General features: G+C 44.4%; 2 protein-coding genes and 1 long non-coding RNA gene across 5 annotated transcripts; 2 read left to right on the top strand and 1 right to left on the bottom strand.

The window, feature by feature from the left end:
• The first annotated feature begins 2,691 nt into the window (after window positions 1–2,691).
• On the top strand, window positions 2,692–16,631 carry LOC127008124 (pleiotropic regulator 1-like). The gene is made up of 8 exons (XM_050879742.1): window positions 2,692–2,820; window positions 2,968–3,167; window positions 4,980–5,695; window positions 6,588–6,782; window positions 7,412–7,600; window positions 9,356–9,503; window positions 14,058–14,173; window positions 16,427–16,631. Exons 3-8 carry the CDS (start codon window positions 4,985–4,987, stop codon window positions 16,484–16,486), a joined length of 1,419 nt encoding a protein of 472 aa, XP_050735699.1. The 5' UTR covers window positions 2,692–2,820; window positions 2,968–3,167; window positions 4,980–4,984; the 3' UTR covers window positions 16,487–16,631.
• Window positions 16,632–16,768: 137 nt separating this feature from the next.
• Window positions 16,769–35,607, bottom strand: LOC127008125 (sialidase-like). The gene is made up of 3 exons (XM_050879743.1): window positions 33,464–35,607; window positions 24,202–24,305; window positions 16,769–22,696 (listed from the first exon to the last, which is right to left on the bottom strand). Exons 1-3 carry the CDS (start codon window positions 34,386–34,388, stop codon window positions 22,373–22,375), a joined length of 1,353 nt encoding a protein of 450 aa, XP_050735700.1. The 5' UTR covers window positions 34,389–35,607; the 3' UTR covers window positions 16,769–22,372.
• Window positions 35,608–46,875: 11,268 nt separating this feature from the next.
• LOC127008438 (uncharacterized) lies at window positions 46,876–47,654 on the top strand. 3 transcript variants are annotated; one of them, XR_007761082.1, is made up of 4 exons: window positions 46,876–47,035; window positions 47,142–47,300; window positions 47,407–47,512; window positions 47,566–47,654. It is a non-coding gene; the product is annotated as an uncharacterized LOC127008438 (long non-coding RNA). The 3 variants fall into 3 exon arrangements; XR_007761083.1 differs by having other exon boundaries at window positions 47,248–47,300; XR_007761084.1 differs by lacking the exon at window positions 47,142–47,300.
• Window positions 47,655–71,631: the final 23,977 nt, after the last annotated feature.

Raw genomic sequence — 71,631 nt, forward strand, 5'->3', positions numbered from 1 at the left:
TCATCGGTATCGGCTGAAAAGTAAGTATGGTATCGGTATTGGCCAACATCGTGGTATCGGCACACCCTTAGTACGTACCTTTAAGATTATTTGTATGTAGCCTACTTCAGAGCTACTAAGAAGAAAAAATACATTTGCAGCAACACACACACACACACAAACACACACACACACACACATTTATACAAGTCATCGTTTGCTTCCCCCATGCCCCTCTCACATTACCATGACTTTCTTTATCGTTTCATTTTTTATTTTTTATATCGTGTCCGCAGCGGCCCGGCTTATCTGCAGCTTCTCTCCGCAACAGTTATCTCCCGTAGCAGCCTTGGTGGTGGCGGTGGTAGTGGGGGTGTTAGTTGTGGTGGGGGTGGGGGTGGATAAAGTGATAGGAGTGGTGAGTGGTGATGGGTGGGGGTTGGGGGTGATGGGGGCTGTGGTGGTGGCCATGGAAGGGGTGGGAGGTTGTGAGCTGTGGTTGAGGTAATGGATGGGGTATGTAGTGATGGGGGTCATGGTGATGGTGGTAGAGGTAGTGGTGGGGGTGGGAGTTAAGGTAATTGGGGCCGTGGTGGAGGTGATGGAATGGGCAGGGAGTGGTGGTAGAGGTAGGGGTTGGGGTGATAGTGGCCGTGCTGGTGGTGGTGGTGGTGATGGTGATGGGAGATGGTGGTAGAGGTGAGGGTAGGGCAGGCAGTGTTGTGGGTGGTGGGGGCTGGGTATGGTGATAAGGTAGGGGGTGGGTCAGCGGGTGGTGGGGGGCAGGGTGGTAAAGGTAAGGGGGGTCAGGCAGTGTTTGGGGGACGGGGGGGCTTGCCTGGCGACACTCATGCAAGGTGAGGCCGCGGGTGCTGTACAGGTGCGGGTCCACGCCTTTCCTCGCGCTGATAACCAAAAATAGCATGATAGATAGCAAGGACAAACAAAAGTGAATCTGCCCCACCATGATGCACACCGCGGACACGTGTCTGACCTCAGTCACTACATACATACATACATACTATTCATAGAGACAATCAGAGCCAGATATGCATACCTAATACTTACATACATACATACACACATACATAGATATATACATTCATACATACGTCCTTACCCCCATATACATTGAAAAGATTTAGTATTGTTAATGTTGTTGTCTTAAGGAGGGTGGATGCTATGGTGATGCTGTCTGCAGAAACCTAGGTAAAAAAAAGTAGTAGTAGTAGTAGTAGTAGTAGTAGTAGTAGTAGTAGTAGTAGTAGTAGTAGTAGTAGTAATGATAATAGTAAAAGGTGACGTTGTTGCTTGTGTTATTGACGCCGTTGATGATAATGATGCTCTTGTTTTTGCTGCTATTAGTATTTTTAGATTCCGTAATCCCCCATCTAGTAACATAATTGTACAACCGGACAAACAAACGCAAGCTGGAGATGAAGCCGGTCACGTCCAACTCCTTTTTATGTAGTTACACAAGGCAGTTACTGTGTTGTCTGTGATAGGCCTGAGGTGAATGACTGTTCTCTCTCTCTCTCTCTCTCTCTCTCTCTCTCTCTCTCTCTCTCTCTCTCTCACCCCCCAGCGTCACGACTTGGCGTGAGAGGCGGGACGCGGCGTGAGTCGGGCCTTGACGTCACAGGCAGCCCAGCTGGTCCCTGCAGGACGCCGCCGCTCTGCGCCTTTCCCGGGACTTTACAGAGACGTGAAATGCCCGGTGCATACATCCGCTTGGGGCCATTTAGTTTGCATGGGCACCACAAATATGTTAATGACGTTATAAATTCATTAGATTACATTGTAGAATTTGTCTCAAATGCAGGAGGGGTGCATGATATAAGTCCAAAATATAACCTGCTTAGTGCCCCCAGAGCAAAAGAAGCAATTCTGTGCCAAGACATTAATTGATACTTCATAAGTGAGAATGTGATTTTTTGGAGGGGAGGGGAGAGGGCGGAGGGCAGCTTTATTTACAGGAGCACCGTGTTTCACACATTTTAATGATTGTTATCTTAATCTGCCTTTCTCTAGCAGTGGATATATATAACAGGACAAAATGGAAAGGATAAAGAAATGGATACGCATAAATAAGTTGAAAAATAGGTAAATTAAAATAAGCAGAGAAAGAATGATCGGGAGGACCTATGTAGAGGAGGAAATTACATTTTCAGAAATCACTAATTAGACATAGATATATTTACGCATGATCTCTTCATTCTAATGTGTCCTCAAAAGGTTTATCGAATGCATTATCTCGTGTGTGGAGACAGCCGAACACATTCCTGCTGTATTGTTTTGCATAGCTGTGAAGAGGTTGCTGTGTGTTTGTTAATCTGGGGCATCACATGATTGTTGTACGCTCCTCAAGTCATGTTTTGTTTTCCGCACGCATTCCTACTTGATCATTGTACAGCGTCTCACACGGATCAGGCTGAAGGGAAGAGACTTACAGCATGACATGGTGTCCTATGTGCATTCGTATTTGATAAGTCTATGACTGCATTAACGGTGTTTTTGTTTGGACAATTTTGTTTCTGCATATATAAGCTCCAAAGCATCTCTTTTTTCATTATCTGGAATGTCATCCCCCTTGCTTTAAGCGTTAGGTTCTCCTCTTATTCTAAATACTTTTCTTTTTAAAAAATAGCAACTACCTTAATGGTTGTGATGAAGGAAAGGGAACCCTGTCCTTTCTTTACTCTCTCAGCAGGACCGTACGGGAGGACGCCGATCCAAAGGCCTCACCGATAGTGTCCGTCGGGTGACTCCCAACCACAGAGTTATATACATATATGTATATAACTGTGCTCCCAACTCAAGCTCAGTCTATATGCAGTAGTGGTTTGTATTGTTATACTTATTATTATCATTGATAGTATTATAATTATTATCATTATTATTCATATTATTATCATTATTATTATTATTATTGTTATTATTATTACTATGACTATTATTGATCTTTCCTCATGTGGTCGATGTGGACAGTTTGAGCGTGGCGCCTCGGCGTGTAAGCGACCCCAAAACGTAAACAAGACGCCGCCGCCACGCGTTGGGGGGAGCCGCAGCCAGCCCTCGCAGACACTGAAGGAGAAGAAGAAAAAGTTGTGCCTCCAGTGCAGTGTGTCCGTGCCGGGCTGAGTGTCTGAGGCCGGCCCGCACCCCGCCAGGAGGAGGGGCGCCCGCAGGTAGGGTTGGTGGCTTCGGTGGGCCTGGTGTGCCAAGGGCCTCGCGGGGCCGCCCACCCTGCAGGCCCCTGGCGGCCACTGTGTTGGAGTGCTGGACAGTAAGATTTAGGGTTGCCATCTTGAGATCAGAAAAATACGGAACATCTCACTCTCCAATACGGAAAGATGTTAAGGGACGGGTGGCAACCCAAAAATTTCTGTAGCCTGCCCTGCCTTGACAGTCGTTGCCTGCTGCTTGTGGAGGCAGGAGGAAGGGGGGTCGCATACTGTACACGTATTTCAGGACGACCCTTGACAAACACATAATTTTACGGCCTGTTTTTTTAGATTAACTGGAAAATGCCATCACTACAGCTTTAAAATGCTGAATTTTATCTGCTTGCCTGTTCAGACAGACAAATACAGAACAAATGGCGTTCCCTATTGGTTCTAAATGGAACGCACCATTTCATTTTCCAATGCGGAACAATTCTGTATTTTAAGGGACGGGTGGTCACCCTAGTAAGATTACTCGTCGGGATTAGGTCTGTCTGCACTTTTCGGCAGCATCCTAATGAGGGATGGTATTTACTAAGCAGTGCTCTGAACAAGTTTTTCCTGAGCAGCTCGGCAAATATATCAATGTCATGTGCTTATTAACCAGGTGACTCAGTTGCAGTTGTGTCCTATCCCCACTGAAATGATTAAAAACTATGTATAAAATTATCATCCTTCCTATTTTATGTACTAAGGTAGGTAGTTAAGGTTTAGTACTCTTATGATGAGATGTTCAGGAGGGGTTTGTTTCCTGCTGGGAGGGGGGAATAGGCGCACCTAACATCACCATAGCCGATCCAGGATTCAGTACATTTCCTAACGTATAGGCTGTAATGTTATAATTGTATTTCATAAATCATCCTTATAACAAAAACTAACTAAAATTATGGGTATTCTTTTTCTTAAACAGAACATTGAATAAACAACAGAATAATAATATGAAAATACGTATAAATTTTATACGGCAACTATGGCCCACAGACTTACATAATGTGGCCCGAGGCAGCAGCGCACGCCATTTTGCGGGTATCAGATGCCTTAAATAAGCACATTTTTACTGTGCAAAGCAGGTGATGTCACTTATTGTGAATTTGTGAGCTTTCATATTTATCTTTGTGTAAATTTCATGTAGGCAAAACTTACATTACTAGCTTCATTTTTACTAGTGGCATGAATCTGTGACTGTATATCACAATAGAATTTCACACAATTACTGGTAAGTGAATCAGACACCACATAAATATTAACAATGTGTATGAATGAATACAAAGATAAGCACATACTTTGATTTAACTTCAGGATGTCTTGTGGATTATTAATATATATAAAAGATCCGGATAGGCTACTGTTTAGCCCACTACCGCCTCTTGCGGCACAAAAACAGTCCCTCTGCCAAGTTTGTACCCCACATTTGGTGATTTTAGGTGTGGCTATTGGGGGCAAAGTTCCTTGATAGCCTATAAATAAATGCTTAAAATCTAGTGAAGAACTCTCCAGTTTCCTGTAAACTAATCCCTCTACCTGTAATCTCTCTTCAATAGAAGATTCAGGAATCTTTGACCCTCTTCTACATGTATAGATGTTTTGAAAATAAATCTTATATTTGGATGTTATATATATGATCTGGCTGCTGCCACTGTGCCTCCACACTGACTGGGTTAAGTCACAATAATCCACCACTTCAGGTTGGGTTAAGATACCAATATAGTTAGATGAGACAGCTGTAGGTGTTCAAGGTCATTCGATCCATCCTGACTGGCTACTGTTTGTTGACAGGAGTGATGCCGTCCAGCACAGATGATGTGCAGCGGCACTCGGTGCACACACTGGTGTTCCGCTCACTCAAGCGCACCCATGACATGTTCCTGTGTGACCAGGGAGGCCTGCCACCCGTGGAGGAGGCCTTGGAGAAGCTGCGGCGGCAGGCTAAGGCGCGGGATCAGTATGGGCCTGTGCTGGGGCTGGTGAGGCACAACAGACGTAAGGCTGCTGCAGCGCCCCATGAGATAGACATGGATGACCTGCCCCCCAAGGCCATCGAGGCAGCCAATGGCACCATGGCCAGCCCCCTTGCTCTGCCCCCTCCTTCAGGACCACACCCTCCACTTCCCCCCACACCTCCACCCCAGAGCATGGCCTTGATCCCCTCATCTACCCCGAGCGCTAGTGTTGGACAGCAGTCCCTGGTGCCGCGCCGTGCCCCCACATTGCCTCGCCCCAAATGGCACGCCCCATGGAAGCTGGCGCGGGTTATTTCAGGTCACCTGGGATGGGTGCGCTGTGTGGCAGTGGAGCCAGCCAATGAGTGGTTTGCCACTGGCTCCAACGACCGTGTCATCAAGATCTGGGACCTCGCCTCAGGCCAGCTCAAGCTCTCCCTCACTGGCCATGTGTCCGCCGTGAGGGGCCTTGCCGTGTCCCCTCGCCACCCTTACCTCTTTTCTTGTGGGGAAGATAAGCAGGTCAAGTGTTGGGACCTTGAGTACAACAAGGTGAGTATGTGTATGTGTGCATATGGATGCTTATAATGTATACTTGTATGTGTGAATTTGTGCACGGAATCAGTGATGTTGATCGGTAATTAGGAAATTGTTCTCTTAGTAACTAACAGTTTTGTTTAATTATACTTGTGTACCTTAAATACTGCTGTCATTAGACTACAAGGCTTATAAATTGATCAGTATTTTTCAGTAACCTTTCTTAAAAATTGGTGTTACATTGGCAGTCTTCCAATCAGAAGACACTGCCATTCTTCAAAGACTTGAGAATACAGTATATTGTCTGGTCCTGGACATTATATCTTTTAAATGATTAGAACTTTCATAATTTTAGTTATTGTTACTTAAAACTGGGCAGGGTATGAAGTTTCTCATCAATACTATTGTCAACACTGGTGTTGGTGGTAGTAGCGGGTCAAGCTGGTATTGATTACTGAAGGAACATAATAGTTTGACTTATTCGCAACATGTAGATTTTCAGTCACTAAGTCACTTATATATGCTGTCAGTTTATGGTTCAGTCCCTCTTCTGATCTCTTGTTACTAATGTATTACTCAAAGACTGGATTAGTTTTACAAATGGCGGTGACATTTTTCTCATATCTGTATATTGCATGACATACTAATTTTTTGACCCATTGTCTGGCTTCTTGGTAAATTCTGCTATTTTCAGGAAAGCATTACTTTTTTTTACTCAATAGCAAGTTCCTCTCATGAGGAGTGTGTTAGATTCCACTGGTAAACCAGTGAGTTTTTTTTTTATAATGTAATGGCACTTTTACAAAATGGGACAAAATAATTCTAAGATTTTTTTTTTTTTTTTTTTGCCATGCTTCATCTACATTGGAAATTTACTCCTACGCTCCCCTCCCTCTCCTTCATCCAGGTAATCCGGCACTATCACGGCCACCTGAGTGCCTGCTATGGCCTTGCTTTGCACCCTACCATTGACGTGCTGGTCACCTGTGGTCGAGATTCCACCGCTCGAGTGTGGGACATGCGGACCAAGGCCAACATCCACACCCTCACAGGCCACTCCAACACCATCGCCTCCGTGGTGTGCCAGGCTGCCGAGCCACAGGTAAAGGGGGTCTAGGTTAAGTGGACAGGTGGTGTGTTTGTTTTTTAACATTTCAGTATTCAGTGAGTTTTTTTTTGTGTGTGTACAAGTTTCCTTTGTGTTTTATGCTTTTACCCCTTCCTTTGATAATGTACTTAATGTTTTTTTAACCTGGTAGCAGCGGGGATCATGTTTCTTAATGGTCCCTCTAAGCGAGAAAAATGAGAAAAAATCATCACTCACTCAAACCATTTCATAATATATATCGAAGCATTTGTGATCAGTTTATGTATCATCTGTTTTTTTGGGTTTAAATCATGGCACAAATTTGGCCCGTCGCTGCTACATGGTAAAGCCACAAATTTGGCCCGTCGCTGCTACCAGGTTAACCTTTCTGTAGTTGTTGATATACATTTTCTTTCTGTCCTTCGTTCGTATCTGCAATTCCTTTCATTTTATGTATATATATTTTTCTTCTTTTTTTGACTTGCATGTACAGGCACCTCTTGCTTTAGGGTGTTTCATTGTGTAGAGGCATCCATTACCGTATTACTGGATTGCTTACCGTAAAATCATTCATACAGCAAACACTGCAGCGTTGACTCAGTGGCGATCATCCAAGAAGTAATCATCCATCATCCACCCCACAGGTCATCACAGGCTCGCACGACTTCACCATCCGCCTGTGGGATCTAGGAGCAGGCAAGAGCACCTGCACCCTCACCCACCACAAGAAGAGTGTGCGCGCCCTCGCCATCCACCCTGAGCTGTACATGTTCGCCTCGGGGGCACCAGACAACATCAAACAGTGGAAGTGTCCAGACGGGAAGTTCATGCAGGTACTGGAGCGTAGTTGGGAAAGGGTGGATGTGGGATAGCTGTGTGGGGATGTATTGAAGGGGGTGGTGTTTGTGTGTATCTTACCTGACCTATTTATAAACTTACATCTTGCAGAATTGATACAAATTTATTAGGCCCATTCACAAATAGGGTGGTGGGTGTATGGTGCAAATCAAACAGTATTGTAGTTAATTTAGATATGAGTGAAAGTTTAAAAAGGAGTTTTAAATGTCTTATATGATCTCCCTATTTCCTTAGGTATCCTTGCATTTAGTATTCTGAATTTAGCCCATTCTTATCCTCATCATAATCTTCATTTCATCGACGCCTGCTCCTAGGAGCTCCCACCAGGGGATGGCCATGACAGAAGAGTTTTCAACTTTCACTATTCAGACACTCCCTCCTTGCCTGCTCAAAGTTTCTCAAAGATCTTTCACCCCTCTCCCTACTGTACTCCTGCACCCTGTCTCTCCATTTCACTTGAGGTCATCCTCTAGCATTCCCTCCCTCTATCTCACTCACATACACCCTTTTGGTCATTTTACCCTCCTCCATTCGCTCCATGTGGCCAAACCACTTTAAAGTCTGTTGCTTCACTTCTTCCACCACTCCACACTTCTTCCCTTCACTCCTGTGACACATTCCAAAATGCTCATACACACTTTCATTACTCATTCCATCCATTCTACTCACACCATAAGCACTCCTCAAATAACTCATTTCCACTGCCTGCACTCTAGACCTCTGACTTGCAATCCAGGCCCACGTTTCACTTGCATATATGAGGGTTGGTACTATTATTGTATTTCTCAAATCCCTCTTTACCTCCATGCTCACACTTCTGCCATTCATGATTCGTCCCAAAGACCCTACCACCCTTGTTCCTTGCAATGCCCTTTCTCTTATCTCTCCCTCCATACCACCATGCTTACACATAACTGATCCAAGGTACTTAAACTCATTGACCTCCTCCATTTCTTCACCATTCAAAATTATTTTGCATTGTTTTTCACATTCAATTCCCACTCTATATGGGCATACAAAATCTACAACCTCACTTCTACTTCACTCACAAACCATCACTTTACTTTTGTTGACATTTACTTTCAGCTTTCTCCTGTTACAGACACTATCAAAAACACTGACCAAATTTTGTAAGTCACTTTCATTTTCTGAAATGAGCACTGTGTCATCAGCAAACAATATCGAATTCAGCACCCACTTCCTTCCCTCAGCGAACATTTTTACTTCAACTTCCCCAACTTTGCCCTTCATTTCTCTAATAACACCATCCATATAAATATTGAACAACCATGGTGACATGACACATTCCTTCCTTAAGCCCACTTTTATCTCAAAATGTTCACTTGTTTCACCACTAATTTTGACACATGCAGATGCATCCTCAGAGAAAGACTTTATTGCACTAAGCAGTTTTCCTTCCACACCATAAATCTTAAAAACATCCCACAATGCAATCCAATCGACTCTGTCATAAGCTTTTTCCAAATCCATGAAGGCAGTGTATAGTTTCTTTTCTTCTTTTCCATTCTCATCCTAAGGAACAATATTCATAGCTTCTCATCAATCAAATCACAGCCGTAGCAGTAAACATAAACTGTGAAGAGTGTATCATATATCGTGTCTTAAGACTGCCTAGCTCTGTAAAGAATCATGTGTAGCTCTGTAAAGAAACATTTTCCTTCCTCTTCCTCCTCCTCCTCTTTTTCCTTGTGACATCTCTTCCTCCACAGAACCTGACAGGACACAATGCCATCGTCAACTGTCTGGCCATCAACCGCGAGGGAGTCATGGTGTCAGGGGCAGACAATGGCACACTCTACTTCTGGGACTGGCGGACAGGGTACAACTTCCAGAAGCTGCAGGCCCCTGTGCAACCAGGTGTGTGTGTGTGTGTGTGTGTTTTCAGATACAAATCTAGATAATTATATATAAGATGAAATGCTGTTCATTTACGCTGTAGGGCAGCTTTCACACCAGAGTGACATGTTGCATGTGGCAAGTGACACGTGGCATGGTGCTTTCACACCAAAGTGACATGTAGTGTGCGCCACTGCGCAATTCGCAAGATGGTATCATTGGAGGATGAGGCTATACAAGTATAGTTGCTCTGATTGGTGCTGTAGATGCCCGATACAAAAGAAAAAGGTGCTGGATACATTTTTATCTAAGGTGGGGTTCCTACTATTCCGTTTTCACGGATCCGTCGACCGTCAGTGATGTTATCAACGGAGCCCAGACCCCGCATGGAGCCCGTCCAGAGATGAACTCAAGTTAACTTTTGGGTCTGTAACGGCGGTGGTGGTGCCAGTCCAGTGATGTTGAACATTCTACATATCATGAAAATATGAAATAGAAGTACTTAGTTACAAAATAACATATACAAGAAGTCGTTGTGGTTAATGCTGTCCATATGTTTGTCAACAAATGATGAGCGATGGACTGACGGAGTGGATCATCCCTGACAGGCGGCCGCTGTTTTGCTGACGTCATTAACGTCGACGGATCCGTCAAGACGGAATAGTGCGAACCCCGCCTTTAAAGAGAATGTTAGGGTTCACAGTGCCTATATAGTTGCAAGGCAAAAGGAGCTGGAATGAAGGAAGTTTCAGCAGCTTTGCTGGATGCATAAAGACACATTTCAGAATCTGGAACCCATTGTGAAACCCTTATTGCAGTGGAAGAATACCAATTAACTGCACACACTAGACTCCACATGGACGACTGAAGTGGTGTTGTCAGATGTGTTGACATAAATCTGTTGAAAGACTTCACGTCATTCATCCGCAAGATTTTTTGTTGTTGAATCTGTAATGTCATTTGTATTTAATATTTATATTATCTTGATTATGAAGCACTGTAGTTGTGAAAGCTCTGTTAATGTGACAACGCTGTCCAAGGTGGCACATTGCATGGTGAGAGAGGTGGTTTGTTGACTGCCTTGTAGCTGGTGCAGTGAGGCTTGTATACCAGCAGAGATTCCATTCACAAATCTCTTCTCCAAACATGCCAGGGTTTTCTCCTCTCACTACCCTAGCTGTGACATGAGTGTTAGCCTACACTGCTGCACGCTTCACAATATTCACAGTATGATTAGAAGGCTTCCCAGCCAAACCTTGGTTTGGAGGCTGGAGTGTCACCAGCCATTTTCTGTTGGTAGACTGTGATATCTCCACAAGCTCATTAATTTCCTTTGTTTGTTTGCCTGCCTCCTATGGGGCAATGATTTGTTGCTAAGGTCTTTTTTGATAACTTGTAGTTCATGCAACATAAAAGATAGACATTCATTAACATGATTAATTGAAGCATGTCTGAAAAAGAGGTGCAGTTCAGATCTTCCCTCTGTGCCAGTTCACAGAGGACCAAAGCAGAACGCAAACATTGCTGCTTAAGCCTCAAGGCCACTGTGACATCATAAAAGTGACACAAACCTTTGTTCTAAAACCCCACCCACTAGAGTATCATACTTTATTGCTATAAGTATGTGCTGCCCTGTGTCTAGTGCCACGTACTTTTTGAGTACTATATATTTTTGGCAAAGGATGAATATACTGTCTCATAACATTGTTGGTTGTGCTGCTTAACTCTTTCCTGCCATGGCCGTCTGTGAAAGCCGCATTTTTCTCGCGATTTGCCCTGGCAGAAATTTCAACTAGTTGCTTAGAGATGTTTAGATTCTAATGCTTCTAGCAAAGTTACTTTTCATCACAGAAAGCTCATATAGGTGTCATTTTAAAGATTAGTAATAGTGCTATATTTTGCAATAGCCAAAAGTGAAAAATCTACAATGTAAAATGCAAGTTAAATTTAGCCAACAGGCAAAATATTTACACATTACTCAAAACAAAATTTGCCCCCTCAAAAAATATTCACATTGCAAATAAATAATAAGCAATATGAGGGAAATATGAACACTTCCTTGGAAAGGTCACACGTGTGACTCCTCGTGACGGAAGCAAATGCTACACTAAATTCTTTATTGTTCCACAAGTCGCCCACTACTTTTGCCCCACCCCCATGTGGACAAGCTACTACAAGTATCAAGCAATGTGCTCGGTCCATCATCCAACATTTGACAACTTGAGATTTTTTTTTTTTTTTTTTTTTTTTTTTTCCAATATTTAAGACAACTTTTTTTGGATGATGACAAAAGTCGTCATCCTGACATTTGCGCCAAAAATTCCCATGACAACGAAGGTCGCCATCCTGACGTCTGCACTAAAAAAATCACATGACGACCTTTGTCGTCATGGGAACGGCAAAGGGTTAATGGTGTGAGTTATTTGTTACGTCACTGAGGCGGATTATTGGTATTCGTAGTTGTCAAGGGGAAAAATATTAGTACAATGGGGTTCAGGTGGCTGATGTAGCAAAACAGAAAGGAATCGGAGTAATCATATTAATATATTAAATTTCAATCACATGTAATTCTCTCACATTTGCCCAACAGTCATTCAAACACTTACAACTAACAACATTATGATACAAAATGGAAAAGAACACCACGGTGTTGAACAGTCACGAATTTACACTTGGGTCTGCTGTATTGTTGATTCACCAACTTGTCACCTCATCGTCCTTAGTGTTGTGAGGGTCAGGAGAAGGGTGAGATTTGTTTGAGGAAGTTTCCTCTATTTATAACCGTGGTTGGGACGAGTCTCGAACTGAGCCTGGTTCGAAACAGTGAGCATGAGGCTGGCTCTTCGAACTGAGGGTGGTTAGAAACAGTGAAGGGGATAACTGTTTGTGTGTGTGTGTGTCACTTTTAAGTAGGGCGAGCATCAGGTTGCCCTAACATATTCTGTTCAGGCATTGGTGACTGAGGTCACTTTATAACAAGGTGTTCTGAGAATGTCAGGGTGATTAATTTGATGAAAGATTTTTACAAACTGAAGATACAGTAATACCTTGGTTTACGAGTTCCTTACTTTACGAGTGTTTTGATTTTCGAGCAAAAAAATACCTAAAATTTCCTTGGTTTATGAGCGGTGACTTGGTGTACAAACATCCTTTTTGTACAAGTGGAAGATACGAGCGTGGGTTCCCTTTGTTTGCTGCAAGACGTGAGTGCTCAGAGCAGAAAACAAAGGGAATGGGGTCTCCGTCTGCATTGTGTGCTTGCAGAGGTAGCACCCATGTGCTCGTGTCCTCTTATGTATGTGCTCTAGTGTGCGATCTTTGTGTTTTCAGCACTACAGTGTGCATTCGTTTTGGTTTACGATTTTTTTTGTTTGCGAGCAAAATTCCAGAACGAGTTAACTCATAAACTGAGGTATGACTTTAATTTAAGTGTATGCCTCAACATTTGATGATTGCAATAAGGAGGTTGATAAGTTTTACAATGTTCAATCATGAACTGGACTCGCTCATTATACTGTGATTGCAGGTGATTGTAATGTTAAAGTAGTGAAAAAAGTTGCTGGATAAACTGTAGTGGTGAATCATGGCATATATTAAGAAAATAAAAGAAAGCAAACCATAATAGGCTGATGAAATTCATTCTTTGAAAATTATAACTACATCCACTAAAATGGACGTAGAAATCTCCCTTTGTGCAGCAAATGAGATTTACTATATCCTCACAAACAGGCGGGGCGCAATAAAAAATATAATGGTAGTACTTGGTAGCGACCAAAGATTGGTTAAATCTGAAAACAAGATTTCCCCAAAGCTTTCAACAGTAACTCAGCCATGTGTATACACTCTTTCTTATACTTAGCTGGTCTTACAGACAAAGGAAAAAAAATGTTGGGTTGGATCAATAACAAAAGTTTTTTGTCAGGATTGTAAACATCTCCCTACTGAGTATCTATTGTCATATATACTTATCCATCTTCCCTTTGCCTGGCTCTGTTGACAAGGAAAAATACTGATGTGGATGTTTGAATCTCATCCAATTAGAGAAGTCCTTTTTAGGAGTGTGATCTTCTCCCAACTGAGTCTGTACACCTTTCTATCCATTGTTTAGTTTTGTCAACAGAAAGAAAGAAAACTGAAGGTTAGGAATTTACTTTTTTACCTAATGACAGATAAGAAAGTGAAGTGTACATACGGAATACTGCTCTTCTTTTTCTCACTGAGTCATGTCCTTCTCTTGTGCATCTCCATGTTTGTATGTTTGTTTTTGTATTTTTTTCATCCTTATTTTTTTATGTCTGCACGTAGCTCTTGTTTTGCCATGTTTTCATCTCTTAATATGTTAAGGCACCCACTATTATACAACTGGGCTGCAAAGCTGGAAGAAAAGTCATACAGCAAACAGCTTATACCTTGGTTTCAGGGGAGATTATCCAGTAAGTAAATATCCATCAACTGTCATCTATTCCACAGGCCATGAGAGGTTTGCATGACCTCAAAATCCACCTGTGGAATCAGCATTCACATTTACTTTTTCCCATTGAGACACACGTCTGTTATTCCCTTCCTCCTCCTCAGGCTCCATGGACAGCGAAGCCGGTGTGTTTGCCGTCACCTTTGATCAGAGTGGCTCGCGACTCATCACGTGCGATGCTGACAAGACCATCAAGATATACAAGGAGGATGACACAGCGGTGAGTTGTGTTTATATTCTTTTAAAGTGAAGGTAACAGGAAAGTATTTTGAAAGAAAGACAAATATATATAAAAAAAAACCAATGCTTACCACTTATGCATAGTGTATAAATATGGACAGGAAGAGTGAGGGAGAAAGAGAGGGGGTGGGGACTACCTTTTATTTAATGAAATAAAAGTATATAGTATTAGGAAGAATTTCTTACACTAACTACTTGGACCATGAAATTTGATGGTGGAGATAATGTATTAACATGGTAATTTTGACCCCTTTAGTCTAGGTTACAGGCAACATGATTGTACTGATTATTATCTGTAATGACCATAAAGTTTGATGACAGGATTGACTGTAGTGCCTCCTATAATACAGGAGGTGGAGTGTAGGGACTATGCTTTAAACTTCATTTTACACAGTTTACTCATTCTAATGATCACTTGGCCTTTATAACCCCTCCCCATGCTTATGCTAGAAATGGTGTCTGATAATGATGATAGTGATTACAAGGCTCTTTTGGCTCTCCACGCTGCCTTTATTGGAAAATGGCTCTCTAGAGATAGAGATTATGGTGGTGATAATGATTATCTTTTTTTTATCCCAACTCTACTTATGATGGATAGTCATCATCATCATCATTTCATCGACGTCTGCTCCTAGGAGCTCCCACCAGGGGATGGCCACGGCAGAAGAGCTTCCAACTTTCTCTATCCAGACACTCCCTCCTTGCCTGCTCAAAGCTTCTCAAAGATCTTTCCCCCCTCTCCCCAACGTACTCTTGCACCCTATCCCTCCATTTCACTGGAGGTCATCCTCTTGCATTCCCTCCCTCTATCTCTCTCACATACACCCTTCTGGTCATCTTACTCTCCTCCATTCGCTCCATGTAGCCAAACCACTTTACGGTCTGTCGCTTCACTTCTTCCACCACTCCACACTTCTTCCTTTCACTCCTGTGACACATTCCAAAATGCTCATACACACTTTCATTACTCATTCCATCCATTCTACTCACACCACAAGCACTCCTCAAATAACTCATTTCCACTGCCTGCACTCTAGACCTCTGACTTTCATTCCAGGCCCACGTTTCACTTGCATATGTGAGGGTTGGTACTATTATTGTATTTCTCGAATCCCTCTACTTCCATGCTCACACTTCTGCCATTCATGATTCGTCCCAAAGACCCTACCACCCTTCTTCCTTGCAATGCCCTTTCTCTTATCTCTCCCTCCATACCACCATGCTTACACATAACTGATCCAAGGTACTTAAACTCATTGACTTCCTCCATTTCTTCACCATTCAAAATTATTTTGCATTGTTTTTCACATTCAATTCCCACTCTATATGGGCATACAAAATCTACAACCAACCTCACTTCTGCTTCGCTCACAAACCATCACTTTACTTTTGTTGACATTTACTTTAAGCTTTCTCCTATTACAGACACTATCATGGATGATGGATAATCTCACTAATAACGATGAGGACAGGGATAACAATGATTACATGGCCTTCTTTATCCTGCACCTTGATCAGCTGGAGATGGGGTCACTGGTATCAGTGCTGAAGATTATAACGAAAACATGCTTAACCCTTTCCTTGCACGTGGTGCGGACGTCGCGTCCGCACCCCTCAGGCACAGTCAGGCAGCCCAATGGGGGGTCTCTTTTAACCTCTGTATCTCAAAAACTATTCATCACAGCCAATAACCAAAAACACCATTGGAAAGAGGAGGTCCAGATCTATAGGAGTCGGTTATGTATGCCTCTCTTGCAAACATACATGCATGTTCAGGGAGTGTTGAATGTTAACACTTACGTTGGTGCGTTCGGGATGATCAGCCATATTGAGAGAACTGCGGACATCTCTCCTTGAGATTCTGGCAAGGGAGTATTGCCAACTGCAATATTTACAACTATTTGGTCAAAGAATCAGTCAAGTGATAGGTGAAGCTATGCAAAAATGCCGCAGTATTGGGCAAGAACATCCACCAGTTATTTGTCTGTAGATTTGCCGCGCTGGGCTGATATGATTTTCCACCAAATTTAGTGAAGAACCCACTCAATTGGCAATCCTGTGTTGTGAGAATTAGTGTTGGAACACTTTCATACACGGGAGATTTGAGTGCGGGTGGAGCTCGCAGCGAGCGTTTAGCACCACCAGCAAATACGCCTAACGCTCGCTGTGAGCGTTTAGCAGTGAAAGGGTTAAGGACATGATGCACAGAACTGATTGGTTTATCTTCTTCCAGACGGAGGAGACGCACCCTATCAACTGGCGGCCGGAGATCCTGAAGAGGAGAAAGTACTGAGGTCTGGGTGCGTTGATGCAGGTGTGTGTCACTGGCATGCACACACACTCACACTCACTCATTCAGCTCTGTTGGATGAAAAACAGAGGAGTATTTTGGTGTATATGTGCCCTTTGTATGTAAGAATAAAATTTTACCAACTTGACTTGCAGTTACCATCTTCATTATCTAATTTAGGCAGTAAGGAATGTGTGTAGGTCCTGTTGATATTCACATGCTCCAACCTGACTGACTGATTTACCTGTTTGTTTTTCCACACTTATCGTATGTTTCTTCAGGATTGAGTCAAGCTTATTATGTATCATATTTCAACTTCATTTACTGTATTAAAGTGTTGTTTATAATTTATGTAATGATAGAAAGTAAACAGACCTGACAGGGTGGATTGGGGTGTGTGGTGCAGTGGGAGTTCGTAATTTCTGTTCTGGTAGTTAGGTTGTGTTTAGAGCTCCAGCCTTTTTTTTTATTTTTTATTTATTTATTTATTTTTTCTAAAATATATTCAGCAATGTTTTGTAATCCATGCTCTTGCCTAATTCAACAGGAGAGGTTTAATATTTGAAGTAGTTAATATAATAAACCCTCGCTCTGCCGAACTAATTAGGGGGAAGGGATGTTGTTATATCCAAAAATCTGTTAAATCTGAGGGATCTGACCTTTTGGTATATGAACTTTGTTGGTTATACAGTCTGAAAGTTCACTATATCCAATGACTTCATCACATAAAAAGTTTGTTCATTATATTAGATAAAAGTTTTACACTTACATACGAGCAGTCATCACAGATACTACACCCATACAGGGATATTAAAACAATAGTTATACATTGGACATAATGTTACGCTGATCAACATGTATGTACAATGTACATGCTTGGCCAGCCCAACTCCAGACATAGCCCCACAAATACTGAACTTGTTCAGTAAATCCTTGCACATACCGGAAAGGCAAAAAAGTTTGTTAAAGCTGAAATTTGTTAAATCAAGGTGCATAAAAGGGAAGGTTTACTGTAATTTCTAGTTCTGATAGTCAGGTATTATTTTGAGCCCCAGCCAGGGTCTCTGCTTCATAAATTTAAACACCAGTGCCTTGTAACTCTTGCTGTTGTCTGGTTCAGCTGGAGGAGATTAATGTTTGCCATAACAATCAGAAAGTATGGTAGGGAAAATGTGAATTCTTTTCCCTGGCAGTCAAAAAAAATAAATAAATAAATAAAAATTTACTGCACATGTGAAATGTTTCAGGGTATGGAAATGGAGATACAACACATATGGGAATGTGTTGGAGTGTTCATGTACCACCAGACAGACCAAAGAAATATGTGGAGGAGGTCCTAGCCATTAGTATTAATGAAGAAGCACTTAATAGAGATGGTTGGAGGATTATCAACAAATGTCTAGCCTCATAATAAGTATGAGGATATTAACGTAAAATGAGTGGTTATGAGGGTAATGTTCATGTACGTGCTGCTGTGAGCATCATGTCATGAAACCTGTTCATGACTAGGTAAATTTTCTTAGGGTGTGGGTATGAAGATAGGTTTGTAATAGGCCCTGAAACCCTACCCATAGATGTTACATCTCTGGTGCATTAGATACTTATAATATAACCACATTCTGCTTCATGTGTGGAAGAAGGTTGGTGATTAATAAACAAAATAGGCTGCAGGAGGAAATTTGCATGCAAGGTGAGTCTGGAGCTTCTAAGCATTAGGGCACTGCTGGGAATATCCAGTTTATTTATCAATGTTTTGCTAGTTTGAATAAATGACTGCAACAGACTGCAGTAAACACATAATTAAGATTCATAATTGTGTTCAGAAAAGAAAAAAAAAAAGTGACGCAGTGAGCAGTGAACTAAAAGGAATAGCTTTACGACTACTTACTTGAGGCTATAGTAATTTATTTTGTGCTGTGAGATAGCTGTTGACTCCTTATTGCAAAGAGTTGGATCATGGAATAAGTGAACTCAAGAAATTAGCTCATGGAGATGAGAAATTGCTTTTTCTAAAGGGTATTGAGATCTCACGACGACAAGGTCAGTTTATTAACAAGCAGTAAAAGTTGACAACAGTAAAGCTGCCGCCAGACACACTGTTGTCTGGCCTTAGCTCGGCAGCGGTGTGTGGGGTTTCAAGGGGAGTGAAGAATGAGTTGGCCACCGCTGCAGAAATGTTCCTGCCTGTCAAACAAAAACAGGCTTGAAGAACAGACCGTTGTTATGGTAATTCTAGTAGACTTGCGTCTCTGCGTGTTTTGAAGATGTCAAAGCCTAAGCATCTACACTTATGAATAAAGCCTGTACTGCAGTTTTGAAGCATGTTTCAAGGCATAATTCAATGTTCTACAAACAAGGAAGAAAGTGAACTGGGTAAATGAGACCTTTGTAGCCTATCACTGGACTTCTGTTAGGCTGTGTATGTATTTTGTGTGCTAATAACCAGTGTGTGTGTGTGTGTGTGTATAAAGTGAAAGCTGTACCTACAATTCATAGCTCACTTTTAAATTTGGCCCAATTTATTTATATTTTTAAGTTATATTAAGTTATTCTTGAGCGTCATCTAAATTATTGTATTATATATTCGGGCATTTTATAAGTCAGTTGATACTTGATAGGGAAAAAACTAAGTTGATGGTAGATAGTTTCCGAATTGCAGATAACGTTGTTGTATATGTGTATAATTTTTTTTTTTTTTAAGAGGCCCAAGTTTATTTTTTTCCTCTCTAAAACAGTGGAGAATAATGGAAACAATAAAATGTGATGTAATCTTATCGGTTAGGAACCCCGCCCTGTCCTTTTCGGCGGCCACGGCGGTAAGGTTATGTGTTGGGTGAAGTGATCCGCGTTAATCCCTCACCATCGGCGTCCCAGGCAGCGGCGGCGACACCTGAAGCCATCACCAAGGTACTTAAGACACCAGGGAGGAGGATGGCATGCATGAATAGTTGATTTGAGGGGGATGAAGGTGAAAAGTGAGGATTGATTGATTGGCAGGTGGTGGGCAAGGCGGAGCTGCATCGGGGCGCCATGTGGTGAGTCGGAAGATTGAGGTGTTCGAAGAGCGATTTGGATTTTTTGAAGCGATTTCGAGTAACTGGGTTTATGTGAGGGCTTGACACCATTCCGGAGCATGTACATTTATCCCCTATTGTGTGATGTGGTGTCCTGGTGATGCTATGATGTGCTATGATGCAGGAGTGATGTACAGCGGCAAGTAAGTATGGTATGGGGTGTTCAGAGCGTGGTGCGTGTATTGGCGCGGCGTACGTGACTCAGCCTACCGTGGCGGGAAAACATGATGTGGTGTATGGCGGTACTGTGGATCATTTCCTGTGGGTATAGTGGACTGTGTAAGCCTTTGATGGGGTGCGGCGGGGGAACAGGTTGTGGAGTGTGCTTGTGTAATGATAGTTGAATGGTTGTGGATGTAGTGGACTATTTGGAGGCTATGGATTGGGGTGGCAGGACGCCGAACCTGATGTGATGCGTATTGGTGCAGAGAATTATTAGTGTGGGTGTAGTAGGCTGTCTGTGGAGCCAGAGGTGGAGTGTGACTGGATAAGAGGCTGCAGAGTGAGGTGGTTTAGGAATATTTGAGTGTTGGTGTAGGTGGCTGTGGTGGGCAGAGGCATGGTGAGGCGGGTTCTGGTGTGGTGAGGCTGAGTGACGGGCTGGGACATGCCGCATTATAAGAATATTTCGAGTTTTTGTGGTTACAGTGGACTATTCGTAAGCTGTAGGTACTTGTGGCGGACTGAGCGGGCGGAGGCATGAGCTGGTGACGCCGTCTCGGGCGTGGTGAGGTGGAATGACAGGTTGAGACTTGCTGTGCTGTAGAAGTAATAGTTCGAGTGTTTGCAGGTGGTACACTATGCTGTTTATATGCTGGTAGTGGACTAAGGAGACCATGTATAGGAGATGGAGCTATATTCGCCATATTTGATGTCAGGAGTTGCGAAGAGTGCCCGCATAATGGCAGCACCAGTGTAACATCGTTTCTAGACGTGCGATAATCATTTGAAAATACGAAATCGGATGAATTTTAGAAACCAATATATCGTTTCCACTAGCAAAAATATCAATAATTAACGATTATAACAGTAAATATAATTGAATATCATTATTTGCGTGTGTGCATTAGGAAGGGGAAAGAAACTGGCTAAATACACTGTGCAGAGTACGGCAACTTGGTGACATTGTGCTGCTGTCGGCATCGCAGCCCTCAGTTTGAACAACAACCGACGGTTAAGAATCGTTTTATCAACGTGCCAGTACGTATTTCATTACCTACCTTATGACACATCACTAGCTCTTCATATATCTTTTCTACAAACGTTCAACAATCATGGAAACACCTTTTAAATCAAATTCAAGGACTATTTTTTTATTGTTGAAAATAATGGATGATAATCACGAAAGCGTAGCCTCCTCTGGCGGCGGCGTCGGCGACGGTCCAGCCGGTGTTGCGAGAAATACCTCCTCGCAGAAATAAGTCGCATACACATGAGGAGGGGGGTCGAGGGGGGCGAAACCCCTTCGTTAGAGGTTAGGTTATGTTAAGTTCGGTTGGAGTAGTTTGAATATGCTCCCCCACCCTAAACCCCCGATTTCCCACGGGTCCCCCAAGTTGAACCTCTCTGCGAACTATTTTGCGGCTGCGGCGGCGGGTCCACAAAAGGCATTGAAAAGTCAATCATTTAATGATTTCCGGAGAAAAATACTACCTCCATGATACAGCATAAAAAACGCCCAGAATTAAAAAGTTCTTGTCCAAGTTTGAGCAACGTTGATAAAACTTACGAATCTTTACCCAACCGACTGTAAACAGCTGAGCAAAGTTCGCGTCAACCCTACACAGCTTATCATGGTGCCTGTTATCCTACATAACACAACAACAGCCCAGCAAGCATCTCCGTGAAAGAAAGGTAAGGGGTGAGGGTATGACCGACTTAATTCCTCTCCGACACGGACAAATACACACATTATCTCTTCAAAACGGACCACCCAGTCTCCATTGGTGTGATGTACCAAATGCCAGGAGGAAGTGCTTTCCTCACCGACACAACCCCTCCTGCTGCTGCTACTTGTGCCTTTTCTGCAATGTGACTCCCTCCTCTTCCGTTCGGCATGAGGGGAGTTGCTGGTTGGGCTGGTGGTGATGTGTTATGCAAGGTAGGCATTACGGAAGGCTGTGTTTAGCTCGCGTGAAATTTGCTCTTGGCTCAAAATAGGGTCTAACCAACTGTGGCAGCTGAACGAGAAATCCTAAGGCCATGTTTTGTATGTATTTGAGACATTGGATAACTTTTGATTCCAATGGAGAACTAATTTTCTATACTTTGTACGTAAACCATTGTTCAGTGATTAGGTTAATATGGCAAGCTGAAAAAAAGAAAAGAAAAGGCGCATAGATACCATTAGGTAATTAAGTTACCCCTATATTTTTTTTTCCTCAATCGGAGTAGTTGCTTGGTGGCGTCACTTGCAACGGCCCCGAAACTTTATTGAGAAGCCCCACCTCCTGTGACAGTCTCCATAGGGTGGACTGAAGAAGGTGTTGACTCGTGTGGACTGGTGTGGGTGCGTCTGTACAGATGTTTAGGACCACCGTTTACCGCCGGTGTTTAAATAAGCTGAAGGTCCGAAGGAGAGAGAGGGAAATAGGTAAACTTTCAGGATGACAATTTTCACTTACTATAATTTTTGTTGTAACACACATACACGTACGTACAGCTTTCACGAAATGGATGTTCGCATATTTGGAAAAAAAAAAAGAATCTTGTGGCTTCTTGAGCAGAGGCGTCTTTTGTATATTTTTGATGGAGAGGGAGAAGGAAAGCAAACATACATGGCAGATCTTTAAACGTTTTTCTGATGTGTTAGTAACTAGGATGTGGCAGGATCATGTGCTGAGGAGAAAGGAGGGTCAGGGGGGGAGAGCTGGGTGAGGAGGGGCGGGGGCGGGACGAGGTGGCCATGGGTGGGGGGCGCCAGGGGGTAGTAGGGGCTCAGGACAGGGGGAATAGGGGGGAGGGCTGGGTAGAGGTGTGGGGGGAGGAGTCCCTGTCGCTGGGCCAACCGCATGCGGGCCGCCATCTGTTTCTTCCACTTGGTGCGTCTGTTCTGGAACCACGTCTTGATCTGCGTCTCGGTGAGGGAGAGCGCCTGGGAGAGCTCGAGGCGCTTGGACACGCTGAGGTACTTGTCGATCTGTTGGAAGGATGGACGAGTCGAGAGGGTATTAGTACTGTTACATTATAATTCACACACACACACACACACACACGCACATTTTTTTTTTTTTTTTTTTTTTATCATCCGGTAACTCGTTTCCATAGCTAAACATTATTTTCGTGTTAGGTATACGTTGATTATTTTCTTTATTTTTATTTACCGGGTTAGGTTGGTCGGAGAGAATTTCTAGCATTCCACAGAACCATTTATCGTATTATGTAGTGATGCTCTCCTTCGTCCCTCGTTATGTCACGAATTGGGATCACACGCTTGTTGAATATCCAGAGAAATTTTAACAAAAAAATAGCCAACGGCAAAGTACATTCGCCATGTAAAGCCTCATCACTAGGTAACATTTCAAACACCTAGTTACCAACTTACCCCCCACCCCCCACCGGCGTGCCTAGTTACCTTTCAAGCACTTAGTTATCACGTACCCCCTACCCCACCGGCGTTGCCTAGTAACAGAGCTAGTTGCCGAGTGATCATTTATCCAGCACGCTGCAGCGGCTGCACTCCCACGCGTAGCTTGTGTAAAGATAGCTAGCTGTCTTGACCTTGGCTTGGGCGTTCCTGCGTGGATGATACATAAAAAAAACGGATGACTATAATGCTTACTATTTGGCGTGACATTTAACGGGTCCCATCATGTGCAGCCTTATTGTATTTTTGAATATAAATTAACAAACTATTATATGAAATCCAATGAAAGTTCACGCTCGTTTTTTCCTCAGAAATTACATATTTTACAAGTTAATTCGAATTATAGGTGTTTGAAGTAAAAAAAAAAAAAAAAAAACAGGCTTCATCCTTTGCTAATTTTTTTTTTTTTATGACAATATGTATTTAAATATATTAGCAAAATCTTGTATCTTAACGACGACACTCCACTGGTAAGTTGAATATTATACTCACCACCGCCGCAGCCTAGAAGGTAACAGTATAAAGTCGACTTACTCCAGCGTGGGAGGAAGGTACCGTGATATTCTTCTGCTTGATATGTAATTTTCTCCGGATGTGTGCAGAAGTATTATGCAATCAACGGCATGCAGCCCGTGCACGCTCTTTACCCCACTCCCCCGCCCCTCCAATAAACATCACGCCGTGTTGCTGATAAGATTATCGCAATAAGAAATACACATTAACACCCGCCTTTATCTCGCGCTTAAAAGGGATGTATATACGTGTGGCAAGGCCTGTTCACACGCTCACTACCATAGATAAAGACACGTAGTAATACCAATGTTAAGATAAAACTAATTCTCTCTCTCTCTCTCTCTCTCTCTCTCTCTCTCTCTCTCTCTCTCTCTCTCTCTCTCCTACTACTACTACTACTACTACTTCTTACCACAACCACCATCACTACTAATACTATTACTACCACTATTAGTACTACTTACCACCACCAATTTTATTATCACTACTAGCTACCACTATTACAACCACCACCACCACCACTACGACTATTCATACAATCTCACCTTAAACTCGGCCTCTAGTCGTTCCAGCTGCTTGGCGCTGTAGGCTTGGCGGGGCTTGCGGTCCACGCCGGGCTTGCGGGAGCGGCGGCCTGTGGGGCGGGGCGCTGCAAAGGGCCGGAGGGGGTTGGTCACTGAAAGGCGTGTGCATGCGGCTATACTCTGTTCAAACTAATCCCGCCAATAGGCCCCGCCCACTCTAGCCCATGAACCACCAATAGGATAAAACTTTTTCCTAGCACCCACCAATCACATGCAGCCTGAGTTGATTGATAGGGAGGTTTTTGGGGACGTGGTTTGTTAGTAGAAGGTAGTGACGTACATATATTTTTGGGGGAAGAAAATGGGTTATAAGCGACGTTAATTTACCTAGTGTGTGTTTTTTCTAGGCTAGGTAAGCTTAGGTTAAATATATACTCGTACTGGTTTAGGGGCAGGGCAGGTATGGTTTGGAGAAAGTTTTTTTTTTTTTTTGCGACGTGAATTTACTTTCCATTTCTTATTTTAGGCTAGGTTAGGTAAGATCAGAGGGAGCTAGGTTAGGAAAGGACAGGTTAGGTTAGGGTGGCTGGCTACGCTTCTTGGGTAGGAGGGGAAAGGGTGAGGCAGTGGTTATAGGAACACAAAAGGTGGTTATAATAGTGTGTGTGTGTGTGTGTGTGTGTGTGTGTGTGTGTGTGTGTGTGTGTGTGTGTGTGTGTGTGTGTTTGATTACCTGTTTAATATACGCCTGAGAGTGCAGGGGGTGGTGGATGGATGGGGGAGCCACAGTATTTGCTAATGCTATTTTTAATCTTTTTATTTTTCTTTATGCGAGGAAAGTGTTTGTTCTTCTGATATCATTGTTTGTGTTTTCGCGCGCGCGCGCGCGCGCGTGTGTGTGTATGTGTGTGTGTGTGTGTGTGTGTGTGTGTGTGTGTGTGTGTGTGTGTGTTGCAATAGAAAAGGCGAGTTTGTTGTTGCTACAGTGAACAATGTATTAATCATTCGCAGAGGCATGCACAACTTACGTCATACAGCACCACCACCACCACCAATACTACTACTACTACTACTACTATAATGCACAACCACCACTACCACTACCACAACCACCATTACCACCACCACAGCCACCATCACCATCAGCAAACACCAGCACCATCACTGTTGCTTTCATCATACATCACCACCACCACCACCACCACCGCCATCACTGCCGCCGCCGCCACCTTCACACACCTTGACACAGTAATTAACACAGGAAACTCATAAAGTAGGAAGGTTATGGAGCCGCGTTATCTCTCATTACCACGGCGGGCATAAAAGGCGACGAGTTGACACACACACACACACACACACACACACACACACACACACACACACAGACACACACACACTCTATCTTCTCAGCATCGGTTCGTTTTTCCTTTTCTTTCATATCGTGTACATCAGAGAGAGAGAGAGAGAGAGAGAGAGAGAGAGAGAGAGAGAGAGAGAGAGAGAGAGAGAGAGGGGTTGAAGGGGAGAGGGAGGGGGTTGTCGCGAAGGGGGGGAGCAAATCTTGTGGGAAAGAATAAGACGGTGACAACCAACCCAGACACAGGTCACTGACATTTTGGTTGCCTTTCTTCTCCTCTCCTCCTCTTCCTTTCTCTTTTTCTTCCTCTTCCCATATTCCCCCTGCTTCGTCTAACGTCTAAACGATTAATTTTAGAATTTGCTTTGATCATTATTAAACTAAACATCATCCCTTTTATTACAACAAGTGCTTTGAGTAATCTGTTCCTATAATCACAAAAAAATAAAGTAGCTGAGCAGGTAGTCTTATCATAATCCAAGAGACATTTTGGGTCGTATTCTTAAACACTTCGTCCCCCAAGCACACACTTGACAAGGCTTTCGGAGACGTTTTGGTCATTTCTCGGTGTAGTTTTATGACTGGTGGTAGCTTGACTCTTCTTATGTACCATGAACCTTAAAAACACTCATTAGAACCCGATTGATCTCCTTTTAGACCTTCGAAAATAGTTGATACGAGGGATGGAAGCGTCTGACCGTGCCAACCTTTGTATCCTGGTCATCCACGGTCCTCTGCTTCCTCATCATATCGTCACCCTCATAAAATAATCGCCTAAGTCATTTTTCAGCGATTTCCAGGTTTTTGTCTACGTCAAGTTTTCAACATGTGACGCCCATTTTTGTATAGTTGCCTTCGTCATTCAGGGTTTGAATGTTGTAGAATTGGCCTTTTCATTTCTGCCTAAACCTTAAGCCAAATGATATGATGACAGCTCCTTTCTGATTTCCTGTAAAGTAGAAAATAATGAGTTAGGCGGTCTGTTTACAAAGGTGACGATATACTAAGAAGTCAAACACGTGCCTGCCGGTAGTACAAGAAGCGACGGGGCGGAGCAAGATGAGAACGGAGCAAGAATATTTATCCGTGTAAGTGTTTCAGGGGATACACAAGGTCTCGCAAAACGGAGCAAGATAGAGACAAGGCAGCACGGGGCGGGGCAAGACTGGTACAAGCGACAGGGTGGGACATGGCGGGGCTAGGTGTGGCGGGGCGGGACGGGGCACGAAGGCAGGTTTATATCAAGTCACACCTCGACGATTGTGATTTACCACCCGCCCTCCCCAGGCCCGACGATAATGGTGTATTGTTTACTCTTCTCACGTCGAGGGTGTACGAGTGTGTTTGTGACGCCGCCGGGGGGAGAAAGAGGAAGAGGAAGAGAAGGACGAGGAGGAGGAGGAGAGAAAGTGAATATGTTTTGTGTAAGGGAAGATGAAGGGTATAGAGAGAAGCGTAAATTGTGTGTGTGTGTGTGTGTGTGTGTGTGTGTGTGTGTGTGTGTGTGTGTGTGTGTGTGTGTGTGTGTGTGTTTAATTGTGAGTCGTGTAAGTTTGTGGAAAGGAAAGGTATAGGAACATTACGTAAAACAGAGAGAGAGAGAGAGAGAGAGAGAGAGAGAGAGAGAGAGAGAGAGAGAGAGAGAGAGAGAGGGGCGTTGTTAGGCTTGAGTGAGTGGGTTGTCACTTTTATAACCTCTTAGTCCCCCCGAAGCGGAAGTGAGAATCCTTGGCTTGCATAACTTTCCAATTAACTCCCGCCTGTGTGTTCCTGCGCCGCCCCTTGTGTGTGTGTGTGTGTGTGTGTGTGTGTGTGAGAGAGAGAGAGAGAGAGAGAGAGAGAGAGAGAGAGAGAGAGAGAGAGAGAGAGAGAGAGAGAGAGAGAGAGAGAGAGAGAGAGGTGTGTGTGTGTGTGTGTGTGTGTGTGTGTGTGTGTGTGTGTCTGCGCCGGCCTTTGCTGTTTGTTTGTTCCTCATTATGAAGGAACAAGGTGCGAGAAATGTGTGTGTGAAAGCGACGCTAAATCCGTGACGAAGCATATTTTTCCTCCTCAGTCTTATGGTATAATATAAATAACATGACTATTTATTATTTTTACTCATTAGCAAGAGATGTGTCTCTTATTCATGTATTTCCACTTCAAATGTCTTAGAAAGGCGATTTTTCTAGATAAAGCGACAAGAACTCAAGGTATTTATATATCCCTAAAACATGCAGTGATGTCTTCATGCATGTTTTGTTGCTTGAAATTTATTTGAAAAACGAATATCACCTACGTATAAATTTAACTTTTTTATATATTTGCGTGAAGCCATGTAACCTTTCTATTCATGTACCTGTTTTTTTTCTGCTTTTTTCTTTTTTTATAGTTCATACTTTTGTACTTTGCTTTTTTACGCATTTTCCTTTTTTTTTTTTTTTGCTTTTTCTGCATTTTTATATTGTTCAGTTCTTCTAATTTATACTTTTCTACTTTTTTCTCTAACTTTATTAATGTGACTACTTTAAATACCTTTGAATAGCTACGTTCAGCGACAAGAAACAGATATAAACACAAATTTTATGACAGGAACTAAACGCAATCCTTGTAAACGTAACCACACAATTATCCTCGGTAAAGACGTAAAGAGATCAATTCACAGGCAATTGTTACTGACGTTTGTGCTTAGTGGTAAACCTTCGGACTTTACTTTATTGGAACAGTAAGGTACGGTTAGTAGGGGGGGGGGGGGAGGCATTTTACGCGGGAGGCGGCGGGTACACACACACACACACACCTACATACTACAGGTGCCAAGCCGACGGTAAAGGGAAGGTAATTGTAGGCTTTAGTCGCTGTTACCTGGCACCTTCCCTCACCTTTGTCGGCGCCGAGTGAGAGTGAGGTGGTGGTGGTGATGGTGATAGGGGCTGTGTTGGTGATAGTGACGGAGAGTTGTTGTTAGTGGTGGTGGTGTGTGATGGTTCATGGTGGTGGTGATGGTAGTGGTGGTGGTGTGGTAGTGTTTATAGTGATAGTGGAGTAGGGGTGGTGTGTGATGAGGGTGGTTGTGGTTGTGGTGATAGCCTGTCTGTGTGTCTCTGTCTGTCCATCTGTCTGTCTGTTTGTGTCTGTGTGTCTGTCTGTCCATCTGTCTGTCTGTCTGTCTGTCCATCTGTCTGTCTGTCTGTCTGTCTGTCTGTCTGTCCATCTGTCTGTCTGTCCATCTGTCTGTCTGTCTGTCTGTCCATCTGTCTGTCTGTCTGTCTGTCTGTCTGTCTGTCTGTCTGTCTGTCTGTCCATCTGTCTGTCTGTCTGTCTGTCTGTCTGTCTGTCCATCAATCTGTCTGTCTGTCTGTCTGTCTGTCCATCAATCTGTCTGTCTGTCTGTCTGTCTGTATGTCCATCTGTCTGTCTGTGTCTGTCTGTCTGTCTGTCTGTCTGTCCATCTGTCTGTCTGTGTCTGAGTGTCTGTCTGTCTGTCTGTGTCTGTGTGTCTGTCTGTCTGTATGTATGCAAATCTGTATATCCACCTATCTATCTTTCTTTCTCACTCACATTTTCATTCCCAATTTTCCTTCTCTTACCCTCCCTCCCTCCCTCACCACCACCACCACCACCACCACCACCACCGGGATGATGATAATGAGCCCCCAAACACGTGGTTGCGCGGGATTCAATAGGGGTCATTAGAGCCTTGCAAGTGGCCGGCTGTTTAGCCCTAATATTTATGGGCCTACTCCCCCCCCTCTCCCCCTTTGTCACCCCCTACCCCTACCCTCACCTTACCCTTACCTTGCCCCCCTTTATCTCACTTAGCCTGCCTGCGCCACTCTCCTCTCTATTTATCTCTACCATAGTCCTCTTTATCTCATATTTCCTACCTGTCTCCCTTCCTCTTCCTCCCCGGTATATATCTACTCCTCTCTTCCTCGATATCTACTTTATTCCCTTATATATCTTGTTATTTGTCTATTCCCACTCTTTTCTGCCTCTATCTCTACTGTATCTCACTTTCTTTCACCTGTTCCACCTGTGTCACCCTCCCCTCCCTCCCTCTATCTCTACCTTAGCCTTTCATATCTCTACCTTCTCCACCTCTTCCTGTCTTCCATACCTGTGCCCTTCTCACTCCCTTTATCTTTACCTTATCCCCCTTTATCTCTCCTTACCTCACCTGCTCTCAACCTTTCCTCTCACCCTTATCTTCGTACACTTTCCCTTTCCTTTCCTTACCTTACCTTACCCGTTTTTACTCCCTACCCTTTTCCTTCTCACTCCTACTCTTCTGTTCCCCTCACTCCCACCGTTGCCAGATTATCGTACTCAGAGCCTCGTATTTACCTGTTTCTGAGCCGTAGCTATTGTCAAAAAACATCAATAATTAACCATTTTAACGATAACTATTTATGAAGGCAGTTATTGGAGTCGGGGAGGCAGTTTTGGGGTCAGAAATTATCAAACATAGGAGGCAGAGCACAACAATCTGGCATCGTTGCTCACTCACTTATCCTCCTCTATACCTTACCTAACTTTTCATTACCCTTTCTCCTTTCCTTCATATCTCCTTACTCAGCCTTACCCCATCCTACCCCTCCTCCCTACCAAATACCCCACCCATCCTTCTCCCCCCCCCCCCTTTTCCCATCCCGGCTCAGCTCATCCGCATCAATATATGGTAGATCTCCCCAATATTTTACCCAAATACTTAATGATAGGTGGCTGATGGTTAGGTAGTGTGTCTTCCGCTAAAAGCCGGTTTAGGTTAAAAATTGCCTGTATTATGTAAAGAGTTGATGCGTGAACCCGTAGTAGTGGTAGTAGTAGTAGTGATAGTAGTGGTAGTGGTAGTAGTGGTGAGGGTTGTGTGTTTTAGTGCAGGGGGATAAAGGGAAGGGGAAAAAGCTGATAGATAATGGGAGGAAAAACAAACAAACAAGGGGGAAGGGTAAAAGAGAGCGAAGAAAGGAGATAGGAGGAAAGGGGGGGGGAGAGGGAGAGAGGAGAGAGGAAGGGAGCTAATTTGGGGTAAGGGAAGGTAAGGGGGAGAGAGGGAGGGGGGTAAAGGTGTGAGAAGTGGTGATGATCAGACAGGTTATGGATGGACGGTGGTGGTGGTGGTGGTGATGATGGTGATAATGTATGGTGTATGAGGTGATGATAGGGTGCTGCTGACTTCGGGGGGAGAGAGAGAGAGAGAGAGAGAGAGAGAGAGAGAGAGAGAGAGAGAGAGAGAGAGAGAGAGAGAGAGAGAGAGAGAGAGAGAGAGAGAGAGAGAGAGCAGTATGTTATTAAGCTGCTGGGATGCTGGAGTGAAGAGACATTATTTTATTGATGGCAAGAAACATAAACAATTATTGGCTCCGTATCAGTGAAAGCAAATTATCAGTCGCTTCATTTAAACTCTTTTCTTCTATTTTCACTTGAGAGGAGAAACAGTTCTGGTTGTCAGCAATGCGTAGCTAGTGGTTTGGGGTCCGATGGGTTCTTGTCTGGCCTGTTTGAGGGGCCCCGTCCATCATCAGTCTTTTGAGGGGTCTCCCAGCCCTGCCTTGACTTTCGGTTAAAAAAAAGTACATATTCTGAGGTCAATTTAGGGGCCTCCTCCTCTTGGGGTCCGGGGATACATTAAATTTCCTCATTATTCTCCCTCTTAACTTCGCCACTGTCTTGCAATAAACTCTGATCAATATTTTTACACCCAGTATATTTTATTCTATACGTGACTGATTGTGTAATTGTGTAAGGAGGAAAATAAGAGTGACAAAATATGTAAGTGAATTGAAATTTAATGTATTTCGTTTTCATATGACATAACGAAGACAACGAATGAAACCAGGATAACAGCGCCTTAGATTTTAACGCCACAAAAGGCAGTCATTAAACCTTTAGCAGTATAGCAGCGTCCGGCAGTAACCTTCTGTGTTTTGTATGTTGTTGCTGTATTGGAAATTCATGACGCACCATTACCCATCGACGCTTTATGCTAATGGTGGTGGCATTGGCGGTGGCGATGGTGATTTTAATAGTAGTTGTAGTAGATAGTATTAGTAGTAGTAGGAGTAGGAGCACCAGGTGAAGAACAAAGAAGTGGACAGACAGGTAGATAACAAATAGGTGGACAGATAGGTAAGTAGGCAGGAAGAAAAACAGGTGGACAGACAAACAGGTAGGCAGGGAGGTAGAAAACGAACAGGGGAAAGAAAGACAAGCAGAGAACAAACATGTGGACAGACGGTAGAGAATAAACAAGTGGACAGGGAAGTAGGGAGGAAGGCAGGTAGCGAACAAACAGGTGTACAGGCAGGCAGGCAGGCACAGCGTTTACATGTGTTTATTTTATCGCGGCGGGCAGGCACATGCGGCTACGGGTCATGATGGCTGCATTACCGGGCGGGCTGGGAGTGCGGCGCCGTGTGTGATGCTGTATAGAGGGGGGAGGGGAGAGGGAGGGGGTCGCCGTGTATGTGTGTATGTGTGCATTGTTACTGTTATTGGTGGGGGTGGTGGTGATGGTGGTATTGGTGGTGGTGGTGGTGGTGGTATTGGTGGTGGTGGTGGTGGTTTTATTGTTGTTGCTGTTTCTGGTGGTGGCAGGGTTTATGCGATATTGGTGTGCTGTCGTTTTATACACGATGATTGTTATTATTGTTTATATTATTATTATTATTATTATTATTATTATTATTATTATTATTATTATTATTATTATTATTATTATTATTGCTATTCTTATTTCTTATTAAGTTATTTTCCTTATTATTTTTTGGATTCTGTAATCACTACTGTGTACTTATGTAGCGCAAAAATATCGTAGAATACATATCCATTTTATGGTTATTTTTTTTACCGTTATATATTATATAACTGATATTATTATTGATGATGATTATATTATGATAACTAATAAACGGTTATAATAATTATTGATATTGATATATTTATTATATTATTGTCATCATTATAATTATTATTATTATTATTATTATTATTATTATTATTATTATTATTATTATTATTATTATTATTATTATTATTTTTATTAATAGTTATATCTATTATCGTGTTTGCTTATATTATCATTATTTATCATTTATTTGAGTATGGTAACATTCAGCATTATTGATTGCAGCGAAATAGTATAATATATTTCTACAACTTCAGTTTGTATTTCGTGCTTTTCAATTTATGCAAGAAGCCCTTTCGGCTATTGAGGAGGAAAAAAAAGTAAATTAAAAGGAAGGAGATCAAAGGCTAAGAGAAAAAAAAAAACCCCGAAGATAGTAATGTCAAGGGAAATACACCAACAGGTTAAGAAAAAGTATTGAAAGTGATATAAATGAAGGGCTTCGAGGGGCGGCGCGTAGGTACACACATGAGTAGGTGAGAAAATAAAAATAGAAAATTGAAAAAAATAGAATGTATAAAAATGGAGGATATAAAAAAATGTATGGAAAAGTAAGTGCGTCAAGATGTAGGCAGGACGAGAGAGAGAGAGAGAGAGAGAGAGAGAGAGAGAGAGAGAGAGAGAGAGAGAGAGAGAGAGAGAGAATGGGAGGAGAAAAGTAGACCAGAGATAAATTATATACAAGAAACATGAAATATTAAGAATGAAAAATACCCGAAGAGGAACATTAATAATAATAATAATGATAATAATAATAAAGTGAGGAAAGAAATCAAGAAACAGTTGAGAAATAGAGCTCTTAGAAAAAAAATAATTGTAAATAAAAAAAAAACTACTTGCATCAATGAAGGAAATAAAAAAAGAATGGTTCTGCGAAGGATAAAATATAAAGGAGATACCATGAACAAAATTTGAGTGAAGGAAGTAGATAAGGAAGAAAGAAAATACAGGATAGTGATGATTGTAAAAAAAGATAATAATAAATAATAGAAATAGATGCGGATAAAAAAAAAATGCGGGCATAGGTATTTTTTGTTTACCTTGGAGGCCAAACATGGGCTTGAAGGCGGCGACCCACGGGGGGTACCACAGTGGGGGAAAGTGGGCGCCGTGGGTGAGGTGGCTGCCCAAGGCCCCCGCGACGCCCCCCACCCCCGCCGCGCCGCCCCCCAGACTCCCGACCATGCCCTCCACGCCCTCCAGATCCGGGCGTGGGTGAAGGGGCGTGGGGCGGACGAAGGCGGAGGGGTGGTGGGTGTCGGGGGAATGTGTGCGGGGGTGGTCCTCCCCGCCCACGCCCGGTTCCCCGCTGGAGTCCTCGTCCTCGTCCTCGTCCCCTGATGCCCCGTCCTCCAGGCTGTCATCTAGCAGGCTGTCGTGGGCGTGGGGGTCAGTGGACGGCTGCGAGGGCGCGTCATGGCTGCCCCCGCCCAGGTACAGGGAGTAGGTGGGCGTGGACGGGCGCGGCGGGGACCTGCTGGAGGCGTGTGTGGGCGGGGAGGACCTGGAATGCGTGTAGGTGGGAGTGGAGGGCCGCGTATGGGTGTAGATGGGCGTGGATGACCCGGTGTGGGTGTAGGCGGGTGAGGATGACCGGTGATGCCCGAAAGTGGGTGTGGTGGGCCGGGTGTGCGTGTACGTGGGCGTGGGCGGCCTCCCGTGGGTGAAGGGCGGCGTGGGGGTCCTCCGTTTGGCGAAGATGGGCGTTGGCGCGTGGGTGTGGGTGTATGCGGGGGCGGTGGGCGTGGGGCTGTGGTCGCGGGGATGCAGCCTCTGCGTGGTGGTGTCCAGACCCAGGATGGAGCTAATGGAGAAGTGTGGGCGGTGTGCGTGCCCCGAGGAGCCGCCCACGCCCGCACGCACACCCACGGGCTCAGCGGCTGGCGCCGGGTGCGGCGAAGTGGCGGGCGGGCATTCGCAGTCCCTCCCACCCTCGCCAAACACGCCTCGGTTATCTAGAGACATAGTAGTTTTTTTTTAAGTGTCTTTTTGGAGTGTGTGGGGAAGATAAATTTACCTATATCTTCCGTGCTATTATTTTTTTTTACATTTATTTCTTGTTTATTTCATTTCTTTTTTGTTGGTGCATATGTTTGTTATCACTTTTACTTTTTATTTTTTTTCTCGTTATAGTTCAGCGCATTACTTAATTAGCGCAAGGCTCGAAAAAAAAAAATGTGTGTGCGTGTGTTCGCGTGTCACTCTTCCCTTCACGCGATTATTCACACACATCGCCTCTTTACCATTTCCAATTTTCCACTTTTTTGGCTATTTTGTGCACGTGTCCATGTCTGTTTTTTTTTTCGTCTTTAGTGTATCTACGTGATTTTTTAGGCGGGATTTTTTTTGAGTGCGGCACTGTTTATATTTATGTGTGTGTGTGTATTTGTGTATTTTATAGGCCGGCTTAGCTGTGGATGAGCTTAGCGGACACACCTTCACCGGCGGACTCTATCTGTGCAGCTTCTGGCCGGCGGACGTCCTTTTGTGTGCCTATATAATTGTTTAGTTTTGTTATGATAGTATTCATAGTTATATTTTCTAGAATTTAATTTTATCTCGGGCCCTCACTTGCACTTTGACGTATTTTTGGGCTGTTCGTATTATTATATATAGGGATGGTTCTTACTTCGTGGCTCTGGTTGTATATTTTTCTATTTTGTCTTCTCCAGTAAGGTCAACACAACTGTCTTATGGGGAGGGCGTTTTTTTTTCTTCAGTTAAGGTCGCTGCTCAGATTTCTTTCCCCAGGTGTTTGCATATTCTCATCCACACACACCTGTCGGGCGCGCACACACACACACACACACACACTTGTACCACGCCTTCACGATGGTCAACAGTCACGTGTGTGTGCATCTTTCAAGTGTCCGTGTGCGCGTGGATAGGTGGTGTGCGTGTATGTACGAAAATTAATTGTCGGACTCTCTGCGGTCATGCACCACAGTCACCACAATCACCACAGTCACCCCGATCACCACCACATATCACCCCAATAACAGGGACAATTTTTCCTGTATAACCTTCCTTCCTGTCTTTTAATTAGTCTTCCCCACACTTAGTCAAATTTCCAGTATTTTCACCTAGTAACGTTCTGACTTCTTGACTAATTACCGAAGCCGCTCAGTCACTCAAGTTCACAATCAGCACCGCCGCCACCACCGCCACATCACCGCCACGGCCACGGCAAGCCTCGGCCAGGTGTAGTAGTAAGGGCAAGGTGAGGCCGCGGTGACTTGTGTGAGAGTGAGGCGGAGCGTCGGGCGAGGAGGGAGGGCGGGGCGTAGGAAGTCAGGGGCGGGGCTTGTGTTACGGCGCCTCCCTTGTGTGTGTGTGTGTGTGTGTGTGTGTGTTGGCTTCACACACACACACACACACACACACACACACACACACTGCCTTTCTCTCTCTCTCTCTCTCTCTCTCTCTCTCTCTCTCTCTCTCTCTCTCTCTCTCTCTCTCTCTCTCTCTCTCTCTCTTCCCGTCTTTGTTTCTATCGTCTTAATTTTATCAGTCTTAAGAGAGGACAAAAGGGAAATAAAATCGCATTCCCAGTATATTTTTATTTTATTTCCAATCATAGATAATGTTGATAATAATAATAATGATAATGATAATAGTTAATGATATAAACAGTGAAGTTAAAATTGCAAAAAACGAACCTCTTTCTCCTCTTCTTTCTCCTCCTCCTCCTCCTCCTCCTCCTCCCTCCATCACCTCGTTTACAATATATGCCACGAGTCTTGCTCCCGCCTCTAGTTTTACTCAATATCGTAAGTGAGTTTAGGAAAAGGAGGGAGGGAGGAAGGAAGGAAGGAAGAAGTGTGTGTGTGTGTGTGTGTGTGTGTGTGTGTGTGTGTGTGTGTGTGTGTGTGTGTGTGTGTATTGAAAGCATGCCCAGTGATAATAATAACAACAACAATAACAACAATAATAACAACCACTCTAAAGAAAACATTACAACACAAGATGGTATTCCCGTGCAGATTGGTGCTTACACTTGCTTCTATTCTCCTTTTACGCAATCACCTCCTCTTTTATTTGGTGTTGAGTGGTGTTGAGAGGGTTGGGTGGTGGTGGGGGGTGGTCCAGAGCTGGGGGAGGTAGCAGAGGAGGTGGCCAGGGAGGGAGAGAGAGTAGGTGAAGGCATGGAGAGGATAAGGGGAGAGGAAGAACAGGTAAAGGGAGAGGTGAGGGATCAGAGAGGTGTTAGGGGTGAGGGAGGAGGGAGAATTAGAAGAGTTGAGGCTGTTGTTAAGGTTGTTTTAAAAGTTTTCTGGGTGGAGAGTTTCCCTGCTGACCCCCCTCCTCCTGCCCTCCTCCCCCCCGTTTCCTTCCAGCTTCCCCCTCTTCCTCCTCCCTCCCTCCTGCTCCATAATGCTCCGCTGGGAAAGTTCTAATTGGGCCAAAACACGAATATAAGACAAGAGAGTGTTAATGATTCTCTCTCTCTCTCTCTCTCTCTCTCTCTCTCTCTCTCTCTCTCTCTCTCTCTCTCTCTCTCTCTCCATTATTTCTTACCTTGTTTTTTTTTTTCTCCTTATGTCTTAATCGTTCCTTTATTGCGGTTATTGTGTTTGCTTCTGTCCAACTTTTTTTCTTCCTACTATTATGCTTTCTTTTTTATTTTTATTTGTCGCCGTTGAAGGTTTTGTTCTGGGGTCATTCTGATAATTAATTTGTGATATTACGTATATATGCAGTGTTTTGTTGTATTCCTTTCTTATGGTAGATTTAATTCATTTGGGAATATTTTAGAGTAGATGAACGGTTTTTTTTTTGTGGATAAGATGCATGTAATTATATTGTGGGTGGGTGGGTGGGGGGGTGATTTTGTATGTCTTTGTCTGCATCTCCCTGCCAGCCTAACCTCTCTGCCAATCTCCATACTAATGTCTTTTTTTATTTACCCTTGTCTGCCTTTCTGTGTTTATAAAGTTAGCGTGTCGTAGCCTATATATTCAGTAACACCGCCTTGTTTCTGTGACGGCCATATTGGTACACCTGCCTCTTCCTGCGCTGTGTTTGACTTGGTTGTGCATCGACTTTTCCTTAACCCAATACTGGCCTTATACTGAGCCTGTGCCACCCTCCTTGCTCTATGGTCCTCTTCACCCTCGTCGGTCTCATCTTCGTTCTTTTAATTCTGTTGTCTTCCCCCTCGGTCTTGTCGTTTTAGCCGAGTCCTACTCCTAAATACTCTGACCCCTGGCTCTCCTACTCTTTCTTCTCTTTTTGTTCTCTTCGTCTTTAACCTTTTATGTATGCTTCCTTGATCTTCCCTTTGTTTCTGTCCTCATCTTTATCTTCATCTGTATATCATTTACTTTTTCATCTTCACTTTCTGCTCCTCCTTCTCTCTCCTCCTCCTCCTCTCCTCCTCCACCGCCGCCGCCGCCTCCCATACATATTTATTCCTGTTTCCTTTTCATCCTCATTTTGGATTTTCTAGGGTTTCTGAAGCTGCTCTCTCCTTATTCATTCCTTTACTGATTTTCGTCTCTTTTTGCTTTATCATCTGTTTTTTTCTCTTTCCTCTCATCCACCTCCAACTCCTCCTTATCCACTTCGTCTTCTACCCCTTCGTTCTTTTATTTCTTCCTTCACCTAGTCTTTCTTGTCCTCGTCATCCTTGCAACCATCTACCTCACCCTCTTCCTCTTTCTCCTCCTCCTCGTCTCCTCCTCCTCTTCTCCTCCTCCTCCTGCTGCTGCTGCTCCTCAAAAGAGCCGATAATACTACATTGATGTTGGGGAGAGAGAGAGAGAGAGAGAGAGAGAGAGAGAGAGAGAGAGAGAGAGAGAGAGAGAGAGAGAGAGAGATAACCTGGCGGAGAGGAAGCATTATTGAGCCGCATGCCGCTGTGACGATAACAAGACTGTGACAGATAGACTCCTCCGCTTCCTTTTCCTCCTCCTCTTCCTCCTCCTCTTCCTCCTCCTCTTCCTCCTTCTCCTCTTCTTTCTTCTCTTCCTTCGCATCATTACCTATCCTCATATTGTCTCATTTTTCTACTTTTCTTCATTCTACATATTTTCCTTCTTTCGTCATTTTATTTGCCTCTTCCTTTTCCTCCTCTTCATTCTGCTCCATCTACTCCTCTTTCTTTTTTTCTTCTTCCTCTAACTCCTCTTCTTGCTTCATACCACTCTTCCCCTCCCCCTCCCCCACCTCCTCCTTCCCCTCCCCTTCCACTTTCTTTTTCTCTTTCTTTTCCTTTTCATCCTCCTGCTCCTGCTCGTCTTTCACTTTCCTCTTCTACTCATCTTTCACCACTGATCATCGTGGTTCTGCTTGTTCTTCTCCTACTTTTCTTCCTCTTCCTCCTCATTCCCTTCTCTTCCTCTTTCCAGTGTTTCTCATATACAGTTTCCTCTTCTTTCTTCTCTGCTCTTATTTCTTATTCTTTTATTTCCTCCTCCTTTTCCTCTTCTCCTCCTCCTTTACCGCCTTCTCCTCTTCCTCCTCTTCCTACTCCTTCTCCTCCTCCTCCTCCTCTACCGCCTTCTCCTTCTTCTCCTCCTTTTCCTTCTCTTCAACCACATTGCGCTCATATCCCCAATATTTTCTCATCTTCCTTTTTTTGTCTTTTGTGTCGTTTCTTCTTGTTCTTGTTTCTTTGTCTTCTTCTTCTTCTTCTTTTTTCTTCTTTTTCTTTTTCTTCTTTTTTTTTCTTTTTTTTCTTTTTTCTTCTTTTTTCTTTTCTTCTTTTTCTTCTTCTCATTTTTTCTTCTATTTCTTCTTTTTTTTCTTCTTTTTTTCTTATTTTTTTTCGTCTTCTCTTTCTTCTCATTTTTTCTTCTTCTTTTTCTTCTCTTTTTCTTTTTTTCTTCTTCCCTTATTTTTTTTCTTCTTCTTCTTCTTCTTCTTTTTCTTCTTCTTCTTCTTAAAACACACACACACACACACACACACACACACACACACATGCCAACTACCTTTTTTGGCCTTTTGAGTATATCTGCTTGAGAGAGAGAGAGAGAGAGAGAGAGAGAGAGAGAGAGAGAGAGAGAGAGAGAGGCTATTTTCTCCTCTTCCCCTCCCCATTCTTCATGCTTCTCATACTTTTAGCTGCTTTTCCTCCTCTTCCTCCTCCAGTTCTCTCCTTCCTTCCCCCCCCCAAAAAAAAAGAACAGCTCCGATTTTGCGTGAGAAAGGCGTTTTATCCCCTTAAAACAGGCCAGTGTGTGTGTGTGTGTGTGTGTGTGTGTGTGTGTGTGTTTGGGTAGTGTGTGTATGTGCGTGTTTGTGCATCTTCCTCTTTCTCCTAGTCCTCTTCTTCCTCCTCCTCCTCTTCCTCCTCCTCCTCCTCCACTTCTTGGGTCTAACTTAGGGCGTGTTTGTCTTCAACTTCTCCTTCTCGGCGCAAGAAACTCCGGAGGTAAACATTGAGTAAGCGACTTCCCTCACGTCTCTCCCTCCCATTGGCTGGCAGCGGCTGGGCGGGAGGAGCTATGATTGGCTTTTGCCTCCTGGCCACGCCCCCCGCCACACACGCCCGCCTCTGATTGGCCTTCGCTTCCCGCCCAGATTTCCGCTTAAACGATTTTATGGATATTAGGACAATGCGCTCTGGAGGGCCGCTTGGCAAGGGAGAAGAGGAGGAGGAGGAGGGAGGGAGAGAGAGAGGCAGGAGGGAGGACCAGCAGAAACAACACCAACAGCAGGAGAGAGAGGGAGAGGGAGAGCGAGGCAGGTCTGGTGGTGGTGGAGGTGGAGGTGGTGGTGGTGATGGCATTTGCAGCCCCTTTTGAATATATTATGTCATTAGCAGCAACCCTTCTCTCATTTCCCATTACTGTAAAATCCCTTGATATTAATGATGGCGTTAATGAGTGGACGATTCATTTTTCCGATGCTGGAGATTTGTCACGGCGAGGGGTCGAGGGGGGGAGGGGGGAGGAGGAGGAGGAGGGGGGAAGAGGTAGAGAGAGAGGTGAGGTTTAGGGGAGGGGAGATGTAGAGAGGGGAGGAAGGGGTGAGGGTGGTAAGGGAAGAGTGAAATTTCTCCTGCCTACCTACCTACCCACCCACCTGCCTACCCACCTACCTACCTACCTACCTACCCACCCACCTGCCTACCCATCTACCTACACACCTGCCTACCTCCCTGCCTGCTTACCTGCCTACCCACCTGCCTGCCTGCCTACCTGGAGCCTTTACCGCCTCTCCTAAATGGCAGGTAATTTAGGACGAGGAGATAAATTTGGAGATTCACCTGTGTATGAGTTGACCTTTTTTTGTGTCTCTCTTACTGCTCTCTCTCTCTCTCTCTCTCTCTCTCTCTCTCTCTCTCTCTCTCTCTCTCTCTCTCTCTCTCTCTCTCTCTCTCTCTCTCTGTTGCTCACTCGGTGTATATTTTTATTTTCTCTCATTTAGTTCCGTGGATGGGAATGGCGAGGTGGGTGTTTTATTTTATTTTGCCGCCTCTCTCTGTGTGTGTGTGTGTGTGTGTGTGGGTGTGGGTGGGTGGGTGGGTGGGTGTGGGTATGCTAATACAACGACAGACAGACATACAACCATAGATACACACACACACACACACACACACACACACACACACACACACACACACACACCTACTATTACACTTGCAGACATAATTACGTATAGACATGCATACACCTGGCTGATCCTTGTTATCCCGCTTTTTCTTTGGTTATTGTTTACCGACAGCTTTTTTGTTTCATTTATTTTTTCTTCATTTCACTGTTCTGGTTTTTGTTCTTGTTGTCTTCTTTTTTTTGTTGATGTTCTTGTTTGGCTTCTTTTCATTCTGTTTTTTATTCTTCTGATTCATTTCTTCTTCTGCTTCTTTTTCTTCAGCTTTTTTCTTTTTCTTCTACTTTTTCATTTTCTTCTTGTTTTCTTTTCCATTTTTTCATCTTCATTTGCTTTTTAATTACCTTTCTCATTTTTTCCTTTTTCTTTTTCTCTTTTCCTTCTTTTCTTCTTTTTCTTCGTTTTCTTCTCATTTTCCTTCTTCTTCTTCTTCTTCTTACCTCCTCTTCTTCTTCTTCTTCTTCTTCTTGTTTCATTTTTTTTCTTTTTCTTTTGTCTTTTTCTTATTTTCTTTCTTTTCTTTTTCTTCTTCTTCTCTTCTTCCTACCTCCTCTTCTTCGTTCTTACCTCCTCTTCCCCCTCCTTTTGCCCATCTAGTTTATTGCTTACTTTGCTCAACGTTTTTCTCTCATTTTCTTGGGAACGTATCACATCTCTCCTCCTCCTCCTCCTCCTCTTTACCACCACAACCACCACCACCGCCGCCGCCTCCTTCCACTCTTCTTCGTCCATTTTACTCCTTCTCCTGCTCCTCCTCTTTTTTACTAACCATTTTTCATCAAATTTGTCACTCATATAGAGCAATTTTCCCTCTCCCCTCCTTTATCTTCTCCTCTCCTCTCTTTTTCCCTCCTCTCCTCTCCTTATCTTTGTACTCTTTGCTATATAAATTGAGCTGCTGCCTTCTTTCCTCTACCCTCCTCCTCCTCTTCTCCTCTTCCTCTCCTCTTCCCTTTTGCTCCTCTCTTCGCCTCCCTTCCTCCCTTCCTTTTATGGTAGGTTGTTGTATCGCCTCTCCTATGTTTGTTATTGGTTAATTTAGCGTTATTATTAGTGTTTATTATCGGGTGTCTTCCCTCCTCCTCCTCGTCATCATTGCTTTTCATTATTATTATTATGTTTATTTTTACTATTATTTGGGATGGATCTATGCTTTCCCTTCCTTTCTCTCTCTTTCTATCTCTCTCTGATGGGTGATGTTGTTGTTATTGTTGTTGTTGATTTGTTGTTTTTGTTGTTTGTGTGTTTTGTTTTCTTTCCCATTTGTGTTTCTTTAATTTGCTTTTTGTTATTGTTTGGTGTTTGTTTTATTTTGCTTTTATAGTTGTTCTTGTTCTTCTTCTTGTTCTTTTTGTTCTTCTTATTCTTGTTCTTCTTGTACTTGTTCTTGTTCTTCTTCTTGTTTTTCTTCTTCTTCTTCTTCTTCTTCTTCTTCTTTATTGTTCTTTCTTCCAACCCTTCTTCGTCCGTTTATCCCCTTTTTCATCCTCTACCTGAAGACACAACAATTTTCACCCTCTTTTATTATATTCTATCTTTTTTTTTTTTTTTTTTTTTTTTTTTTCTGGCTATCATACACACACACACACACACACACACACACACACACACACACACACACACACACACACATTCTTTTTTCTTTTATTGAAGCAGCGCCTAACGGACTTTTTGATGTTTTTTGTTTTGCACGTCAGCTGCCTCCCTTGCTGTTTAAAGAAAGTGCTTAATATCAGGCGGGAAGACACAGATGCAAATTAACAAACACACGCAAAAAGAAACAGACACACACATTTCCATTTTTTCCTCTTCACAATCACCACTGCCATAATAACTCAAGACCACAACTTCTACCATCACCACCATTACTACTACAACAACAACTACTACCACTACTACTACTACTCACGACCTGATAGGCGGAGGTTCGAGTCCCGTTCAGCCCGGGATTTTTCCGCTGACAAGGAGCAGTCACTGTCCCTCCTAGAGCAACGGGACTGGGGTGTGTGGTGTGTGAAGGTCCCAGCAGCACCCAGAGATCGACTAATGAGCCTTGCTGTAATCAAAAGGGTACTTGCTGACGATGACTTGTCCAGCTCGTGATTAGGTCGCGGTGAACTACACACACACACACACACACACACACACACACACACACACTTTCCCCCACTTTCATTACCTCTCCCTCACTCTCCTCATCCCATTCCCCACCTCCCTTCCACCCCTAACCTCTTGTTCTCGCTCACACCCTCTTCTCCCTTCCCCTTTCTCTCGTCTAGTCACCCTTTTCCTCTCTCTTCACTTACCTCTCACTCCCTTGTTTCCTCCCATTCTAACCTGTTTCTCCTGCTCCCACCCTTTCTCTTTCGCATAATTTGCACCTCTTACCTTTCTCCCTTTCTTTTATCTCTTTTTCCTTCACCTTTATCCAATTCCCTTTCTCTCATTTTTTCCCTAATTTCTTGCATGATTCTAGTTCTTCTTTCCCGTCAATACTTCCTTCTTTTCACCTTCTCCCCCCTTCCTCCATGTACACTTCCTTCTTTTGCAGTCACCCCTTACCCTCCCTTCCACCCTGACCCCCTATCCCCTCCCCCTCCCCCCACAACACAATCGCTGCCGCATCCCTCACTCCAGACGCAGACACTAAATGTTCATCCATCTCATGCCGAGGCGAAAATTTAAGCTCTAATCAGCCATTACCTCGTCCCGCCTGGAAAAAGATTGAGAGAGAGAGAGAGAGAGAGAGAGAGAGAGAGAGAGAGAGAGAGAGAGAGAGTAAATAAGAAATGTCATGTTATATAGTGGCTGTGATGTGGTGATGTTTTTTTCTGTGGTGATGGTGATGTTGAGATGATGGTGAAGATAGATTTGTGGTATTTAAAAGAAGTTGAAGTGCTCTCTCTCTCTCTCTCTCTCTCTCTCTCTCTCTCTCTCTCTCTCTCTCTCTCTCTCTCTCTCTCTCTCTCTCTCTCTCTCTCTCTCTCTCTCTCTCTCTCTCTCTCTCTCTCTCTCTCCTGGCGCCCCGAGTTATGGAAATGTGTGCTAATTGGTCTCGTCAGCGCCTCGTTGGGTGATTAGGGGCGTCCTGGCTGTTAGGTGGTGGTGGTGGTGGTGGTGGTGGTGAGTATAGTGAGGTGGTGGTGGTGGTGGTGGTGTTGGGGGTGGGGTGGTGGTGGTGGTGGTGGTGAGTATAGTGAGGTGGTGGTGGTGGTGGTGGTGGTGAGTATAGTGAGGTGAGGGTGGTGGTGGTGATGGTGGTGGTGGTGGTGGTGAGTATAGTGAGGTGAGGGTGGTGGTGGTGATGGTGGTGGTGGTGGTGGTGAGTATAGTGAGGTGAGGGTGGTGGTAGTGGTGGTGAGGATGGTGGTGTTCCTTATTTGTTAGTTCTCTCTCCGCTTCTATTTTCTTTCTCATCATCATCATCATCATCATCATCATTATCATCTTCATCATCCTCAACCTCATTAGCATCATTATAATAATTTTCTTTCTTCTCCTTTTACTTCTTCTTCTTCTTCTTCTTCTTCTTCTTCTTCTTCTTCTTCTTCTTCATCTTCTTCTTAATATCATTGTTTTTCTTATTTTTCTTGTTTTTCTTCTTCCTTCTCCTTTTTTTTCTTATTGTTTATTTCTCCGTAAAAAAAAAAAAAAAATAACATTCACCTCGACTCGGCCCCAAAGGCAGGCGGGTGTTGGTAAAGCAGTGCCTCAGTACGTCATGGGGTATCAAGGTTGGGTCCGGAGGGTACTGTGAGCAAATGGGTTTTATTGCATTCATGTTTTTGAAGTTTCATAATGTTTTTTACATGGAGTATGTAAACCATTATTCTTTTTTTTCAGAACCTTATTCTTTATAATCTATTTAACAAACCTCCATTATTTTTTCATAGCAATCTTCTTATTTTTTTTTAGATAATCCTCCTATTTTTTCACAACAATGATCTCATTCTTTTCTCATGACATGCCTCCTTTATTCCCTTATCATAACTGTAGGTTGTGTGTATGTACTTGAGGGGTGACGGAAACACACAAGTCTTTTAAGTAGGTTTTATTCTAGTGAAAACGAGTACAGGCAGTTACGGGTGCGTGTAGAGCACACTGACGGAGTGGAGGGACGCGCCTAACAGTTGCCTCTGGGTACAGGGCTCCCAGACGGCGCCTGCTGGATAACTCAACTACCCCCTAGCTAATTAAACTACCCTCTAGCTATCTACACTACCTGATAGCTAACAAAGCTGCCCTACAATAACTCCTCTCTTTCATAATCCTCTTTTCTATAACAATCTCCTTATTCTTCTTCTCAAGTCATTCTTCCTTTAATCTCTACTCTAAAACATGGATGAACATAATCTCTACTCTAAAACATGGATGAACAACCTTAATCTTGGAAGCTTTGACATACAACAACAATACAATTAACAATACTTTAACATACTATAACAATAGCAATCTTTCATAATATTCCTTGTTTTTCTATTTACAGAGGTGAGTACGTGGAAGATCTCGCTGTGTGTGTAATGCAGTGGCGCCTTCCTTCTGCATGCGTCGGTAAGTCTGCGAGGGAGGAAAAAGAAAGAAAAGAGGGAAAGAGGATAGGGAACGTGTGTGTAATTGTTCTTAGATGATCCATCCATACATCCATACATACAAACAGACACACACTTGCCGATAGAATCATTTACTAACTGAGAGACTGAATGGAAATCAGGAAGACGCAGACACAGATAAACACAGACAGAAAGAGACATATAGATATATTTTTATTTATTTTTATTTTCTCCTCTACACTACCATCACTATTACCTCATGAGAACAACTACCATCACCACCACCATCACCATTATTACTACTACTACTACTACTACTACTACTACTACTACTACTATAGTCCATTTGCTTCGAGTTGACCCCAGAAGCCCCGCCTGCTGTCCTCCTACTGACTCCACCTAAATATGTGGGATTGGCTGGCTAGTGAAGTGGGAGGTGCAGTGCCCTACGGTGACGAGGGTGGGGGTATAGTCTATCTAGTGAGGGTATAGTCTATCTAGCTAAGTGACTGAATCGGGGATTTTAATGGAAAAGTGGGTCTGGCAGTGTCTGGAGATGTTGCAGACTTCTGGGAAAGGCTACGTGATAGTGACGTGTATTTTGCTTGTTGTTGAGGAGAGTTTCTACAGTGCGGATATCTAAGGTTGATAATCTGTTCCAAATTTTCTCTGCCTTCAGGTGAAGATATTCGCACTGTAGAAACTCTCCTCAACAACCAGCAAAATACACGTCACTATCACGCAGCCTTTCCCAGAAGTCTGCAACATCTCCAGACACTGCCAGACCCACTTTTCCATTAAAATTCTCGATTCAGTCACTTAGCTAGTTAACACTTACCTCTTAGACACTCCACAAACACAACTATGAAAACCACCATCACCATTTACAACAACAACTCCTAACAACACCCTGAAACTACCTTAACACAATTTAGCACAACATCCAAATATTTAACCTCTTAACCGCATGCAAGGTGGCCGCCCACCGTCTGTCTACTTCTACTGTCCTTCTCTTCGTACTTGCTCTTCCTCTCCCCCCCTCTCTTCTTCCCCCTCCTCTTCTAAAAAAAAGGAGGGGTTTCTGGGTTCAACCCGAGGTGGAAAGACTATAGTAGTTTTTGTTGCAGTAGTAGTAGTGGCAGTAGTAGTGGTTTCATTACTGGTACAATGATAAAGGAAGTGCAGTGTTTGACAAGTACAACAATAACATAATGTCTAGACAATAAGAAACGAAAATATAAGATACACGATAGTAATGGTGCCACCAGAGGCTTCCCGCAACTCGGAGGTCACCTCGTGGCCAGCTCCTTTCCTTCACCAGAGGCTTCCCGTAACTCGGAGGTCACCTCGTGTCTAGCTCCTTTCCTTCACCAGAGGCTTCCCGCAACTCGGAGGTCACCTCGTGTCTAGCTCCTTTCCTTCACCAGAGGCTTCCCGCAACTCGGAGGTCACCTCGTGGCCAGCTCCTTTCCTTCACCAGAGGCTTCCCGCAACTCGGAGGTCACCTCGTGTCTAGCTCCTTTCCTTCACCAGAGGCTACCAGGAACTCTGAGGTCTCCTAGTGTCTATCTACTTTCCTTCACCAGAGGCTTCCCGCAACTCGGAGGTCACCTCGTGGCCAGCTCCTTTCCTTCACCAGAGGCTTCCCGCAACTCGGAGGTCACCTCGTGGCCAGCTCCTTTCCTTCACCAGAGGCTTCCCGTAACTCGGAGGTCACCTCGTGGCCAGCTCCTTTCCTTCACCAGAGGCTTCCCGCAACTCGGAGGTCACCTCGTGTCTAGCTCCTTTCCTTTACCAGAGGCTTCCCGTAACTCGGAGGTCACCTCGTGTCTAGCTCCTTTCCTTCACCAGAGGCTTCCCGCAACTCGGAGGTCACCTCGTGGCCAGCTCCTTTCCTTCACCAGAGGCTTCCCGCAACTCGGAGGTCACCTCGTGGCCAGCTCCTTTCCTTCACCAGAGGCTTCCCGCAACTCGGAGGTCACCTCGTGTCTAGCTCCTTTCCTTCACCAGAGGCTTCCCGCAACTCGGAGGTCACCTCGTGGCCAGCTCCTTTCCTTCACCAGAGGCTTCCCGCAACTCGGAGGTCACCTCGTGGCCAGCTCCTTTCCTTCACCAGAGGCTTCCCGCAACTCGGAGGTCACCTCGTGTCTAGCTCCTTTCCTTTACCAGAGGCTTCCTCCACCTCTGAGGTCGTCTCGCCTGCTGCTTCCTTTCCACCAGAGGCTTCCTCCACCTCTGAGGTCGTCTCGCCTGCTGCTTCCTTTCCACCAGAGGCTTCCTCCACCTCTGAGGTCGTCTCGCCTGCTGCTTCCTTTCCCTCACAAGAGGCTTCCTCCACCTCTGAGGTCGCCTCGCCTTTTGCTTCATCATCATTTTCAACGGCAAATACCTCTTCGAGATAAGCCTTCCATTCTTTGTTGTAGTCATCATTATCGTCTTCCAATTTAACAGCATCATAACCAGAGGCTTCCTCCAACTCGCAGGTCGCCTCGTCTGCAGCTTCATTATCATCAACGGCAAATACCTCTTCGAGGTAAGCCTTCCTTTCTTCATAGTTGTCGTCATTGAAGTTTTTCACTTCGTCAGTTTCATCTTCATCTTCGACAGAGAATACCTTCTCGAGGTAAGCCTTCCATTCTTTGTGGTATTCATCATTGCATTCTTCCAGTTCGTCAGTATCACCATTATCTTCGTGAGCCTCAGCCTTGACCCCCGTATGCATGCCTCGTGCCTCGCCTTCAAAAAGCCATTCCGTAGCTGGGTACGAGATTGGCTGATTGGCCTGCAGGAGAGCGACTTTTTCTTCGTGTATGTACAGGAAGAAAGAGTCAGGGCGGCCACCTTGCAGCAGCTGGCCGAGAAATTCTTCCAGATCGGCGCGGGCCACGCGTTTCCCGCCGCGGCGCAGCGCCACGCAGATTTTGACCTGCATGTCGCTGGCACCTGGCTTGCTGCTGCACCTGAAGAGGTACTCCAGGTCCAGCAGGGCATGGGAAGAGGCGTGGCCGGACGCCTCCTGGAAGGTGAAGACGGCCACCTTCCGCGAGGTGGTGCGCCAACACCCTCCCCTCAGCTTGAGGCTGAGCGTCACCTTGGCGGGGCTCGCCCCGGCGCATATATATATATATATATATATATATATATATATATATATATATATATATATATATATATATATATATATATATATATATATATATATATAAATAGCATGAGGGGGAGGGGTAGTTGAGTTTCATTGGTGATGGTGGGCGATCCTATCTGACCTATTCTGCTCCTTCTGTCACTCAGGCTGTTTTGGAATGTTCATTCCCTCACCCAATATCTGCTCCACGATTACCGATACCCATTACATTTTTAAGTTAGGTGATAGCAAATGTATCCACGATTCTTTTTTGTTGATGTATTTCGCGCATTACACATAATATGAAGAAATTTTGGTAAATTGAGGAAGCCCTGTAGAGTGTCCGCTCTCCAACAGGTTTCACCCAAACCAAATTGGCTAAGCTGCCCATCACCAGCAACGCTAGAGCGGCTATGCCCTTCCTATATCGCCTGTGGGGAGGGGCTTCTGGGTTCAACCCGAGGTGGATAGACTATACTACTACTGCTGCTACTACTACTACTACTACTACTACTACTACTACTACTGCTGCTGCTGCTACTACTACTACTACTACTACTACTACTACTACTACTACTACTACTACTACTACTACTACTACTACTACTACTACTACTACTACTACTACTACTACTACTACTACTACTACACCACTTCTACCACCACCAAAAAAATTGTTCAATCAACTCTCACTTCACTGCCCCCCTTTCCTTCCCCTTCCCTCCTTCTCTTCCCCCCCAAAAAAAATTAATGTCTTTTTTTGTGTTGGTAATAATGTTTTGCTCCCCGTCACGTCACCACCCTTCACGCCGCGCCCCGGAAAATGAGGTTTGTGTGGACGTTAGTTTTACAAGACCACTAGCCGACACACACTCCGGGAAAGCTCTTTTATCATTATTATTATTTTTTTTTGCCTAGCTTGTTTTTTTTGGCCACCGGCGTCAATTAGTTTTTATCGGCTTTTCATAATTTTCTAATACAAGGTTTAATGCCGCGTTGAACAGGTTTATGTCCTTTTTTGGAGCGGGCTAATTAATATTGACTCGTTTTTGGTTTTGCTTTTGGTTTTTTTTTCGGTATTGGCAGCGTTCGTTTCCGGTTAAGTATAAATGTATGTTGGGATTGACTAATAAGTTGCGTTATATGATGATTAAGAGTTCCATTGACAAAAAAAAGAGGAAGAGGAGGAGGAGAGAGTACAATAAGGGATGAATGAATTGGAGGAGGAGGGGGAGGAGGATTAGTATAAGTAAGGCGCGAAAAAGAGAGAAGCAAGAAAAAAATATATAAATGAAAAAAAACGAACAAAAACTTGCAATGATGTTTCTTTATGTTCTGCCAATGGCGCCGGTATGCTTACTTGGTGGGGCTTGACGGTCGTTCTTAGCCTGTTTTGGCAAAAGGAGGTGTTTATAGTGGCGCCATCTTGCTTGGCTCTTGCTGTCCTCCGGAGCTCATCCTTGATTCTTCATTTTAGGGAGAGAATCTAGAGTCCGGGTTGATAGGTGGTCTTCAGGACAGCATGTGGGTAGTCCTAGGTGACTGATTTAAAAGTAATGATGATAATTAGAAAAGGTGGAAGAGTTTGTATAAGAACCAACAGAAGTCTTAATACTCTAATCAATAACAAAAATTAAGGCATAAACGAAGGATTCCTATATGTAATTACTTCCATTGTGATAGTGAAATCTCGCAAACTCAGCCCCAAGACTTACTTAAGTTTAAGCGACGATTCATGAACTCACTGCACTCCGTTTCCTTCGCTTAAGAGAGATCTACGGACAGTACCTTTTATGCCCAACCATTATTTCCTTCTTTTCTTCATTGTCCTCCTTCCCATTGTTGTGTCTTGTCTTCCTCTTGCTAGTTCTTTCTAATCTTTAGTTGCGTTATTTTCCTCAGCACTCTGTCCTCCCTTTTATAGTCATCCAGCAAGCAATCTACTCGAGTTTCATCAGTTAGAGGAGGAGGAAGAGGAGGAGGAGGAGAAGGAGGAGGAAGAAGAGGAGGAGGCGTGAGAGTTGACATATGGAGGAGTAAGAGGAAGAATGTGTGGGTGTGAGAGAGGAAGGGAGAGAGGTAGATGGATAAGATGAGGGGGAATGAAGGGAGGAAAGGAGGGAGAGGATGAGTACTCGATGGAAGAGAAGTGAAAATGAAGCATGAGGGAAGGAGAAGAGGAGAAAGGGGGGAGGAAGAATTAAAGGCACTGGAGAGGGGGAGAGGAGAGGGTGAAAGAGGGAAGGGCAGGCGGAGAGAGGGGAGAGGGAAGAGTGGGAGGAAAGAAGTGTTGGGATTATGTCATTACCAGAGGATTGGTAGAGAGAGAGAGAGAGAGAGAGAGAGAGAGAGAGAGAGAGAGAGAGAGAGAGAGAGAGATGTATGACTAAAAAGAAAGCTAGAAAATTACCTTAGAACTATTTAAGTAGACGGCAATGACACTGATAATAATAATAATAAAAAAATTAATAATAATAGAAAAGAAATATAAAAAGTAAAAAGTGGGAATAGTGATGTAGCTTTGTCCAATTTGCACAAGGAAAGAGACTGGACCGAAGGAAGGGAGGTAAGGAGAGGCAGAGGGGGCGGAGGAAAGAGAGTAAGATAGAGGGTAAGGGAGGAGTAGTCTTGGGTTTTGTAAAGTGGGCTAGGAATGGAAGGATGAAGGGAGGGAGGCAGGGAAAGAATAAAGAAGGTGAGTTAGGAGAGGGAGGAGGGTGGCAAAGGTGGAGTAGTGTTTGGTGTTGTAAAGTGAAGTAGGAGTGGATGGAGAAAAAGAGGTAGATTGGATAGAGTGAGAAAAGGGAAGAGTGTTGGGGGGGAGTGAGAGAAGGAAGGGAGTGGCAAAGTAGTAGAGTGGAGAGATATTATTTTCGTTTGGCCTGTAGCGACGTTAAGTTTTGATGAGGGAGCCTGTTAGTCGGCCCCATGCCGTTAGTGGCGGGGGCAAGTGTTCTATAGTGGCGCCATTCTTGTTTGACTCGTGTTGCCCCCGTAGCTACAATTGATCCTCTCATTGTGCCAGCATGTCTTAAGACTTAGGCCATTTGACGATGACTGAAACATTGCAGTTTGCAGAGGCGGGGGGCACTTGAACCCGGGTCCTCCAGGTCACCGCGCCAGCACGCTAATCACTCAGCCACCCCCCCCCCAAAAAAAAGGAGGGAAGGGGGAGATGGAAGGTAGTAGTGATAATAGGGGAGGGTTAAGGAGGAGAGTTAAGAGGGGTTGGATTCAAGGTAAAGAGGAAGGGATGGAAGTAAGGGTGAGATAATAGAGGGAGGGGGGAGGAAAGGGCAAGGAGGGAACATTTGAGAATGGAGAGAGGAAAGGTAATAGGGAAAATATAGGGGGAAGGAAAAGTTAATAGGGGTAACGTTGAGGGAGGGAGGGAGGAAAAGTAGGCAAGGGGGAGGAGGAGCAGGAGGAGGTAAAAAAAAAGAGGGAGGAAAAATAAGGCGACGGGGAAAGGATTGAGTTTGGAAGAAAGGGAGGGAAGGTAAAGGGAGGAGATTAAGGGAGGAAGTGAAGGAACATGTATAAAGGGGGATAGGATTTTGGCAGATAGGAAATGAAAATAGACAAAATAGAGAAATTAAAGGTGTGAGAGAGGGAAAGAAAAACGAAAAGGAGCAGAAGATTCATGAAGGGAAAGTAAGTCATGGAGGTAAAATGACGAATGGAGGGAAAGTAAAAAGGATAAGAAGCTGGAGGGAGGGAGGAATGAGCGGTTAGAGGTAGGAAAGGTAAGGAAAAGGAGGGAGGGAAAGTAAAGGGAATACAATAACGAAGGAAAGGAAGGAGAAAGGGAGGAGAATCATGAAATAGACTGAAGGAAGGAGGGAGAAAGGAAGGGAACGGAAGGGAGATGAATTAAGAGAGGGAGAAGATTCAGGGAAGAGAGAAACAGGAGAGGATGATTGAGGGAGAGAGAGGAAGGGAGGGAAGGCATGGGGGAAAAGATTGAGAGAGGAAGGGAGACTATGATTTAGGGAGGGAAGGTAACAAGACTAGATTGAGGGAGGGAGGAAAGGTAAGGAGGATATAAATGTGGGAGGGAGGGAAGGTAAGGAGAGACGATAGAGAGGGAAGGTAAGGGGTAGAAGATTAAGTGAGAGAGAAAAGGTAAGGGGAGAAGCTTGAGTGAGGAAGGAAAGGTAAGGGAAGAAGACTGAGGGAAAGGCAAAAAGATTAAGTAGGTAAGATTGAGAGGGAAGAAAGGTAAAGAGATTAGACTAAGGGAGGAAGGACGGTAAGGGGGGGACGACTGAGAGAAAAAGTAGAGGTAAGAGGAAGGGAGAGGGAAAAAAAAGGATAAATGGAAGAGAAGGGAGGGTTGGAGGAAGACAGCATTGGTCAGGAAGGGTGGAGGTAGTGAGCTAGGTAGAAGGGTGATGGCAGTGTTCAGGTAAGGTGGTGCAGGTGGGGGTAACAGTAGGGAGGGAGAGAGGGGTGGTGTTCACTTAAGGTGGTTGTTGTATGGTGGTGGAGGTGGAAATGGAGGTAGTGGTAGGGTAGTAGTAGGTAGAGGGTGGTGTTCAGGTAAGGTGGTGGTGGTGGTGGTGGTGGTAGTAGTAGACCAGGTAGAAGGGGAGGGGGCCGTGTTCAGGTAAGGTGGTGGTTGTGTTTGTGGTGATGGTGGTAGCGGAAGGCCAGGGAAGGTAGGAGTGGGGTTAGTGCACAGGTAAGGTGGTAGTGGTGGTGATGGAGGAGGAGGAGGAGGAGGAGGAGGAGGAGGTGTACGTGTTTACCTGCCCACTGATAGCGTGTTGCCCTGATGGCCTCGGCTCACCTGGAAATATGGTCCAATTCTCACCTTCCTTACTCTTACTCCCCTCTCTCTCCCTCCCTGATGCTTCCCTCCTCCCTCTCTTTTTTCCTCTCTCTCTCTCCCTCACCCTCTCTCTCTCTACTCGCCTCTGCTTCTCTTTTTTTGAAACTTCATCCTCCTGTTTATTTCTGCATTGTGTTTTTTTTTCTTGCTTCGTTTCTCTTCCTTCTGTCTTCTTTGTTTTCTCTTTCTCTGTTTTCTCTTTTTCTTTACCTGTTTTTTAATTTTTTTATTTGTTTTACGTTGAATTATTTTGAAATTTTATAACCTTTTCCATTTTATTACTGCATTTTCTTTTTTTCTTTTTGTTCACTTTCCTTTGTCTTCTCTGTTTTCTTTTTATGTTTTCTTAGCTTTGTTTTACTCTGCATCTTCTTGAAACTTTATCCTGTTCTTGTTTTTTTTTCCCTCGTTTTCTTTCAGCTATCCTCCGTGTCTTCCTTTTTTTCTCTTCCCTTTCTTTCCGTTTTCCACTTATCCACTTATTACGTTTCTTCATTCTCTCGGCCTCTCCTTTTTTTTCCATTGATTCCAACTTTCCCATCTGTCTTTTTTTCCTCCTTCTCTCCTTTTTCCCTTCCTCTCTTCTATTTTTTTTTACCTCCTTTTACTTTTCCTTGTTTTCGCTCCTCCCTTCTTCAACTCAACTTCTTTCCTTTCTTTCTTCCTCCACATCGTTTTGCTTTGCTTTCTCCCTCCTCCTCTTCTCCTCTCCTCATCCTCTTAATCCCAATTCTCTTTTTCTCCTTATCATTTTTCCTCCTCCCCTCGGCCATTCTAAACCCTTTCCTCCTCCTCCACCTTGCCGGGAGAGAAAGGAGGAAAAACATTGAGGCTCTTTTTTTGTGCTTCGTTGCGGTATAATGGAGGAAAAGGAAAATTTGGAGAGTGTCAGGACGAAAAGTATTTAGAGGAATTTTGGCAGTTTTTACCCTCTTACCTTTAAACATGTTGATGGTGATGAGGATGGTGGTGACGGTGATGATGGTGGTGATGGTGATGAGGGCGAGGAAGTGCCGGAAGAGTAGGAGGGGAAAGAGAGGTAACAGGAGGAGGAGAAGAGAGGGAGGGATAATATAATGACAGTAGAAGTAATGATAATGGTGATGATAATAATAATAATAATAATAATAATAATAATAATAATAATAATAATAATAATAATGATAATAATTTGGGTTCATGTCAGTAGCGATATATATTTAAAGAAAACTCATTATCCTTACTACCTCCACCACCACCACCATAGCCATCACCACGACCACCACCACCACCACCACGACCACGACCATAGCCATCACCACCACCACCACCACCACGACCACGACCATCACCACCACCACCACCACCACAGCCATCACCACCACACACACATATTCATTCTCTCCCTTCCCCTCACCACTACTACCACCATCACTACCATTGCAACCTTCCACTTCCACCATCACCACCACCCACTTTTAGTTCACCACTACCTCTACCATCCACCTGCTAATACTAACACCATCATCATCATCATCCACTCATGAACACCACGAAGACTACCACAACCACTACCACATACCACCACAACCACCACCACCACTATTCCTCCGCCCCTCGCACCACCACCACCGCCCCCTCCCCCCCTCCCGTGTAAGGCGAGACCAAGCCGTAAATTCAGAAAACTATAGTTCGCGGAAACTCGGTCGTTCTCACCTCAGAAAACAAGTGAGCATCGCTGTTGGTGGCGTAAAGGTGTTTAGATTGTGCTTGCGGGGCGGGCAGAACTTTGAGAGAGAGAGAGAGAGAGAGAGAGAGAGAGAGAGAGAGAGAGTATTAACAATGGAAAAGAAAGGTTGAATACTTAGGATATTTAATAAGGAAGGAAACTTTTATTATTGGAAGTACAAGGTAAGATGGACAATAACGAAGCAATAATTTAAAGAAGAGAACGAGGAAGAGAAAGAAAATGTGGTAGTATCAGGCAGAGAAGCACGAAGAAAAAGAAGAGGAAGAGAGCAGTTGAGAAAGAGAAGAAGGGAGAAGAAGAATGGGAGAAAGAGAAATAGAGGGAGGGAAGGAGAGAGAAAGAGAAGGGGGAAGGAAAAAACGGAGGGGAGTAAGAGGAAAGGAGAGAAAACAAGGCAAAATAGTAGGTAGGAGTAACATAAAAACAAAAGGGACGGAGAACAGGAGTAGAGGAGACCGGAGCAAACGAGTGGTCGAGTGGAGTCGGGTGGAGTGGAGTGGAAGGAGGAGCAGGAGTATAAAAACGAGGCGGGAGTTACGGTTATTGAGAATTGAACGTGTGAGTGGAGTGTGGTGAGCAGGTGGTGGCGGCGGTGGTGGCGGCGGCTTGTAAGGAGGCTACAACACGGGTTTAAGCCATATTTCCCGCCGACACCAGGTGGGACAAGCAGGCAGGTATAGCAGACAGGTAGCAGGTAAAAGGTATATAGCTGTGGCGGTGGTGGTGGTGGTGGGTGGTTGTGGGTGGTGGTTTAGTGATGATAGTGGTGGTTTTGTTGCAGGTTTTGTTGTTGCTGGTGGTGATGGTGGTGGTGGTGATGATTGTGGTGATGGTGTTGGTGGTTTAGTGGTGATGGTGGTGATTGTGTTGCAGGTTTGGTTGTTTTTGGTGGTGGTTTTCATGGTGGTGGTGGTGGTGGAGGTGATTGTGGTGGTGGATGTGGTGGAGGTGGTGGTGGTGATGGTGTTGGTGGTTTAGTGGTGATAGTGGTAAGTGTGTTGCAGGTTTTGTTATTGTTGTTGTTGGTGGTAATAGTGGTGGTGGTGGTGGTGGTGGTGGATGTGGTGGAGGTGGTGGTGGTAGCGGCTGGTAGGTAGGTCTGTATTATTATTCATCTGTATTTTTCTGTTGCTTTTTCTTGCATCCATTTTTCTTCTCCTCTTTTTCTCTTCCTTTCGTTTTTCGTTTCATATAATATTCCTGTTCTTTATTTTTTCCCCTCTTCTACACACCTAACTTTTTTCCTCTAATCTTTTTTCCTCACCTATTCTCACATCTCCCTTGCCTTATTTTTATTTTGTTTTTTATTCTTTATTTTTCTATTTTTTCCTCCTTTCTGCCTCCCCTTTCCTCCTTTTCCCTCTTCCATTTTCTCCCATACATCTCAGTTCTGCTTTGCTACGCCACTCTCTTCATCGTTTCCCCCTCTTCTCTTTTACTCCCCGTTTTTGGTATCTCATTCTCTTTCTTCTTGCTTTTTCTTTCCTCTATGTCTTTCTCTTTAGAGCTCTCCACCAACTCTCCTCCTCTTCCCTCCTCTCCTCCTCTTCCCTCCTCTCCTCCTCTTCCTCTCCCTGCCTCCTCCTCCTCCTCCTTCCATTATCTAAGTGGGAGGCAAAGGGCGTTTTTTTATGCGTTTATCTATTTTTAAAGGAAAGCTGTTTTGAGCCGTTTCCTTCTCTTTTTGTCGGTAATGTTTTCTATATATTTATCAATACTTTCCTTTTATTCATTTATTCTTATTTATTTTTTACCTAACTATTCGTTCATTTATTTGCTTATTAACGTCTTTATTTAATATTCTCACCCATATAATTTCCATTCATTTATTTTTTAGGTTTAGTTTATTTATTTTTGGGTAAAAGTGGCTATGTTCTCTACGTGCGCACCCCATAATGATTACGTTACGGATATGAGCACCGAGGTGATGAGCCTGTATAATGTTACTGTCGCCTACCTTCACCTTTTCTCTGGTTTGTTGAGTTTACCTTTTTTTTAAAACAAGACGCAGTTTACTTGTCACTGAACCGTAACTGTCACATCTACTACTGTTATGCTTACTATTTCTTTCACTTTATATCCATTTGTGTGTGTTACCTCTACTAGTGAATTTCAAACAAAGATACCTGTCCTAAGCTGGTCCTTTGAAGGGAATGAATGAATGTTTGTTAAGATCATCAGAATATCCACACTTTTCTATACCACTCCTCTATCCATCACCAACCTGTCCTCATATATATAGACATAGATATTTACCACAACACCTACATTATCTATACCACCTGTACATCCATTACCCTGTCCCCATAGATATAGGTAGATAGATTGGTAGATAGATAGATATAGTTATTTACCAAAACACCCACATTATCCATCATCACATTCACATACACTATCCTGTCTCCTTAAATAGATAGATATATACTTATCGACAATACGAAAAAATACATCTACACAATCTTAATCACACATAGCAAAGCAAAAACGATTCCAAAAAAGAATTAAACCTTTAAACATACACTCCATCTTCGCCAGTGAACTTCAAACCTGACGCACAGAAACAAACACACACACACACCTGGCCACTTATAGGGAAGGGATTTACGGGCCGCAGGTAGAGTGAAGGAGACTTTAGAGCCCTGATGGATGGTCGTGTTGTGATCGCCGCAGCTGGGAATTTTACGTATTTTTCTCGCACTGGAATATTTGTGTATTGATTACGCCTCAGATTTCAGCCAACGAGTACTTAGTCTTCTCTCACCCTCGCTCTCCCTCCCTCTCCCTCCCTTTCTCTCTCGTCCTCTTCTCCCTCCCTCTATCTCCTTCTCTTCTCCCTCTATGTGTATGTGTTTATGCATGAGAGAGAGAGAGAGAGAGAGAGAGAGAGAGAGAGAGAGAGAGAGAGAGAGAGAGAGAGAGAGAGAGAGAGAGAGAGAGAGCAGTCTTGAGAACAATAGCCAGTAACTGAAGGAAGCAAGAAGCAAGGGATAAAAGAACACGAGAGAGAGAGGAGAGGGAGAGGGGGCGGGACGGGAAGAGAGAAAAAGGTGAAGAAAGGTGTATAAAAAGATCAGGTAAAAAGAGAGAGAGAGAGAGAGAGAGAGAGAGAGAGAGAGAGAGAGAGAGAGAGAGAGAGAGAGAGAGAGAGAGAGAGAGAGAGAGAGAGAGAGAGAGAGAGAGAGCTAGTCAAGGCGTGAATGAAGAAGAAAGGAGTAAGAGGAAGAAAGAAAGAGGGAAGAAGAGGGCGAGTGAGTGAAGGAGATGCCATCCTTCTTAATCCAGATAATGAGGGCTGGAAGAGGAAGAGGAGGAGGAGGAGGCGGGGGGCAGGAGAGAGGATGGGAGAGTAAGAGGGAGCGAGCGAGCGGGTCTTTGTAACTTGGCACATCTTGCTTCCTGTTCTAATTATCGAGGAGCGGCCGATTTGGGGGTAATTCAATCTTAGCGTGCCACAATAAGCGGCACCAAATCGGCCGTGTTAGAAGATTACTCTGAGCAGCCCGCCTCAACCAGACTAAAAACTACTCACACCACTCCCGAGGCACCAGGACGCTAACCCACATGCACGCCACCTCACGAGCACTCTCACCCTTACACGCACGACCCCGTAAGGCCCAAAGAGGGGTGGCAGGGGGACTAAAGAGCGGGTTAGGTCCATGTCACGCGTTTCTTCCCGCTGCGCTTTCTTTGCCCGGCCAAAACTCATTGCGGGAGCCTCGTACATCATCTATTTCTACGAGACAAGGGGGATGGCGGGCAGCAGTGCTTTCCCAACTACCGGTAATCATTATCGGCCCCTTCACGCCCCGCTCGTAAGGGTCAGGGGCTCGCGGCGGCCCTGCCTCGCCTCGACCCTAAGGAAGCTGCAGCCGGAGCCTTATTGGGGCGCTAAATGGTTTTGAGGCGGAATGGCGATTCATAATGGGCCGGGGATGGCGTGTTTGGCCCCCGGCACGCTATTTTGCACCAGATTCTTGCCTCGCCTTCTCCTCGCTTTCTTTCCTTATCTCTGTTTCCTTTCTCTCCGTGTCCTTCTTTTCCTTTCTTCCTCTTCAACACCCCCACCACCATTACCCCCGCCACCACCCTTCCTTTCAGGCTTTTCTTCCGCCCTCTCCCCTCCCTGTCCCTCTCCTTCGCGGTGTTCCAAGACGCACCTTAAAACTGCACTTAACGCGGAGGGAAAATAATTGGACTGCTGTATTTATGGTGACCGGAGGGAGGAGGGGGCGCGCCGGAGCGGGTTTAGAGCCGGTGGGATTGTTCCGCGGGGCTGCGTTTCCGATTTTTAAAGTTTCTAAGTGCGCTGAGAATCTGAGACCCGCCTTAACGTCGAACTTGAGGGAGGACGAGAAAAATAATTGGATTGCCGTATTTATGGTGACCTGATGGCGCCGAGGGGTGTGTGTCTGTCTGTTGTGTGTGTGTTCCGTGCGTCTGTGTGTCTGTTTAGCGGCCTGCATGCACGGAGGGTATTCTGGGAAAGTTTTTCGTTGGAGGCATGTGTGAAGGGAGGCGGGGAGGGACGGCAGGGAAGTGAGGGGAGGGTAAGGAGAGGGGAAAGGTAAGGCAAGGTGAGGGGAGGGTGGTGGTTGTTGTGTTATCCCTCACCTGAGAGAGATGAATGGCCCGTGATGAGTTGAGAGAGGGAGGGAGAGAGTGAGGGAGAGGGGAGAGGTGCGAGGAGTGAATGGTGGGAGGAGGGAAACCTGAGAGATGAGCGCGAGGGGGTAAGGAGATGGGAGGAGGTAATAGGGGAAGACAAAAGGGGTACAGGAGAGGATTATTAAACCGTGCGATGTGTGTGTGTATGGAGGAGAGAGAGAGAGAGAGAGAGAGAGAGAGAGAGAGAGAGAGAGAGAGAGAGAGAGAGAGAGAGAGAGAGAGAGAGAGAGAGAGAGAGGGAAGAAAGGTACACACACACACACACACACACACACACACACACACACACACACACACACACACACACACACACACACACACACACACACACACAGGGGAGAGGAAAGGTGTGAAGCAGAGGGTTAGGGGAGAGATCGAAGGTGTGAGAAAAAGGGAGGGAGGGAGAGTGAGAAAGAGGGGAAGGGAGGAAGAGGGGAAATATGTAGAGGGAACCTAATGGAACTGTGGAACATGAGAGAGAGAGAGAGAGAGAGAGAGAGAGAGAGAGAGAGAGAGAGAGAGGGAGAGGGAGAAAAATAACGCAGAATAGATGATTAATAATAGTACCAAATGTAAAAATAGAATAATGAGTTGAAGCAAGATATGAAGGAAGGAAAAAGAAGTCGAGGAGGAGAAGGAAGAGTAAGAGAAAGAGTAAGAAGAATGAAGATGATGCGTACGGTGGGTGGGTGGATTTTGGGTGGAGGGCGTGGAGGGCGTGTGAGGGCGTGCGGGCGTGAGTGGGGAGGGCGGCGGCGCAGAAGTAATCTCGGCGTGAGTGATGTGATATACCTGCCATTACCTGGAGGTGTAATTAAAGAAAGGTGCGTAATGAGCTAATTTGGAATGACTGGTAATAGTGGTGCGAAATTGTGAATAATGGCGACGAGGCTAATAAGCGAGAAAGCAATATATAAAAAAAAGCTTAATTTACTGGATGTTATTAAGGCCACATTTTCGCTAAGTAGGAAGAGAAAATGGGAGGTGAGGAGCGAATTACTTAGCAGACAGTGATTAGAATGAGCTTAATGACGTGTTGAGGGCTTGGCGGGGTGTAGGAGGGGTTGGGGGGGTAAGGGATATAGGGTGGTGAGGGGCTGGAGGGAATGAGGTAATGGGGGGGTAGGGGGGTTGTTCGGCGACTTACCTGTGGTCACGTGTTTACCTGTCTTGGCGCCTCATTAACCTGTCTCCGCCCATCTGTCTCCTCGTCCTCGGCCGCCTCGATGGGTTTTGTGTGCGGGGTTTGGTTAGATTTTTTTGATTTTTTGCTGGTGTGTGTTTTGATCTTAACTTATTCTTGTCCTTGCTCCTCTTGTTCTTGTTCTTCTTGTTCTTGTTCTTGTTCTTGTTTTTCTTGTTCTTGTTCTTCTTCTTCTTCTGCCTGTTGTTATTATTATTATTATTATTATTATTATTATTATTATTATTATTGTTGTTGTTGTTGTTGTTGTTGTTGTTGTTGTTGTTGTTGCTGTTGTTATTATTAATAATGTTATTAATATTGGTATAATAATAATAATAATAATAATAATAATAATAATAATAATTATTATTATTATTATTATTATTATTATTATTATTATTATTACTATTACTATTATTATTACTATTACTATTATTATTACTATTACTATTACTATTATATTATTATTATTATTATTATTATTATTATTATTATTATTATTATTATTATTATTATTATTATTATTAGTCGCAGTAACGGTAGTTTACTAATAGTAGCAGTAGTAGTAGTAATACGTATTAATCGTAATTGTAGCGGTAATTGTATCTCATTATATTATTAATGATATTCTTATTCCTATTATCATTAATATTCATATTCTTATACTTTCTATTATTAGTATCACCATTATGATAATAGCTGTCACTATCATTACTGTAAATACAATTTTTACATGATTTGTTGATTAACTTCTGTCCCATAGTGGGCAGGAATTTTTTTTAGATCTGTGATCAGTAAAATCAATGTTTATTTTGTTTGATTTTTGATCGTCTTCAGAACTGGCGTAGGTGTGCGTGTATTTAGGCCCAATGTGTAGAGCAGAAATGTGGAAGTGTCAGTGAAGCGGCACATCAAAGCATGACGGGCGCCGAAAAGCATATTCCACGGTGTTCTCTTTCTGTTTTTCTCCACGACGCTTTCATTGATAAATTCTGGGACAACCTCCCTTCCTCTGTGTTTGCTGTTATCTGTAGGACTCAAAGAGATAGGGATCAAGTTTGACATATCATTGGCATCTCCCTCTTTTGATTTAAAGAACAACACGTTGCAATCGTTATTGCTGGTTTGCCCGTGTTCCCCTTCCTCTTACTGTAAAAAAAAAAAAAAAACGAATATAATTATGTACCGAGCAATTTAGGTTTAGCATTCGTCGTCGTCTTTTATCCGGCTGACAGTTTTAGTGGTTTTAACTTTTCATATTACGAAATCCTTGTCCCGTACATGTCTTTCTTTTATGAATCTTTAATAATTTACCTTAAATTGTTAGAAAACTCATATTAATTTTTTTCTTGCGGCTGCGTTACGCTCATCTTTTCTCCGGCAGGAAACAGATGGTTAGGACATTTTTCTGTGGACAAAATGTTGGTTTTTTCCTCGGGAGAAAACTGAATTAGGGTTTTCATTCCCTTTTTACCTTGAGTAATGTCAATTTTTACCTCTGGCGGGAAGATAATTAAGGACGGTAGTGGAGGTGCGGCGGCGGTGGTGACGGCGGCAGCGGAGAGGGTGATGATGATGTGTGGTGATGGAGGTGTGTGTGTGTGTGTGTGGTGGTGGTTGTGGTGACAGCGGACGGCGGCGGCGGCGGTGGTGACGGAAGAAAGAGCCGGCGGTGGTGACGGCGGCAGCGGAGAGGGTGATGATGATGTGTGGTGATGGAGGTGTGTGTGTGTGTGTTTGTGTGTGTGGTGGTGGTTGTGGTGACAGCGGACGGCGGCGGCGGCGGTGGTGGTGGTGACGGAAGAAAGAGCCGGCGGTGGTGGCGCGTGTCTGAAAAGAAAATATTTGGAATTATTGAGGCGATGAAGGCGTCATGTAAATACCACCTGAACCTGCTCCAGACAGACAGGTGTGCAGGGAGAGGAACAGCTTTTGTGTGTGAAGAGAGGAAAAAAAATATACAGTAGATATTAAACTAAGAAAATGAGTAAGATAATAGAGTAAATGAGCTGTTGATTGAATGGATAAAATAAATTATATAATACTTGGATAAAGATCAATAGTTACGTGAACAAATTAATCACTAAATATTCAGATAAACATGAACTGAAAATATACTGAACTTACAACAATAGGAGAAATTTAATGATCCCTCCCCCCTCCCCCCCCCACACAAAAAATCCTCTAAAGAAAAAAATGACCCCCCCAAAAAAAGCATCCAATAATTCCTCCCCTCAAAAAAAAAACCACAATGCCTTACGTACCGTCTTTTTTATGTCTCGTTATCAGAATAGGATAAAACGTACTGAAGATTCAACAAGGACTAATATGAATACAATAAGCTGACCGGTCCTCTGACACATTTTTCTTGTATAAATAGCAGTATATGTAGCTCAAAGGCAAAAAAAGACAGAAAAAAATCTGATATGTCGCTTCCCCTCATAAACGAAAAATAGAACATCAAAATTCACAACTCAAAATCGGCTTGAGTACTACCACGCCCATGCACACTGCCAATTATATGATCACTCTATAAGGACGGAAAGGAGCAGCGCTATATGCATCACTAAACCACGCTAAGAGGAAAGCACTGAGAAAAACGTTTTTGGTACACTGAAATATGTTAAGACGAGAAATTGGGAGTGATAAGGTAGTCTGCCAGGTGTGTGTGTGTGTGTGTGTGTGTGTGTGTGTGTGTGTGTGTGTGTGTGTAATTTGCGTTTAAAAAAATCAAATCCGTGTGAAACGCTTGGTAACGGACGAACGTTTTACTGCCGACTGTACACACGAACATGGCGCCTACACACGGACATAATGCACGCGCACACACACACACACACACACACACCCCCCTAAGTGTATGGAAATTTGGCTGGAACTATCCTTAGACTACATTTATTACTTTATTCATATTTGCCTTAATCATTACAACAACAACAACTACAATAATTACAACAACAGCTACAATAATTACAACAACAACAACAACAACAACTACTACTACTACTACTACTACTACTACTACTACTACTACTACTACTACTACTACAATAATTTCAACAACAAAAAACTACTACTACCACTACTATTATTACTACTACTACTACTACTACTACTATTACTACTACTATTACTACTACTACTATTACTACTACTAGCATCACCACCACCACCGCTACATCGGCCACCACGATTACTATAATTCCGCCACTACCATTACTACTATTACGCGAGCTACTATTTATCCAGCATTGGCGCGGCAGTAACCCTTATTCAACATTTTTGGGTTAATGTAAGCGTTTTGTCGCTACTTTCGCGTCAAAATCTCGAATGGCCTTATTACTAGCTCTCTCTCGCTAGGCCATTCCCCGGAGATCTGTTCTAACAATATCAGTATGCCAGGCCCGGTTCTCTACGACTCTCCATGAACCACTTTTAACCAGATAATGACTACATCCAACGTATTAACCCATCCGCTGCGATTGGCAAGGATTTGGGTTTCATTGGTAGCCTGTTAACACATACTCTCAGGTCCTTCTCTGCCTCTATGGTGGAGAGTGGGGTGTTTCCCATGTGGTATTGGCGTACTGCATATCCTCTACAAATATGCATGATTTTACATTTTTCTGCATGGAATTGTAGCAGCCACTTTTTTATCCATTTTTTTTATCTTGGTGATGTCTTCTTGTAGGAAATCCGCATCCAAGGGGTTAATTTTCTTTGTCGGTAATGATGTGGTGCAAACAGTTCAAGAGAAAAGGTAATTGTGAGTGAAGTATGTTGAATTCAACGAACTCATAAAACAGTTAAGAAGTTCATAAGGGAGAGCTTGGATTACGGTCGCAGGAGTAACGGTATTCTAAACGGTCTGTGTGCTTGTTTCCCTGTCACTGTGCTGTTGTTAGGCTTTATCTGCAACTTGAAAATTATATATGTATTTTAGTTAATTATGTATCTTTCAAAGCGACGGCCTCAAATAGAAATGTAGAAAAAATATAGGTGCATTACGTTCAAAGAAAACACACACACACACACACACACACACACACACACACACACACACACACACACACACACACACACACACACTATACAACCATAAAAAAATGCATGAAAATAGTAAAATATCGACAAGGGTTTAACACCTAAAAACTCTCAAACACACACACACACACACACACACACACACACACACACACACACACACACGGACACACAAAAATAACTAACACTATTCAGCAACAACAACGACGATAAACGATGCATGTGTATATAGGAAAGGACGCGTGTGCCATAAAATAGATAAAAATATATATATATACACACACACACATACACAAACACGCACACACACACACACACACACACACACACACACACACACACACACACACACATACACACACACACAAAGCGAAAACGATGGGGCGGGAGGGAATACGCAGATAAATAGCGGGGTAGTTAGGCAGTCCACTCCCTTCACTGACACTCCACCAATATCGTTCAGCAAATTACAGCAATATAACACCAGCACGAAATTGCCTGTAACGCTGACCACTCCACTACCACACCTCACACCACCACTCTCTCTCTCTCTCTCTCTCTCTCTCTCTCTCTCTGTACATGCCTCTAGTATTCTTTTTATATTTCAGTTTATCTACCAATCTACATACATGCCTACCTACCATTTTCCGTACTCTCCTACCTACATACTTACATACTACCTATTTACTTGGTTACCTATCCATCTACTTACCTATCTGCCTTTCTACCAGTCATCTTACCTACTTTTACCTTCCTATATAGTACTTACCTTTCTTTACCTATTTGTACTTACCCACGTCCTACCTACATTCCTACATGCCTGTCCACCCACCCACCTTACCTATACCTAATTCGTACCTATGTTTACCTTCCTACTTACCTACTTACCTGTCCTTACCTACCTACCCATCTCTTACCTGCCTTCTTATTTCCCTTCCCACCCATTTACTTACCTACCTACCTGCGTCTGACTGTCTACCTCCCTACTTACCTACTCATCTATACGTGTCCATCTGTCAACTGTCCCCTTACCCATTACCTCCCTTACCCTCACCCCATTCTACTCGCTTTCCCGCCAGCCCTTCCCTTCCCTTCCCTTTCCCCTTATTCTACCTATCACTCCCTCCTCCTCCCTCCGCCACCCTTTCCTTTGTCCTCCCTCTCCCCTCCCTCCCTCCATCCCCAACAGTACAGAACGCTTACCCTGCTCCTCCTCCTCCTCCTCGTGTCCCCCTGAAATACTCCGGTTGACAATACACGATTACGACGCGATACGATGGACGAGAGTGCCAGTTGAGGGCGCTTGAACGGGGCATGAACCGTGTGTGTACGAGAGAGAGAGAGAGAGAGAGAGAGAGAGAGAGAGAGAGAGAGAGAGAGAGAGAGAGAGAGGGTGAAAGGGACGGCATTACCAGGGACGAGTTACGAGAGGGAGCGCCGCGCCATGCATGATACTGTCGTAAAGGTGTAAGGAGATATAACGCACAAAGGCTTTACAAAACGCCTATTCCGGAGCGGCGTCCCCCTCGCGGCGGCGGTGACAGCGACAGTGATGTGATGGCTATTACCGCCCGCCCGAGGGGAGCCCGAGGGGACGGTGATGCGCCCTCGCTCCCGCGCCCTAAAATCGCGGCGTCCGTGCCACGCCCGCACGCCCCGCCCCGCTGCCTCCGCCCCGCTACCGTCGTGCCCCGGGCTGTTGTGGGCGGCGGGGCGGGCCGGGTGCTCGGCGAGGCCCCGACGCCCGGGTAAAGAGGGCGGAGGTTGCGGTGGTGGCGGCGGGTGGCATCGGCGGCCGCTCAAACGGGTGGCACATAACATTAGCTCGCCCCAGATTTACCAATAAGAGAGCATCACGGGGAATGGGATTTGGTATGTCGCCGCAATGACCCCACACCGGCGGCGGTGACGGCACGCCGTGGCGCCGTGCTGCCCTTGTGTGGGCGCCCGTCACCCGCAGCGACACGCCCGTGATGGGAAGTGTCCGCCGGACCGGGCCGAGGCGTCCGTCGCGCGGGGTTCCGTGTAGCGGGGCTCGCGTAGTGGGATCCTACACACCTGACGATCCCGGCCGCTGATTGCCCAGTTTTGCCGCGTCCCCTCGCTATCACTCGGGCTGCCGCCGAGTCTCGGCCCCGCCGCCTCCGCGCTCCGGCCCGGCGAACGAATACCTCTGGAAGGCGGCGGAGCGCGGTGGAAAATGGCGCGGCGGGCGGCGAGGCGGTTAGGCCGCGGCTCCCTAACTGAGATGCAAACCTCTGCAACCGATCTCCCTCCAATGACGGATTTATGCCGCCCCCGTCCGCCGCAGCCCCCGCCCGCCGCGCCGCGGCCCGCCAGCACTTACGCCGCCCCAACGCCCCAGGCTAGGGCACGCCCCGCCGCCCAGGGTCTGGCGAGGCCGGGGCGGGGCAGCATCGCGCCTCAGGCATCCGTCTCACCTCATGGTGCGCAATGTGAGATTCATTTGTCATCTTTTTCTGGCGCGAAATGCGATCCATTAACAAGCAAATAGCTCTTTTCTCCGCACACAAAAGCGGCGCGGAGGAAACACATTTGCTCGGCGCCCACTGTCGCATTCTAAGTGGACTTTGAGCAGATGATATGTTATTCTAGATGAGTCCCGGCGAGGGAGGAGAGGAAGGAAGCTGGGCAGACGGCGGGAGGGAGAGCCATCACATCACACTCCCTCACCTGGCGCTCACCTGCCATACACCAGCCCACAATACACGGCGGGGCAGGTCAGGTCACCCCCCTCACCCCTCCGTCCCCCACCCACCCACCGCCCAGCCGCCGCCAGCCGCCGCCGGGCAAGAGGGCTTAAAATGATCGCCTAATTTGTAAATTACACCCCCAAGGCTATTACCGCAGCGATATATTCCGCGGGTAATACCGATACCGCGTGTGATGAGCGGCATCACCCTATTACCCTCTATACTGGCTGGGGGGGCTGGGGGAGGGGCGTGTGTGCTTGTTTACTTGGTGAGGGGAGAGCGAGGGGCGTGAGGGGTGGGGCTAGAGCTGGGAGGAAGGGAGGGTGGTTGCTAAGGGAAGGGAAGGGGGAATTAATGAAGAGTTAAATAGGTGGACATAAGTTTTCCGAGGAAAGGGGATAGGGAGGAGGAATTGTTAGGTAGGGCGAAGGGGTGGACATAGGAGGGCCGGAGGGAAGGTAAATGAAGAGGAGGAAAAGGAGGAGGAAGCTTAATTACGGGAGGAAAGGGAGCCCGCGTAGGTAAATAGAACATGGAAAAGGAGAAGGATTGAGAGGAAGACGAGGACGAGGGTTTGGATGTGGAATAGACGGAGAGACGAAGGGGGAAAGGAAATACGCATTGAGGAAATTATTAACGGGAAAAGAGAGATGTATGAAAAGCGAGAGAAATGATCATGTTGGAAAATAAGAACCTTCTCTTACTACTACTACTACTACTACTACTACTACTACTACTACTACTACTACTACTACTACTATTACTGCCAGCACAACCACCCTCACCACCATCGTCACCACTTTCATAAACTAGGGGAAGAGAAACGAAGGGAAAGGGTAAAAATGGGACTACACAAAGAAAGGGGTTAAAGGAGGCCAGAACAGGATAATATAAAAGAAAAAAAAACAAGGAATAGGGAGAAAGGGGTGTACAGACTTTTGTAGGGAAGGTGGTGAAGGGAGGCGGGCGAGAGGAGGGTGAAAAGAAAAGGACAGATGAAAGGGGAACGTACAGCTCTATATAGGGAAGAGCAGGGTTGAAAGGGGGGCGATAGGGTGGGGGGGCGGCAGGATGTGGGCGGGGCACAGCGGAGGGAAGGGTTTAATATTAATGGTCTCGATTTCATATTGGTTCATAATATAGTTGCTGCCAGAATGTGTATATACAACCCGCCCGTCCATGGACATTTTATACCGGCGGGAATGAAGAGAGAGAGAGAGGGAGGGAGGGAAAGGGGGAACGCGAGAGAGGGAGAGTGCGTGGGGAGAGGTAGGGACAGGTGAGGGGAGGAGGAGGGGGAGGAGGGGGAGAGGGGAGAGAGATATTTCCTCCAGTATTGTACATTACGCTTATTTTTTGAACGGGGACTCTCGGTGGTAAATCTGTTGGAGCCTGTTAATATTTTACCCGCGAGAATATAATACAGCCTTTCCTTTTGTGTGTGTGTGAGAGAGAGAGAGAGAGAGGGAGAGGGAGAGGGAGAGGGAGAGGAGGAGACGGAGGGAGAGGGAAGGGAGAGATTATTATTACATAGTTTTTCTATATTTTTGTCTAATCTGTTATGGCCCTCATTTCCCCTACTGTACACTCTCTCTCTCTCTCTCTCTCTCTCTCTCTCTCTCTCTCTCTCACCCCTTCAACAGTAACAACAAATTCCAATGAGCCTTGTTATTTTCACACACACATTCACTCTCGCCTCTCCTCTGCTCGCTCCTCTCAGCTGGATCTAATAAAAATAGTAATAATAATAATAATCCCCATGATGTATGTAATCTATTGCTTCGTGTTTCTGGTGTATTGTTCGCGTTTTATTTAAGGTTTTCCGATTATGTTCGATCATTCCAGGAGCTTTATCGTGCCTCATCATCTCTTAGTTATTTATTTCATTTTTTGTTCCTGTTATTTCCATCTGTGTGTGTTTGTGGGAGTGGGAGTGGGTGTAGATTGTGTGTGTACTAAGGGGAGGGAGGATTGCATGTGTGTGTGTGTGTGGGGGGGGGAGGGATTGTGTGTGTGTATGTGCGTAGGGGAGGTGTGTTTCTGTGTGTAGGGGAGGTGTGTGTGTGTGTGTGTGTGTGTGTGTGTGTGTGTGTGTGTGTGTGTGTGTGTGTGTGTGTGTGTGTACCTCACCTTTTTTTCCTCTTTAATATATAGGTTAATGAACACCTTTTCATATAAATTTCGTGTTAATTAAGGTGTGTTAATTTTTAGACACCTCTTAGTACAGCAGCTCAAAGTAAGGATAAATAGATATATAATAATTTCTTATCTAAAACAAGTACACAGAAAAAAATAAAAATAAAAATCTATATTGGAAGTTTTTTTTTTTGGTTCTAAATTTTACTCGCGGGGAAAAATATGAAAAAACCGCGTCCCTTCATATTTCCTCTTTACGCCCCAAAACCCGTTGTGTCCATTTTGTTAACCGTTTCGATAGTTTTCGTATACACACACTGAGCCGACGAAAATAAACGTTAGCCACCATTACCCTGTCTTATGGGGGGAGGCGAATGGTAAAGCGATAATTTTTTTTTTGCGTGTGTTCGTTATTTGACTGAAAAGTTGAATTTATGATTGGGTTTATAACTACAGATTACACACGAGACAAACAGTATAGTAAAGTATATTGCAATGCATTGGTTTGATATGGTTACCCCTTTCACCCCTGTGTTCTTTCTCCTCTACCCATCTTCACCACCACCCCTTCTCAACCTGTCTGCCGTAAGAAAATGTCTAGAATTTTATATAAGTCTAGGGGATAGACTTGATAATTTTTTTTTACCCTATGTACCTTGTATTTGATTTTTTTACAACTAAGGAGACGGCTCAAGGGCAACAAAAAGGTTGTAGAAAAAAAGCCCGCTACTCACCGCTCCCACAACAGACAAAAGTAGAGTGGCCAAAAGAGAGGTCAATTTCGGGTGGAGAGGTGTCTTGATGCACACTTCTTGAAAGAGGTCAAGTCGGGAGGAAATGCAAACGAAGGAAGGGTGTTCTAGAGTTTACCAGTGTAAGGGATGAAAGAGTGAAAATGCTGCTTAACTCTTGCATAAGGGGTTTGGACAGTATAGGGATGAGCTAGAGTGGACAGTCGAGTGAAGCGGGGCCGTGGGAGGGGGGGAGGCATGCAATGTAATGTGGTAATGGGGATATGGTGTTTTTTGGTTTTGTTTATTGTATTATTTGACGGAATAGACGTCGAGTGTAAGATTTCGTGATATTGCTACAGAAACTTACCGTATTATTTCACTTACTTGCTTGCTTATTTACTGTTTTATTTGTCGAGTGTAAGATCTGGTTATGTTACTTTAGATTTCTTTATTCATCCAGAAGTAGAATCCTGAGATCGCTTTTTTATCATGGTTATTAAAACTTACTTCTCTTCATCCCAAAATTTCTCCTTCAAAAGAAAAAAAAAATAATGTGTTTGAACCTTTTTTGGGTAATATTTTTTCTTTCTTCACGGAGGATATAACTCAGGAATTCTCGAGTGGCTGTTTGCATGACTTAAGAAATGAGGAGGTGAAGGTGAGGGAAGAGGAGGGAAGAAGAAAGGAAGGAGAGGAAGATAAAGGGATGGGGGGGAAGGAAAGGAGGGGGATTGGATTTAGTTGAGGAAAGGGAGGGAGGAGTGGGAGAAGAAGGAAGAGAGGGGAAAAGCAGGAAGGAAAAAGAGGTAAGAGGGATGAAAATGAAGAGGAGGGGAAAGGGAAGGGAGGGCTCGAAAGAGGAGAGAAGGGGTGGGTAAGGGGTGGGGGAAGGGAAGGGAAGAGGGAGGCGTGAGGGGAAAAATGTGGCCT

Source organism: Eriocheir sinensis, chromosome 37 (genome assembly GCF_024679095.1).
Source record: "Eriocheir sinensis breed Jianghai 21 chromosome 37, ASM2467909v1, whole genome shotgun sequence".
Taxonomy (NCBI): domain Eukaryota; kingdom Metazoa; phylum Arthropoda; class Malacostraca; order Decapoda; family Varunidae; genus Eriocheir; species Eriocheir sinensis.

Coding starts and splice junctions, on each gene's coding strand:
- LOC127008125 (XM_050879743.1), bottom strand. CDS start 34,388: ATGTCTCTAGATAACCGAGGCGTGTTTGGCGAGGGTGGGAGGGACTGC. Junction 24,306..33,463: donor GCCCATGTTTGGCCTCCAAG/GTAAACAAAAAA, acceptor GGCCCTTTGCAG/CGCCCCGCCCCACAGGCCGC. Junction 22,697..24,201: donor GACTAGAGGCCGAGTTTAAG/GTGAGATTGTAT, acceptor TCCTTCCAACAG/ATCGACAAGTACCTCAGCGT.
- LOC127008124 (XM_050879742.1), top strand. CDS start 4,985: ATGCCGTCCAGCACAGATGATGTGCAGCGGCACTCGGTGCACACACTG. Junction 6,783..7,411: donor GCCAGGCTGCCGAGCCACAG/GTAAAGGGGGTC, acceptor TCCACCCCACAG/GTCATCACAGGCTCGCACGA. Junction 7,601..9,355: donor CAGACGGGAAGTTCATGCAG/GTACTGGAGCGT, acceptor CTTCCTCCACAG/AACCTGACAGGACACAATGC.